Source organism: Carassius gibelio, chromosome B23 (assembly GCF_023724105.1).
Source record: "Carassius gibelio isolate Cgi1373 ecotype wild population from Czech Republic chromosome B23, carGib1.2-hapl.c, whole genome shotgun sequence".
Lineage (NCBI taxonomy): Eukaryota > Metazoa > Chordata > Actinopteri > Cypriniformes > Cyprinidae > Carassius > Carassius gibelio.
This window is the reverse complement of record NC_068418.1, coordinates 25090442-25162530: the sequence shown is the minus strand read 5'-3', so window position 1 is coordinate 25162530 and position 72089 is coordinate 25090442. Positions and strand designations below refer to the sequence as shown.

The 72089-nt window shown below is 35.9% G+C and overlaps 2 protein-coding genes across 5 annotated transcripts; both read left to right on the top strand.

The window, feature by feature from the left end:
• Nucleotides 1-32073: 32073 nt before the first annotated feature.
• Nucleotides 32074-54575, top strand: LOC128011617 (E3 ubiquitin-protein ligase Itchy). 4 transcript variants are annotated; one of them, XM_052594245.1, is made up of 24 exons: nt 32074-32212; nt 36974-37064; nt 39446-39587; nt 39783-39907; nt 41051-41185; nt 41274-41319; nt 42034-42203; nt 42970-43165; nt 43367-43462; nt 44843-45017; nt 45100-45163; nt 45477-45561; nt 45787-45915; nt 46700-46772; nt 47143-47214; nt 47371-47459; nt 48403-48562; nt 48685-48818; nt 49766-49906; nt 50955-51075; nt 51310-51414; nt 51493-51589; nt 51713-51785; nt 52768-54575. In XM_052594245.1, the coding sequence occupies exons 2-24, from the start codon at nt 36995-36997 to the stop codon at nt 52865-52867; spliced, it is 2598 nt and encodes an 865-aa protein (XP_052450205.1). In that variant the 5' UTR covers nt 32074-32212; nt 36974-36994; the 3' UTR covers nt 52868-54575. The 4 variants fall into 4 exon arrangements, with proteins under 4 accessions (XP_052450205.1, XP_052450204.1, XP_052450202.1 ...); XM_052594244.1 differs by having other exon boundaries at nt 42031-42203; XM_052594242.1 differs by having other exon boundaries at nt 42028-42203.
• Nucleotides 54576-56173: 1598 nt separating this feature from the next.
• Nucleotides 56174-63472, top strand: LOC128011973 (transcription factor E2F1). The gene is made up of 7 exons (XM_052594810.1): nt 56174-57370; nt 57829-57931; nt 58360-58579; nt 58664-58816; nt 59863-59977; nt 60053-60260; nt 61188-63472. Exons 1-7 carry the CDS (start codon nt 57128-57130, stop codon nt 61436-61438), a joined length of 1293 nt encoding a protein of 430 aa, XP_052450770.1. The 5' UTR covers nt 56174-57127; the 3' UTR covers nt 61439-63472.
• The last annotated feature ends 8617 nt before the right edge of the window (nt 63473-72089 follow it).

Below are 72089 nucleotides of genomic sequence, written 5' to 3'. Positions count from 1 at the left end.
TATTAATTAAGCAGAGTATTCTAGTACTCTAGACATTTCTAAAACCACATTGAGTATACTTCCCACAATGCCTCAGTCCAATACTGAACCATACTGAACCATACTGAACAGTACTGTGACCCCAAACCATGAGAAACTTGAACGGTTACATCTCTCCACACAGTGTGTGTGTGTGTGTGTGTGTGTGTGTGTGTGTGTGGTTTACAGACAGAGCTCAGGTGTCTCTCAACACAAAGACAGTCATTTGTCTCCATCTAGTGGTGTCATGATTAGAGTTAGACTAGAACTGATCTCAGTGAATGGAGTCAATGGATTGGAATAACTTTGAGAAATTAACATCCAGATAATAAAGACAGAATATAGCGGCTGTTTTTGATTTCTCTACCATTTATGAGCAAGAAGTATCAAATGAGATTTGATTATTAGAGCTAAATCTAAAATCCTGATCAGTTTCAGTAGTTTTGATTAAACTGATGTTCTCTCCTCACTAGATGATAGCTTGGAATACATCAATACTAATAAATAAAAACTAATTCAGACGTAATTCATAAAATTCAGTAGTTCTAAAATATTAGTTCTAAACCATAACCACTAATATCAATCCATCAAATGTGTGGGAACTCTTGTTTTTTAGCTTTGAAGGTGACTTTTGTAAATTAAATCAGATGTGATTATTTCAAACAGGTATTAAAGGAATGATTGAGAAGAACCCAAATGAACAAATGAACAAACTGAAAGATTCTGGGCCTGTCCAAATACACACACTTGTGGTCTCGGCCTCCTGAGAGCACATGGACGTGATGTCAAAGCACAGCGCTCTTAACACACACTAAATCACACTGGACTTGTCCAAATACACACACTTGCACTAGTCTTGCACTTGAGCCCTTGTCTACTTACATGACGTATTCCTGTATTTCGAGCCAAATGTTTCACCATCGCGATGACATCATTTCAAGATGACCACCAAACGAACCCCATGAGACATCTGACCTCTGTGACAACAAAAGATATTACCTAGAACACCATTACTGTCACAAAAAAACTGTTTCCTGCCAGGTTTCCTGCTGGAAAATTGTGTCCAGACTGACTCACTTCACAAAATCTCCATCTCTATGAATACAGCACTAAATTAAAAGCCACACAGTGAGGAGTAAACTTCTGCACAGAATAAATTGGTGTAAATTGTTATTTAATTTAAGGATTTCATTTTTGTTATTTATCACTGCCCAGACAAAATAAAAGTCATTTGTAATTGAATAATGTACATATAAAGGGAGATATAGGAAAAATCCCTTAGTATCCACTAAACACCTACTACAACTTTTGAAATGTAAAAAATTATCATTATGTGTATCTACACTATATTTACTTGAAGTCCCCCTGAGATTTCATGTTCATATTTCTATAATTTAACAACACTGAGTTTCTGATGTTGCTTAATGGTCACGTGACATGCAGGTAAACAAATAAAATACTTTATTTTAAAAACATTTTCATTTAATTCTATTTTTATTTACATTTTAATGATCTTATAATTTAACAGAAGGATTTAACAATTTGATTAATGAAAGTGAATGATTTCAGGAAACCCATAAAGAGCAAAACTTTTAAAGGCATGGGGATTTTTGTAATCAGAGATGGAAACCATTTCATACAAAGTCAAGAAAAACTGAATTTCCAGTTCATCGTTTTATCTCTTGACTCATCAAGCTGCTCTTCTTCTACATCATCATCCTCAGTGAGTGAATGGACGCACTGAACTCTGGTCTGGATCTGGTCTGGTCTCCTCAACAGAGAGAGGAACATCCACAGATTCACCGTCCATTTTTGTGTAACCATTAGCTGTAAATATAAGAGAAGATAAAAACGACAGCTTGAACACGGTGTATTATATTTATTCAGGGAAAAATTAATTAATAAATTAATACCATGTATTTTGAAGAAAAAAGAAAAGAAAGACAGCAGAAGACATACCCCCACAGAGAAAGAGGCCAGTCATCATCCTCCAGACAGCAGACAGACAGATGGACACTGATGGACACACACCTGTGACTGTAGAACCTGGACAGAAGTACATTACAGTTCCTGTACATTACAGTTACTCATGCTAGCAGTATAGAGCCATCTGACCAGCTCCAGTTTCACTTTAGATTTTAATTTAAGTTCAGACAGAGTCAATCAATCTGAAGAGTTCACTGAGAGAGATGCACACACAGGGCTGTGAGGTTAGAGAGGCCTGAAATCGTTTAATTTGTATGTTCGTTCTATTTATTTATTTGTGCTATTTATACAATGTTTACATTTTTTTGTAGGTGTCCAGGAACTAATTTAAAATAGCCCTGCATAGTCTTCACTGTAAAATAAAATACACAGTCAAACCAAAATGTATTCAGACACCTTCAACATTTCTCGCATTATCACAGTTTATTTGTTATAGTTTAGAAATTGGTAATAAAATATGACAAGAACTCAGAGTTAAACACAAATTCATCTTGATAATGTCAGATAACTTTGATAGAAAGATATTTAATGGAATCAACCAAAACTGTTAGTATGATATATTTACACAAATATCAATACTTTGTTGAACAGTTACCAAGCAAGCAATGCTTTGGTTCAGTCTTTGGTGTGAAAAGGTTGCATTAGCAATTAAAGAAAAAAAAAAAAACGTTAGCAAAACACGGTCAGATCAAAGTGTAATTTTTAGTCCCTAATGTATTATTTTTAGTCTACAGTTTAAATTATTTTTGGGTATAATATGACACAGTTTGCTTTATTTTGCTATACTCACTTACATAACCTGCTAGTAAAACAATAATCAAATATATCTGATTTTTGGTTTGACTGTGGATACATTCTTTATTAAAACTACAAAGTAATTCAGTGAAGAGCAGTAAGTGATTTACTTTCATTTTCATACACCGACAGCAGAGCTGGTAAATTAGGCGCGGTCCCTTTAAGAGACAATGCATTCATTATAATGATACACATCCGATTTCTTTCTCAACTGTTTACTTTCACTTAAGACATAACCACAGACTTTTTCCAGTACACGCAGGTACTTCTATTAAATATAAGTACAATGTAAAAACATGTGTAAATGCATTGTACCACATGATTCATTTAAATGTAAGTACATAAGGGCACTTAATATAAAGTGGAGCTGTTTCTGATAGGTCTTGTCTGCTTTAAAAGAAGATGAGGCCAAATACTTAATTACCATTATACCATAGCAAAACCCAACAGTAAATAAGTGTCGTATAACACCACTCTTTAATCCCAGATGACTGTTCGGCCCCAGGTAATATAGATAATAATAGATTTATGTTTTGTTTTGTTTTGTTTTTGCTTCAAAATAATTCTTATTCTTATTATAATTATAATTATTTATGTAGGCATAAAATCATATTCAAGAAGATCTGCAATTATAGTTCCTGTGGCTCAGTGGTGGAGAATTGCGTTTTTTAGAGGAGTCAGAGTGAAACTTTGGAAGCGACTGTAAGAAATCTCCTTCCTGAAGTGAACACCTTCTTTCTCCTTTCCTGAACCAAAGGGCGCTCACAACTGTTTGGCGTTTTGACATAAAGTGCATTTCAGGCATTTAAATAGACATTTAAATTAACTTCTATATAGCAAAAAAAAAAAAAAAAAAAAAAAAAAAAAAGACACAAAAAGAAATTTAGCTTATAGTTTACAATTATATGCAATCATTTAATATTGCGTTTTTGTAGCTATAAATTACCTATTGGCATAATAGGCTATATCACAAAAAATAACGAAAGTAAGATAAAAATAATTACAAAATAAAAATAAAATAAAATAAATCAAGCATAGTCTTGGCTCGCTTGTGTCGGCTCTGAGTTTGTCGCTTTGGGACGTTTTCAGGAAATTCCAAAAATAGGGCGTATGTAAATGTTTTGTCAAAATTAGCTATTCATTCAAATATTATTCTATAACATCTTGTCTATCATCTCTGAAAATATATTGGTAAAATTAACTTGTTTAGTGCAGGAAAATAACGATTTATTGCAGCAAGCAGAAAAGGCTTTGTCTTTCTCTCATGTTAAGAACACTGCAGAGGTTGCTTTCTTATAGCGAAAGTGAAACTATTGACATTTGCCAAGCATGGTAACCCATAGTCGGAATTGGTGCTCTGCATTTAACCCATCCAAGTCCACACACACACAGCAGTGACGTGAGAAGTGAACACACACCCGGAGCAGTGGGCAGCTATATTGTAACCTTCGGGTGTACAGTATAGCGCTCCAGACAGACAGCGATCGTTCAGTAGAAGTGAAAGTGAAACCTGTCTCACTTTAACCCGTTTTTCTCAAAATTCCATTCTGGAAAATCACATTAATTAGCCATAATTTTTTTTACGTTCAAGCTATGGAAAAAATGAAAACAGTTTTGGAAAGGACTTGAACACAGCTTTCATATACCATAACGAATGAAACTCTAAACTTTGTCACTCATTATTATAAAACAGAAACCCCCTACACAACACAAGACAAACCGATTGCAGATGTTTTTAACCCACACTCCAAACCCGGATTTTGTTTTAAATAAACAAGTCGTTATAAATTATTCTTCCTTGTTTTTTGTAAAAACAATTAGTTGTTTAAACTATTCAGACGAAATGTTGAATGCAGTGATTAACTTTCTTACAGTTACAGTCAATATATATATATATATATATATATATATATATATATATATATATATATATATATATATATATATATATAGATATAGATATATATATAACTTATTAGATTTATTTTACTTTTTTATTTATTTATTTTGTATTTTGTATTTTTTTTTTTTTTTAAATTAACAGTTTATGAAAGTTTTAATAAAACAAAGAATAGTTTATTGACTCACTTGTTGTATTGGAGCTTTGCATGTTCGATGTGATTCCAGAACTGAAATCTCGTCCCTGGTCTTGGAGGAATAGTCTACTTCTCACAGAGCTCAGAATAAACAAAAGCCTATATTTCTAGAAAAATGATTTATACTTAAATAGAATATACTTGATCTGATAACAAGGGGGAGTGCCAATGTACAGGGGGCATGGTTATTAGTCAAATGAGTGCCAATCAAGTCCGTCCCACAGTTCACTCATCAAAGCTGGAGATGATGTTAACCGAAAAACTTGCAGAGGCTTTTGTGGTTTAGTTTGTGGTTTTTCGCTTAACATTCATCTCGAGCCTGCAGAGGGTTTGTGCTGAGAAGGAAAATCACAGATGGAAAGTAAATTACATAGTCTACCATTCAATATGTGGTTGTTATTTCTGTTTTTACACTGGAGGGCAGTGTGTGATGAATGATATAAAGAGCACAATGAGGAAAGGAAGCTGTGAAGTGATGTAAAAATATTTGTTATTATGAAAATGTCAGCAGTATTTATTGAGAAACAGCCTCTTTATTTGAGAATACAACATCTGCCTCCACCCTAAACCTACCTCTTACTCATATCCCTTAATCATTCCTCCACCCTTACCCTTATTTCGAAAAAAACAATTCTGGGAACTAAAGGCGCCTCGGATATCCTATTGATTTTTTAATTACTTAAAAATGTATTTTACGTGCCTCAAAGCTCTTTTTTTCTCATAATAGGGTTCATTGAGGAACCGTAGTCTTTGCAGTTTGTGCAGGAGCTCATGTGATCCTTGAAGCACTTTGTGGTCGCTTCTGAGTTTCCGGAGTCACCCTTTCAAGTTCTCTGAGGTCCCGCAGGAACTCAAAAAAAAAAGGTTAGCCCCATTGTAAGATCTGTTAACTTTAAATTATTGTTATAGACACTGTTAATTGAATAAGTTTAAATTATTCAGAAATAATTGTTCAGCTGTCTTCAAGAAGAAGAAAATACAAGAGGGTTGGCATCCTCGCGCGCTTACTCTTTGCGCGCGTGTGCGTGAAGCGCGATTTCAAATTCAAAGAAGTAACGGCTCCTTTTCTCAAAGAATCAACCGCTGCTCAATGTGAGTAAAGGCTCCGAAAAATAAATACACAGATGTAATCCTAGGGACGCTACATTTGACATCTATCTCTCTTCTGACTAGCTGTTATCAAAGTTTTTTTTTGCTATTTGAGCAAATGAGAATGCAAAAAATATATATGTGTGGTACTCTCCCGTTCACTGATGTCAAAGTATGCCCAACTATATGACAACTTCCTGCTGAGAAACCCAGCAATGTGAAAAAAAGTTTACATACAGCTATCTTGAGGCTTATCAATTTCTTAAAATAAAATGTCCTGTGTGAATTCTGCAGACTGGGTTGGCTATTGCACGAAAGATGCATCCAATTGAAATGCATTAGTTTAAAAAACGTGCTGCAATCACGAAAATAACGAAATAAACGTGTCCCTGCCACGAATAAATTGATTAAATTACGTGACCACATCACGAACTGCCGAATCAGTGACCCCCATTTAGTAAAGGAAAGAACTACATATCATTTTATTTATAAACTTGTAATTGAATTTATTCGTTTAAATTGCGTTATTTTTAGGTAGGCCTACATTAAATGTTTATTTTAAGTTCTAATATATTTGAGTGACATTTATTTGTTTACAGTTTTTAAATGTTTAAGTATTTGTTTTAACAGTATTAAAACGGATGTTTCCACGAATGGTATTGTGATGTACAGTATCGACTATTTAATGTGATAATTTATTTGAACCTATGGATATTGTTGTTGTTTATCAATAAACAATTTATATGCATTTGTTATATTTTTTCAGTTTTTTTATTATTAAAAATGTCAATAGCAGGAAAAATAAACTACAATTTTGTATACATTTTATCTATAAAATCGTTACTGTGCTGTAGCCTATATCGTTTTATGCAGAGCAACATAGAGGCGAGCGGTCAACTTTAACGAATATCACGGTCTTTTCGTGTAATGGAAAACGCCTGATATTTACATAAAAGAAACGATTTTATTAATAAAGATACAGAATACAAAATACTTTGGATGTTAAAATATTTCCTTAGAGCGTTTTACTGATTATTTTGGGCAGGTTATAAAGGCGGTCGCAGTATATTTCGGCTATGAGTGAAACGCAGGGCAGCGGTCTCAGCCGTGAGCAGTTCCCCGCCGAACACGACTCCAGCTCGGCCACGAGAACCAGCGCGACGCGGCGCAGTTACGGTGGAAACCGAGTAACAGGGACAGGTTAATAACACGTAAAATACTTATGTTTAACGTTTAATTGTTACTTTTAATGTTTGTTAACCGAGTTTAAATATGGGCAATATATAGCCTATTAAAAAACGATATAAACAATGGTGTAAATGATAAATCAAGGAAATAAAAGGAAGTTATCAAGCAAACCAGTGGTTATGTGGAGTAGGCCTATGTTAGAAATATTTAGAGGATTTAAATTAATATGTAAACATAATGTATGAAGTAAAAAAATAAATAAGCTAGTTAAATCAATCAGGGTATCTTCCGTCCATTCCAAATCCGTTTTAAATTAAAAAACAGAAAACGAAAGACTCAAGAGGATTCAAGTGAGAGAACATGAATTAAATAAGGAGAAATGGAAAAATGGCTCGTTTATTCGTTATTCCATCTAGGTAAACAAACGGAAAATGAGTTTTTGACTTGATTTCTCATTTTGTCGTTTTGGGTTTAAAAAACGGCTTATGGCTTCAATATTTCATTCGCACTTGTGGGCGGAGCTGAAACGCTCCTTTCATCTGATTGGTCGGATAGCTCCGCCTTCAACTCGGGCTCCTCAGTCTTTCAGAATAAGAGTCTTACAAGAGCAATATCTGAAACCAGATGTAGACACATAATTCGCGTTGTTGCGACTTGCAAGTCACCCCTTTAAATTATTTCTAGGTTATAGTATTGTAGGAATATTGTCCCACTGGAAATACAGTGCAAATAGTTCTGTCTCCTGGGATAAAAGTGAAGTGGAAATAAAAATCAATAATAGACTGAACATTTCCAATTTCCAAATTAATATAGTTAAATTTATTAAATAAATTAGAATTATTAGTTTTATTACAGACAAAATTGAATGATGTTTCTCTTTTAGTCTTCTTTGTTGGCCTTGACAACGACTAAAATTTTATTGTTTCACCAAATTCAGCTCAGATCTTCAGACTCGTTGCTGTAACTGGTCAGACTTTTTCCTTCTCAAAAAATCCTAGTGACTTTCATTATCTGAGCGATGAAGGGCTTACACTTAAGGTCCACTAGAGGGGGAGACAGGATTTCTGTTTATGTAAGTTTAAATGACAGATAAATACATTAATTTCATGTGTACTACCATGAATATGCCATATATGTGTAACACAGGTTCTTCAATGATAGATGGGGTGGTAGGGGGGGTATACCTTAGCTCAATGATAGCTGTATAATATAAAACAACATTAACTACTGCAGCTGGTACCAAATAAAAATGATTAAGTTTTGGAAAAACTGCAAGTCAAATGTACTTGCACAAATGACTTGCTGTTACATAATACCCCATATGCGTTGTTGGGGACGTTTTCGTCCACTAGGGGGTAAAGTTGAGTCTTATTTTGGCCACAACTTTCTCTGTGTTGCAGCTAATGGAATGATTGGTGACAAATCTTATTTTGACACTTATTTTGGGAAAATGCTTGAAATTTTTCAAAAACTCAACAATATACTGTGGGTAAATTCACTACCCTTTTGTTATGTTTGGGATGAAAACACCCACTAAATTAAAATGCTGTAAAAATGTCTCAGATAAAGATTTTTTTTTTTTTTTTTTTTTGTTGCATAAATCTATTAATCACCCTCAGTCCTGATAAACTACCAAATGTTTAAAAAAAAAAAAAAAATCCAAGATTTTAACTTTAATTACCAAGTTCATAAATTATGTCACTGATTTGGGAAGAAAAAACACACACAAAATGACATATTTTCAATATAAAAAGTAATTGTGGACTGGATATTTTTTTTTTTTACCTTTTATGACAGTCTTGGGCATGTCAAAGATTAGTAACTGTAGATTAGCTTTGATGTATTGTTAGTTTTGTGCAGCATTAGATTGTAATTTTTTCTCCCTCATTTATTGTTGGTGGCTGTTTTTGTCCCATTGACTTCCATTATAACAACATTTTTTGATTGCAAAGCCATGACACCATATAATCATGCACTCTTGATTGTTGGTGGTTTTCCCTGTTGGGAAGAGGTAACATTTGTTATTTTTACAGTTGATCACTAGGTGGGACCATTAACCCTTTAGGCCTGTGCAAAAAAAGGCTTAGTTTCTGGCCTGTATATAGAGTTATATGGAGTTTAACAGCAAATTATAGTGTGTGTGTGTGTGTGTGTGTGTTTGAGAGAGAGAGAGAGAGTGAGTGTGGGAGAGACCTTTGTTTACTTACCTTGATGTATCTGAAAAAATCCAAATATGCACCTCGTGCTCTCAGAACTACATGGACTAAACAATAAAAAAAAAGAAGTGTGTTTATGCACCTGCTGACTTTTGATGGTGAAAAGAACGGAGGGCCTATGTGTGAAATACTTGTCTTTTCTTGATGGTGAAGCCAGTTTAAAACCTTTAAATCTTATAAAAAAAAAACTACTTTGAACATAATTGATTATGGACCAAAATGCAATACCAACTTCAAATAAGCAGCAACTCGCTGGAGGGGTCAAGCTGCATAATCATTTCTAAAACTCTGGTTCAAGTCAAGCCCTTTCTCGTATTGCTTGCTGCTCTTCTCACCATCAAATGACCAGAAGGATGGCATGCAAGTGTTTAAATCCATGTACTGTTTTTGTTTAGTCTATACTTATCACCACCATTAAAAGGTAGCAGGTGCATAAATACACTTTTGTTTACTCCATGTAGTTCTGAGAGCTGAGGTGTACATTTAGATTTTCTCAAATACATCAAGGTAAGTGCGCAAAAGTCTCTCTCTCTCTCTCTCTCTCTCTCTCTCTCCTACACACATACACACAATATAATTTACTGTTATACTCCACATAACTCTATATACAAGTCAGAAACTAAGCTTTTTTTTTTTTTGCACAGGCCTATCTAAAGGGTTGATGGTCCCACCTAGTGATCAACTGTAAAAAATAACAAATTTTACCTCTTCCCAACAGGGAAAACCACAAACAATCAAGAATGCATGATTATGTTTCATGGCTTTGCAATCAAAAATGAAATTATAATGGAAGTCAGTAAAAAAAAAACATCCACCAACAATAAATTAGGGGAAACATTTTTTATCTAATGCTTATAGCAGTTTAATTGAGTGAATGTTTTTATCCCGACCATCACGAAAGGGTAGTGAATTTGAACAATGCACAAGGGATACATAATAATTTTTATTTGGCACCAGCCGCAATTAATGTTAACAGCTAGCAGGAGTGTGGTGGGGTGCGAGGTCTGTTTTGACCAATGGATGGAGACCTCAAGGCAGTGGCCTTAATGCTTATCTGAAGATTTTGTCTTTATAGATTACAGTTTACATTGTACTTACTGAAGTACACCTCTGCATGCAGACACCCAACTGTACAAATTCATTTATAGATTTAAAACCCAGTCCTGAAACGGGAGAACCATGTTCTGCAGAGTTCAGTTCCAACACACTTGCTTGGACATTGCTACTGATCCTGAAGACCTTGCTTAGCTTAGGTGTGTTTATTTGGGGTATCTAAACTTTGCAGGACACTGGCCATCCAAGAGGAGGACTGAGAGTCCTGACATTAGCATTTACATTCAGTGCATGTGATTTATCAACACTGAGTACATCTTAAAATGTACAGCTCATGAAAAATAAAAGATCTAGATGGACAAACATTAAATGCATAAACCAGTGTGAATAAAAAATATATTAAAATACATTTGGAGGTAGGTTGAAAAAGCCAGAATGGGAAGTTTTAAAGTAAAGCTTGAAGTGTGAAGTTTATTCTTGTACACAGATATGGCATATTCATGGTAGTACACATGAAATTAATGTATTTATTTGCCATTTTACGTAAATAGAAATCCTGTCTCCCCCTCTAGTGGACATTAAGTGTAAGACCTTCATTGCTCAGATAATGAAAGTCACTAGGATTTTTTGAGAAGGAAATTTGGTGAAACATTAAAATTTTAGTCGTTGTCAATTACTCTCATAATAAATGATAATAATGTTCAAATATATGTTGGCTTTCTCAAGGCCAACAAAGAAGACTAAAAGAAAAACCATTCAATTTAGTATGTAATAAAACGAATATTACTAATTTATTTCATAAATTTAACTATAGTAATTTTCCCAATTAATTATTAATGTCACACACACCTACCGAGTGCCTTTTGACTTAAAAGATGAGAGTGGTAAATGTTACAGACATATTATCATGGAACTGTTCAGTCTATTATTGATTTTTATTTCCTCTTCACTTTTATCCAAGGAGACAAAACTATTTGCACTGTATTTACAGTGGGACAATATTCATACAATACTATAACCTAGAAATAATTTAAAGGCGTGACTTGCAAGCCACCGCAGCACGAATTATGTGTCCAGCTACATCTGACTCAAATATTATGTTAATTAACAGTGAGCGGTGGTTTCAGACACTACTCTTATAAGACTCTTATTCTGAAAGAATGTAAGATCGAGTTGAAGGCGGAGCGATCCGACCAATCAGATGAAAGGAGCGTTTCAGCTCCGCCCACAAGTGCGAATGAAATATTGAAGCCATAAGCCGTTTTTTAAACCCCAAACCACAAAATGAGAAATCAAGTCAAAAACTCATTTTCCGTTTGTTAACCTAGATGGAATAACGAATAAACGAGCCATTTTTCTATATCTCGTTATTTAATTCATGTTCTCTCACTTGAATCCTCTTGAGTCTTTCGTTTTCTGTTTTTTAATTTGAAACGGATTTGGAATGGACGGAAGATACCCTGATTTAAATCAACCCTTTATGCTAAATTTAAATAAATATTCTAATGGTTTCTGCCCATCTCTATATTTACCTATATTTATTTATTTAATTGGTTTTGTCGTTTAAACAACTTTAATGACCATATTTGATTAACATAAAACCTAATTCATAAATTTCTCGCGAAATACATAGCATCATATCTTGTGATTTTCTATTAGCCCAAACATTCAAAAGCACATCGCCAAGTATCTTAAAACGACGTTTTTGTTTTTTTTTACATCCTGGATTGACAGAATTATAAAACTGATAAAAGTACTTAAATAGTTTAATAGGTGTTTGAATATCAGTTTTGTCCTGACTGTAGGCGTGAAGATGGCTTGAGGATGCTGGAGGACTGCAGCGTTAGTAAAGCACCATTTAGACACGGTTATATGGCATCGTGAAGCACATTTATTTTTTTAAGAGTGCATACAACATTCAACACACACTAAACTATATATTTCATCAACGGCTTATGGAAAACTTAATGAAACCCTAAAGTGATTTTTTGTTTGGATGATTTGTAAATCATACCTCAAGATAATCAAAAAAGTATTGACAGAGTAAAGGAATATAAGTGTAATTAAGAACAAATACGGACTGAAAAGCAATTCAAGATGCTCCAGCGTCTTCAAATGTGAAAGAACTGTGAGCATATGTTAGTCCTGTAAATTATTATGGACGTTTTTTTATATACACGCAGAGTTGAAACAATATAGCCTTTCTCAGTTATTTTCTTATTTTTATTAAGTGTTACAGAAAATGACTATACAGAAATATATCAACAGAAATAAAGACCAACACTGAACTTTTTTTTTTTTTACTATTGAATTTTTGCACACATAAAAAAGTATTACATAATTTACGTCTGTTACAAAATGAGATGTGGTGTCTGATCAGAAGAAAACAAGAAACAAAACTTAACACAACAAAGAACCCACAAACCACAACCCACAAGGGCCACTGAAATAACACACATACACACACACACAGAGAGAGAGATAGAGAGAGAAGTGATATAATAAAAACAACAGAAAATTAAATAAAATCTAATCAAATGAACCTAGGGTCTAATCCGAAGGTCCAGATGTCACAGTAAGGTTAAACTTAAACCTAAACTAACCTTTATGTGGTTGAAAACACTGAACAGTGACATGAAGCGTGTCTTTGTTTCAGCTTTGGCATGATGCGCTGTGATGCGTTTTTTTTTTTTTTTTAAACAGGAGTATTAATTATGGAATTAATTATAGGCCTGTACTAAAATATAATAACACTGCAGTCATCAATGAAAATTAAGAGCAGCTTTATTTCGTACATGGATTTTCAAAAGCGAACTGTTACGTAACTTTTCATGTTTTTCACTATAATCTTAAGGAAATAATAGTTATGTACCTTTATCAGCAAGTAATTTAATCTTTCGTCTCATTGTCTCAGAGAATATCACCCGTTAACGAGTTAGAAAACTGTCATATTTTTTTTACTTTCACTTTCTCTATAGTGAATTGACTGATGTTCTCCTGCATAACTCTTGCACAGTTTGCTTGCTGCTTGCTGACCCCTCCTACATAATATAAATTGTTTATAGGCAACATATTATTCATATTGAGGTTTTTAATGTTTATTTTTCAATGTTAATGAAAGTGACACCAAAAACAGGACCATCATTAAGGGACAAAATGAGGGGCACAAATCAGAGTTGAGGGAGCAACGCCTGGCTTTCTGGTTAATAAGAATAGCCCTATCTTCTTGATTTAGGGAAGTTCATATTTAAATAAACATCTGTAATTATCCTGACTACTTAATATAGGCTATAACTCAGCTTTAACATGCAGGAATACACAAGCACACTTTACCTCATGCCAACTTTGAGGAACACGATAAGTCTCTGAGGTTGGTGAAACATTTTGGATGAAAGGGTCTCATAAAGAGACACACAAATATAATCTTCCCTGAACACATCCTTAGCCCAAATGATACTTTCTGGACATATTAAGGAGGCTTTGACATACGTCTTACTTAGCTTACCAGCCTATTGAGGTCTTTGCTATTCCATCATTATGCCTTAATTAGCTAGTTATAGTAGTTATAGATTAAGAGTTGTTGTTTGAGATGTACAGATGACTTGCTGCTGTGTTCATTTGTTGTTAAAATAACACTATGGTCCGTATGCACTGTCTGCTATTTTATTTAGCCTAGAAGCTAGTTTTCTACACCACATTATGTATGTGACCTACTGTAAGACTTTGAATGTTAAAGTGCAAATGAACACCTGGACACTCTTACTGGTTTACTACTGTTACAAATAAAAATGATAGAAGGATAAAAACATGTCAAGTGACATGATGGAATGGATGATAATGGGTATCATCCAGCATTATCAGTCATATTGGCTTAGGGCCCCAAATAAAATTCAGCTTGGGGCCCATAAAGGCTTGGGCCCTGCGCGGTGCGTGGTTCAGTTTCCAAAGATGCACGACTTCAGTTGGGAGAATCTGTCACTATGAATAGAGAGTTGCCATGTTTTAAAGACACATTTTATTCTCTGTATGAGTCAATATCAGTTTCAAGGCATCGAGGACATCAGCTAACGCTCTGAGGAAACCTGATCTAAAGACCAAAACTTTAAAAGCATGGAAATGTTGAATAATAATTACATCTTTTTTTTGTAATCATCCTTTTAATAAGTGATCACAGAAAGTATTTACGTGTTAATGAACATATACCAAGATCTTCAATGAAGAAAAAAACACACACACCCCCACAGGGAAAGACAGACGTCATGGTCTTCCACACAGCAGACAGACAGATGGACACTGATGGACACACACGTGACTGTAGACCCCGGCGCGAGCCTGAACTAGCAGCAAAAACAACAGAGATTTGATGTTATCTTTTGGGCATTTATTTTGAATTATTGCACTCATATAAACAAATGATTTCCAGATAAACCTAAATTTATAACTTTGCTTATATGGGTTAGGGTTAGGGTTAGCAAGTAAAAAAAAAAAATCTTGTGAGCTTTCATTAGCCCAAAAATTCAAAAGAACATCGCCAAATTTCCTTAAAGCTGCATGCTATTTGAGTTGAAAAAATGTGTTTCTATTTACATCATGGAATGACAAAATTATAAAATGTCATATGTGTCTGACTATCCAGTGTTGCTCTAACTGAAAGTAGGCATGAAGATGGCACGAAGAATGATGCTGCAGTGCTGACATCCACAGAGCGGTCTGCAACGAGAGTAGAGCACCTCGCTGCTGATTGGATGACTAATAGGAGGGACGATGACGTTGATTGCTCGACATCACAGCTTTTCATGAATGTGTGCCAAGTTAAAAGTGAAAGTATAAACTGAAAGAGCGTAGGCGGAGAGTAAGGCCGGGGAAGACTTAGCAGATGTAGGCCTACGTGCAATTTAAAGCAGAGATTCCTTTTTGAAGTGATTCCGTTTGAGTTTAATTTTAAAAAGGTGAAGCAAATATCAATTAGTCAGTAATTTCAAAGGCCTAAACTGGACATACTAATTGTACTGCATCAAGAAACCAACTCTAGCAATACAGTCTTGAGAGCCATAATCTGAATAACTATATCTAACATTATAGTTAAAGTGCATGAGTAGGTATAATTTTAATGTGTTTGGATTTATATGTTTATTTATTAAACACCTCTCATATTCATTCTGTAATGGTTTGCTCCGCTTTGTTTTGGATTGTCTTTAAGCGCCCTTTTTTGGGTGCCCCTTTTGAAGCTACACAGTTTTTTTGACCGGTGTTTATTATTCCAATAAACGATTGGAATAATAAAGACCCGAGTAAATTCTTAGCCCGAGAGAAAAATAAATTATCGCTATTTCAAAAAGTAAAAAAAAAGATCATTAAGAAAGTTAAGGACTGCTCGCGACAAACGCTGCCTAGATTAATTGAAGCACTTTTCATGAACCTCAGCGAACAGCAAGTGGAGTTTGTGAATATTTAGGAGAGCACGAATGATTAAGCTGCTTAATCTAACTAAGATGGTTTGCGTAAAGATCGGCTTTCTAATTAAGAAGAATGGCGGATGATTCTGAGCAGACGAATATATCGGGTAATGGCCACAAGAGGGCGCCAAAGCTTACTGCAACAGCAGCTGAAGAGATGAATGAATCGATTTAAGAATGAAAGACAAGGGAAACTGGAACCGTTAACACGAGAAACAAAGGAAGACAGAGAAGATGTGAGAACTGCTGGAAAGGAACTGAATGTCTTATGTCAGTTTGCCTCTTGGGTAAGACATAAGCATTGTGGGTAAAACAAACATAATCAGTCCTGTATAGGCTGACTTGGGCCCTAGGTAGTACGCAAATAGGTACTATAGGTACCGATAGGGGCAGTGTGTTTGGGATCTATATGAGTACAGTATTGACTTTACTCTCTAGAGAAACAAGCATGTCACCGTCTTCAGAATATAGTCTTTGAACTTCTGCTTGTGCAGTAGCTCTGTATATTTCTATGGCATCGCTGTCTAAGTAATTTAGCTTGTAAAGTGGTTGTAGGTATTGTAGATTAAACAAAAGTTATCATGAACAATGTAATGTTTAAAGCAAATGTCTTAACAATTGACAGTGGAACAGGAAGATTTTAAAATGAGCGTTTCATGAATAAATCTGTCAGATCACAGAACACAACAAATGCAGCACTAAAAGAAGGCTAACATCTATCCAAATAATGGGATTAAAGTGGCTGTGAGATGAAGAGCTCAAACCCCTAGCAACAGCTGCCTGATTCCACAGAAGTGTTCATCCAGGTGAAGTTCATGTTTCTGAAGGAAAAATCCAATGTAGATCCAGAAATTGTATTTGCAGCATATGATACAGGAGTTCAGAATATATTCAGAACTATTGGTGACGTTTCATATACCATTAAAACTTAATAAAATAATTCAATAATTTAAAATATTTAGGATCTGCACGTCGAGTCAACTTACGTTGACATAAGTTACATTAAGTTGTGCAAAAAACAAAACAAAAAACGTAACCTATGTGAGTTGAGGCAGTCGCGGGCAGACGGTACATACATGAGATAAATTGAACTATAAAAAAGAAAAAAAAAGATTAATTATTGCTAATGATGCAAGTCATGCAAAAAAGAAGGCTGTATGCCTCATCTGTGCAGCTAGCATTGCGGTTACCAAGAGACACAATGCAGAGAGACATTTCACCACAACCCACAAGACCTTCAATGTTCGTTATCCACCAGGTACATCACTTAGAAAAGAAAAAGTTAGTGAGATGAAAACAACATTAATCAGGCTGCGATATTTTTTTACAAAACCCGCTAAAAAGTAACAGGCTGCAACCGAAGCTTCATTTAGAGTTGCTCATTTTTTAACGAAACACAAAAACACTTTCTCTGATGGTGAAATGGTCAAGGGAACAATGAATGTGACAACCAACACTCTGTTTAAAGATCACAAGAATGGAAATGAAATAATGTCCTCAGTGTCCGTCCGATGTTCAACTCTCTCTCTCGCGCGCGCGCGCTCTCTCTCTCTCTCTCTCTCTCTCTCTCTCTCTCTCTCTCTCTCGCTCGCTCGCTCTTCGTCTCGCGCGCGCGCGCTCTCTCTCTCTCTCTCTCTCTCTCTCTCTCTCTCTCTCTCTCTCTCTCTCGCTCGCTCGCTCTTCGTCTCGCGCGCGCGCACCTCTCTCTCTCTCTCTCTCTCTCGCTCTGCGTCTCGTGCGCGCACCTCTCGTTCTCTCTGCGTCTCGCGCGGCAGAGGAGCAGCGTTTTAATTTAGTTAAACACAGATATTATGTTCCTTTTCTAATTTTACATGCAAGTATAGCCGAAATCATTCAGTCACTATTTCATATTTATGCCGCTGTTCTTTCTCCCTTTCCCCCCGTGATTTTGTCGATATCGCGAATATAAGACAACCCCCAAATTTTCAGCCTATTTTTAGGACAAAAAAACTTGTCTTATATTCGGGTATATACGGTAATTATAAATTCAATTGTCATAATATTTAACAATATTACTGTTTGTTGTTGTATTTTTTCAAAATCTTTATTAATAGTTTTACATTTCACTCTATTTAAAGAGTGACACTTCAAAGGCATGCATGGAAATGTTGAAAAAGAACAAAGTCGTTTTGTAATCATTCAAGTTATGTTTTTAATAATGTGAGTTTCCAGCACATCATTTCATCTGTTGGTCCTTCACGCTGCTCCTCTTCATCAGGCATCATCATCATCCTCTGTGAGTGAGTGTATGGACACACTAAACTCTGCTCTGGTCTCCTCAACAGAGAGAGGCAAATCCACTGAGTCATCGTCCATTTCCGTGTAACCACTCGCTGTAACATTTTTTAAAAGTTGAATATTACATGGTGTATTATCTTCATTCAGAAACAAATGATACAAAACTATTTTTGACCATTAAATTAAGAAATAAAACATACCCCCACAAGCAAAGACAGCTAGTCAGCATCTTCCAGACAGCTGCTAGACAGAAGACGGATGCAGCTCCTGTAAAGTAACAGCGACATCTGGCGGCTGAAGATTTCAACTTCAAGTGATTTTGAAAAAAAGAATGAAATCCTCTTTTGTGATAATCCTTTTTAATAAGTGGTCACAGAAACGATTCAATTCAAGAAAATGTATATTTCCAGGTTATCGTTTTGTCTCTTCACCCTTCAAGCTGCAAGGCCCGACATTATTCATTATTATTAAATACGCGATAAACATTCGTATTTATAAACAGTTGTAGAAATTCGTGTTTTAAAGGGTTCTGGGTTCTCCGCCCTCGAATTTTCCGTCAATATGATATATGATATATGATTTAAAACCAAAAAAAAAAAAAAAAAAAAAAAAAAAAAAAGATTACAAAACCCAATGGCAAACAATTTAGGCTAAGAGAAACTAATGTTTAATCTGCAGGAATGTCCCACCGTCTCTCGTCAGTGCGGGATTCGGGAAGTGCGGCTGAAACTAAAAGGACGTTAAAAAAAAATAACTTTCTGAGGTTAAACACTAAATATTTTGAAGATGGACCATCGCCTTCAACTCAACCTTGCCAAGACAGAACTGCTTGTGATTCCAGCAAACCATCTTCTCATCACAATTTCACCATCAAGTTAGGCACATCAACCATAACTCCTTCAAAAACAGCTAGAAGCCTTGGAGTCATGATTGATGATCAGCTTGACTTTCTCAGATCACATTGCTAAAACTGTCTGATCCTGCAGATTTGCTTTATTCAACATCAAGAAGATCAGGTTATTTCTGAACATGCTGCACAACTCCTTGCTCAAGCTCTTGTTCTGTCCAGGCTGGACTATTACAATGCTCTCTCTGCAGGTCTTCCAGCCAATTCTATCAAACCTTTACAATTAATTCAGAACGCGACAGCCAGATTCATTTTTAATGAGCCAAAAAGAATACACACCTCTGTTTATCAATTTTCACTGGCTTCCAATAGCTGCTCGCATAAAATTCAAGGCATTGATGTTTGCCTACAAAACTACCACTGGCTCTGCACCCATTTACCTAAATTCATTACTTCAGACTTATGTGCCTCTAGAAGCTTGCGTTCTGCAAGTGAACGTCGTTTGATTGTTCATCCCAAAGAAGCACAAAGTCACTTTTACGGACTTTTAAATTAAATGTTCCTTTCTGGTGGAATGACCTTCCCAACTCAATCCGAGCAGCTGAGTCCTTAGCCATCTTCAAGAATCGGCTTAAAACACATCTCTTCCATCTTTATTTGACCCTCTAACTTTAGCACTCACTATTCTAATTCTATTCTTAAAAAAATCTAACTACCTTTCTAATCTTTTTGTATTCTGTTTTCTTTTCATTTATTATGCAATTGTGTGTGTGTGTGTGTGTGTGTGTGTGTGTGTGTGCTTTGGATAAAAGCATCTGCTACATGCATTAATTTAATATATTTTTAATATTTTTTTTGGCAAGAGTTACAAGCCAATTAGCTTAACTTTATTGTCCATTCTGCTTGTCAAAGAGTGGAAATGTGTTTTTTACTGACAAGAATACATTCACATTAATACCAACACATCACATAATATATATTTTTTTACATATTAACATTTTATATAATTTTTAATAAATAAAATATATTAAATAGTTTAATGACTCACTTGCATTGGAGTTCTGCATTTTCAGTGTGACTCTGCAAAGTGTGAGGTGAATGCTGACATCCACTATAGCCTGCATGCATGGTCTACAGACCACACAGACTCTTGGAGAGTATAGGGTACTTTTTAACCACTGACATCAACTTGTGGTATAGAACCAGGAAGTGGAAGTCTAGAAATGCTTTAATAGTGACAGATAGTTTCCATGATCTACAGGGAGTTTCATATCTCCATCTTGATGTGGCATGGGAAAGAGAGTTTGCATGCAGATGGACGTGTCCGTGTTTAATAAACTATATTTCTAAAATGTCATGTACTGTTGCTTAATTCGTCTTTTTAGTGAAAGGTGTCAATGTGTTGGAGATTGCCCCTTTGAATACTTGGTTTGGTTAATATTGAACCAAATATCGTCTGATGCCAGTTAGTGACGGTCGTTCTTAAACGATTCGGTCATTTTAAACAAATCTTTAATGTGACTCGGGAAGAACGAGTCGTCTCGGGGAGTTATTCGTTCAGTCGCCCATGCCCAAAATTCTAAAGTTTTTGTACAGGAATTAGTCAGGGGGGCAGGGTTTCATATTTTTTTGAAGCACGTGCTCCCGAACTGATTCAAATGATTCGCGATCCCCAAACTGACTCAAATGATTCGCGAACCCGCTTTGAACTCCCGAACTGACTCAAATGATCCGCGATCCCTAATCTGATTCAAATGATTTGCGATCCCGCTCCGAACTCCCAAACTGACTCAAATGATTCGCGATCCCAAAACTGACTCAAATGAATCGCGAACCCGCTACGAACTCCCGAACTGACTCAAATGATTCGCGATCCCAAAACTGACTCAAATGAATCGCGAACCCGCTACGAACTCCCGAACTGACTCAAATGATTCGCGAACCCGCAACGAACTCCCGAACTGACTCAAATGATTCGCGAACCCGCTACGAACTCCCGAACTGATTCAAATGATTCGATCCCCAAACTGACTCAATTGATTCGCAAATCCGCTACGAACTCCCTAAAATGGCTCAAATTATTTGCAAATCAGCTTTGAAATCCCAAACTGACTAAAATGAATCACGCTCTGAACTCCTGAACTGACTCAAATGATTCACAATCCGAAGTTCCCATTCAAATCAAATGACACCGCCAGCGCTACTATTGGCTTAGTTCTCTAATTTCAGAACATTTACTGCTTCCGTCCAACCATACTCCTAGTGGTAATTTGCAGGTCGTGTCAAAATGTAGTCAATTGTTAAATGTAGTAATTTACTTCCAAATATGATCATTTTGAACTTCTGGTACAATACTTGGACATTTCTAATCTGGCAACACTGTCTGTTGATGTTGGGCCTGGGGAGGGAGAAACATCCTCATCAGGTGTGTAACATTAGGCCTTGTGTCCGGCTGTCCATCAAGCCAAGTTTTTTTGCTAAAAAAAAATTAAGAAAAGGAGCTCTGCGACATATTGCTAGCTAGCAATGTGCAATCAAAAATTATCTGTTTATATCATAGACTGCTGGGGTCACAGTCAGCTGCTGTTTTCTGATTGGTTGGCAGTCCAAATGTCGGCAGATATATTTTAACAAAAATAATTTAAAATGTAAATTATATTTTAACATTTTGAGCATTATTGCACCATATATTGGATTCTTATTTCTGTGCCCCTGAGAGTATGATTTAAAATGTTTAGTGACGTCACAGAACTGACTGCCAGATTCAAACAGCTTTCACGCGTTGGCTTCACTGAGCCAGAGACGGACCGCTCAGCGCTTGTAATATATCACAATTAATATGCAGTGTTTTCAACCACATTATGTTTATTTTAGGTTTCATACATTTAAATATACATAATCACTAGTAAAACAATACATTGGTAGGGGAGAGCAGGGGCTAAGAACCATTTTGTTTTTCAGAAAAACATCATTTTTAAAGATAATGTTGTAGACCAAGATATATTTCTGATGTGGCCAGTAACTCAGAAGTGTGGTCTATCAATACCAGGTGGTATTTTGTAGAAATGTAGAAAGACTTCAGTATAATTTCATTTTGAACATAAGTTGCACATTGTTACTTTTAACCCTGTCGGTTGGGACGAAAGTAACACAACATTATAAGCTAGATTTATTTCTGTTACTCTTGTTATTCTTAAGTATACCTGATTGTGACCTTGTTAATATGTAACTACAAACATATTTTGTCCATCTTTGCAAAAAATTTAATTAAATGTTCATTTTGAATTTAAGTTTCATCAGATGTCTCAAAACCTGACTGTTTTTTTTAATTGTCAATTTCAATGTATTTTTATAAAACACTTTTTTTCAACAGAATTTAAAATATACAATTTTAACTTTTATAGTTATAAAAAATAACTCCCAAACTGACTCAAATGATTCGCGATCCCAAAACTGACTCAAATGAATCGCGAACCCGCTCCGAACTCTTGAACTGACTCAAATGAATCGCGAACCCGCTACGAACTCCCGAACTGATTCAAATGATTCGCGATCCCCAAACTGAGTCAAATGATTCGCGAACCCGCTCCGAACTGACTCAAATGATTCGCGATGGCCAAACTGACTCAAATGATTCGCGATCCCGCTACGAACTCCCGAACTGACTCAACTGATTCGCGATCCCCAAACTGACTCAAATGATTCACGGTCAATACTCCAAACTCCCAAAATGACTCAAATGATTTGCAAACCCGCTTTGAACTCCCAAACTGACTCAAATGAATCACGCTCTGTTCACTCCCATTAAAGCCCATCAAAGTCCCCACTCTGAGCCCATGCCCAGTTGACACCCACATAGCCCAGATAAATCTAATGTGGGGCCCATATGGACATGTTGGCTGGGTAGGCGCCGCCATTGTCTAGCGGACCCCCACCTGCTGTTAGCATTTCATTGACTCCCATTCATTTTGGCGTCACTTTGACAGCGAATAACTTTACATCTCAGGCGTTTAAAGACTCCATTTGTCCACTAATTATTGCTAAAGAAACACGAAAATGTATAAAAGGCTCCATTACCCGGTATCTTACGTTATGTTCCCGTAGAAGCAGTTTTTGTAAAAAAAAATAATGATTGCGGCATAACCAGCGACTCTCTGTCGCACAGAAATTACCGCATGGACAGGAGGAGAAGCTCCAAGGCAATCTTTAACTGACTATGATGCAATCGGGGGGACGTGGAGGCAAAAAGTCAAGGGAGATAATTAATCAGAATGCTTTAAATTTGCTCCTGTTCACGCTCGCCTTCTCTGCAAGATTCGGTGGGTGATTCAGATTTCTCTTCGCACAGCGATTAGAAGACTTACAGATTGCTCACATGACATCTACGTCATCAAGCTCAGTTTGAGTCTGCGCAGTACGCTCGACCCCCAGGAAGTGCTTGCTTCCTCCATTGAATCCAGTGGGGTCGCTGTGTCCATTTCTTTTACTGTCTATGGAATTAGTCTAGTTCATTTCTTTCAGTCAATGCAGTGGGAGCCGGAAAGAGAAATAATTAGTTCATATCTTGAGTCTTTCGGGTCTTCGAGTCACTCCTCACGTGACAGACCCATAAGCTTTGACCATAGACTGGAGTTACCCTGGCAACAAATCTCTGTGTATATTATTATTATTATTATTATTTGTTTTTATGAGTTTAAGTGTACTGCCTTAATGTTTTAATTATTGTACTGCTTCGTAATAATAATAATAATAATAATAATAATTGAGACTGTATTAAAGGCTTTATCCTTTATCCTATCATTCGTTCTTTTGTCACATGACGTGACAGCATTGGATAGATGAATTTACCTATTTTCTGCACTATAAAGATCTTTGAATCCCTTTGATCAGGAGGGAGGTTTGTGAACCGTTTATCTCATGGGAAGGAGCGCCGTACATCAGTTTATGGAAAAACTAGATGCCGCTCAAGTAACCTTTGATTGACCCGACTTGAAGACCCTTAACGCTATTAAGGTAGGAAATAAAAGAGGAGACTGAAAGAAGAGACATCCCTGCAGAATGATGTGCATTGCAAAATTTAAATGTTCGAGCAGGGATAGGAGCATTTTGAACTATCTTATTTTTCAAGGAGAGTAGAAGAGTTGAGAATTATTCAGCCAATTTTCTATTTGGGCAGGGATGCTTGGAATTTGTCTGAATCCAAATAAATTCCTAGGAACTCAATGGATGTTGCAGGGCCCATGGTTTTTTCCTCTGCGATACGAATTCCAAGCTCAGAAAAAATTGTGAGGATGTGCGCGGCTGGGATGGCATTGGGAGACGAGATTATTAAAAAAATCGTCTAACAGGTGGATGAGGTGGGGAATGGCATAGTTGTTCGACAAAATCCAACCGACGGCTTCTGATAGCATGAGGCTGATTAAGTTAAACACACTGCGAAATATTTCCTGATATAATATTTCATGGATCTGGATGGATGGGCATTACTTTGAAAGCAGCTGTAATGTAAATTTTTGCAAGGCAAGCACCCTGACCAGCGATTTTGATCATGTCAATAGCCTGATCTATGTCGTGGTATTTAAGTGTCTGCAATGGGAGCTGGAGGCAACTGAAAAGGAAAAGGGTTATGAACAGGGATCGTTGGGACGGCCAAGCAGCAGTAGGAGGAGGCCGGGGAAGAAGTTGGAAGTCTTGCCGAGGTCGGCGAAGACTGGCCTCTCTGCGTCTTTGTGAGTGTAGGGCTGTTCGGGCTGGTGTGCGGCCGCGTGAAGAAGCCTGGGGTTCAGGTGTGACGTCCGGTGTAGGAGTAATGGTCGTGGGACCGGCGGAATGCGAAGGTGCATCCCTGGTGATGTTAACATCCTCATCAGATGAAGAGCTTGGTTTTTGAGACATGGTAGCAGAGCTGAGAACTGAGAAACTACTAAACTGCTGCAAAACTGTCAATAAATTGAGGTGAGACTGCTGAGTGTTGTATAAACCTGAGTGTGCTCTCCACCTGTGTTAATTATCTGAACGGGCTCCTCACAAACTTTTATAATAAAACCTAATTTAGTGATTATGGTTTGTTATGTGAGTTGAATGACGGTAGTTTTATATTGATAATTACAGTTTTCAGCTAGGTTTTTTTCTTTTGGTTTATAAATACTGTTTTCTGTGTTTTTTTTATATTGACTTGATCTATTCCTGATTTATCATTTAATCGTGATTTTTTTTTTTTTTTTGTGCGTGAGAGATTTCAAACTTTTTTTTTGCTAGATACTGAGGGCTTTTTTTCTCCATGTGTTGGTTGTGGTTTGAATAATGTTTGCTGTGTGCAGTGAGACTTTGTGTGTGAGTGATAAGAGTTTGATAAGAGTTTTCCAGTGTGTGGTTGTATTCCTTGTCCTTTAGACCTCACCCAAAGCTTTTGATTGTTTTATTGTATGTTAATTTTGTAGTAACTGACTGCTGAAAGACCGTATTTCTTCTCTGATAACATAACATTATTTTTATGGCCAGATTCTGTGGTGTGTCTTGCCTGGTATGCTCTGTTTATTGTAATGTGATTTTAGCATTAGACTAATAAAGAACTCTTGTGTATGATTCATGTCTCTGTTCCTTACTAGTGCAACCAACTTGTGTGCCTTAATATAAAGACTTCCTTTTACACTGAAATGCCATGCGTTTGCACTGAAAAGTTCACGCACTTCCACATCACTTGCATATACAGTACAGACCAAAAGTTTGGACACACCTTCTCATTCAAAGAGTTTTCTTTATTTTCATGACTATGAAAATTGTAGATTCACACTGAAGGCATCAAGGGCTATTTGACCAAGAAGGAGAGTGATGGGGTGCTGCACCAGATGACCTGGCCTCCACAGTCACCGGACCTGAACCCAATCCAGATGGTTTAGGGGTGAGCTGGACCGCAGACAGAAGGCAAAAGGGCCAACAAGTGCTAAGCATCTCTCGGGGAACTCCTTCAAGACTTTTGAAGACCATTTCAGGTGACTACCTCTTGAAGCTCATCAAGAGAAAGCCAAGAGTGTGCAAAGCAGTAATCAAAGCAAAAGATGCTACTTTGAAGAACCTACAATATGACAGATTTTCAGTTGTTTCACACTTTTTTGTTATGTATATAATTCCACATGTGTTAATTCATAGTATTGATGCCTTCAGTGTGAATCTACGATTTTCATAGTCATGAAAATAAAGAAAACTCTTTGAATGAGAAGGTGTGACCAAACTTTTGGTCTGTACTGTTATATGTATGCACACAACTAAAACATGTCTTTCTTATCTGAACTTAAAAAATATATATATATGAATAAGTGATTAAAACGGTCTGTCAGTGGACTATTCTCTGCATTAACGCAGCCCAGCTGTGAACATTATGACTCTTGGTCTTCAAATCTGTCTCTTCCACAGACACATTCACAAAAAAAACTTTTTATACAGTCTATGCAAAAAACACACACACACAAAACATGCTGGTGTTGAATAAGCTGCAGGAGGCTACTTGCATATTCGTATATTCTCTCATTATTCTGCCCAAAAACACTGTCATGAATAAAGAATGGTATCAAAACATCCTGCGTCCTATTTCTTCCAATGATCTATTTGGTGATGATCCGAGCATTTTCCAGCATGATGGAGCGCCATGTCACAAAGTGAAAGTGACGTGACATACAGCCAAGAATGGTGAGACACAGAATTCATGCTCTGCATTTAACCCATCCAAAGTGCACACACACACACACACACACACACACACACCTGGAGCAGTGTGCAACCATTTATGCTGCGACACCCAGAAATCAGTTGGGGGTTAGTGGTATTGACAGCCCGAGACTCAAACCCAAAACCTAAGAGTTAGGAGTCAAACTCTCTAGCCACTAGGCCACAACTTCTCAAAAGCAGGACTGATATAGTGATATAGAAGTGGCTCAGAGATCATAACACTGAAATTTTGGATCCCATAGAGAACCTGGGGTCAGTCCTCAAAAGGCGAATGAAGAACAAGGGTCAACACTGTAAATATTCACTCATTATGTATTTTTTGCCAATAAAAGCCTTTGAAACTTCTGATATGCTCATCATTGTTTTTCAGTATACCATAGAAACGTGAAAGAAAAAAAATCTACAAATACTGAAGCAGCAAACTTTGCAAAACACAATTTATGTCACTGCCAAAACCTTTGGCCATGATGGCCTGAACTGAGGATCATTAGGCTTTCAATGGCACTTAATACAATCAGTGACTACAATTGTCAAATTACATAAATGAATTTCTCACTTGATTTTAACCACAATTCACTGGTTAGGAAATATGCAAGAATTGATAAAGTAACTCATGGGATAGCTGTTCCCTATGCTTTCTTCAATGCTTAAGTTGTGTCAGTGAACATGAAAACTTTTTTCAGGAAGAAGCATCAATACATAGATGGCTTCATACAGATCATAAAAAAATGTAATTGCACAAGGGTTCAAATCCAAACTCTGATCAGACCAAATCATGAGACGGAAACTTGTTCTCAAGCTACTTCACATTCTGAAAAACAACATCTGATCGTTCCTCTTTTGAAAACAACTGTTCCATTCTGTAATATTCACTCATACTCATACTTTCCACAGCTCCCTACATCATGACACATCTTCCTCCATGCTTCAGATGTGCTACAGATGCATTTATTATTGCATTTCTCACCAGATATCTGCAGCATCACCATTGAGTCATAACTCCACACAAATCGTAATGATGTTTTTCATTTGTAGTACATTTGATTTATTTCTTTTTTTATCATTATTACCAGGAGTTTATGGTTATGAAGACCATTAAAAGCTTACCGTTAAGCCATTTTGGACTTTTGGACAATTTTTGCCTAAGGACTACGGTAGAAATATATATTTTTAAAAAGTACTTTTAATTAAGCTTTATAAAACACTTTGTCCGTGCATATTATGTGTGTGTTCGGAAATTGCATCTGGAGTGTTTGCTCTTATACTTTAAACTACATACACATTTTTTAACAGTAAAAAGGCTTTTAGAAAGTGTTGCTTGTGATGTTCCTCATTTGTAAATTACTTTGGATAAATGTTGTCTGCTAAATGATTAAATGTAATAGTTGTCAAAGCTAACTGAATGCAATCTTGTTGCTATGTCAGATTATGATTTATAATGCCAGAAATTTGATTAAGAAAGACATTTCAGATCACTCATACAAATGAAATTAAAGCATTAAATAAACACAGAAGTATCAAGGCAGTTTCATGTCAGAATTATTTTTTTTGGGCTTCACTTAAGTCAGTTAAAACATTTTTTTCATTCTTCATTCTTGTATCTCAGAAGAAAAGAAGGCATGCATAGAGCAACTAAATATGATGCATATTTAATGCATTTTCACATTGTTTCAAATCTATGGTAGATGGGATGAGGTGAAGATGATGCACAGATGAATAACGGGAACGTTTTTACAAATTATGAAAAAAACTGACGGATTACAACTAGATCAAGAGAGTGGATCATTGACCATCGGGAATATTAGTATCAGTTTATGAAGTATTACTCAGTATCAGATTACACGTCTCTGAGAGGAAGATCACAGTCGATGTATACTGCTACCAAACAGTAAATAATGCGTTAATATTATCTGCTGAATGGCAAGTGCTAGGCTCAGACAAAAAGGTACAAATGTTGTCACTGAGCCGGTACCTTTGAAAGGATACATCTTTTTACCTTATTTATCCCTAAAGGAGCATATACATACCTTAAAGGTACAATTTATTTTGCCTACATTTGCATAATTGTATCTTTTAAAAACTTACATATGCCGCCAGTGACAGCTTTTGTACCTTTTTTATTGATCTTTTTTAGAGTGTAGTATAAGCAGAATTAATCCACAGCAAAGTGTGGATTTTACATGATTGCATACATCATAAGTTTCCATCAGCATCATATTAGAACTATAAATACTGTTGTAGACAAAAAATATATCACTTAATTAATAAATATCTGTTTGATTGTATGGTTTCTGCAAAATGTGGCTTTTAAAAGATGTACACCTTTTTTCCTGTCCTAAAGCTCCCTTAGAAAAAAGAAGTTTATTCAAGTGTGCTATTAGTACACTTCTTTAAAACTAAAAATAGGAAAGTATGCTTTTAGTTTACTTTTTATGTACTTCTCAGAAATGGGTCTTATGTACTCCTCAGAAAGAATTTCTGATTATGATGAAGATCATTAAAGGCTTACCATTTGGGCATTTTGGACTTGGCCCAATTTTTGCCTAGGACTAAGGTAGAAGTATATATATAAAAACACTTAAGTACTTTCAATTAACCTTTACAAAACACATACTTTGTCCGAGCATATGATGTGTGTGTTTGGAAATTGCATCTGGAGTGTTTGCTCATATACTTTAAACAAAATATATTTTATCCTTCTTTCACAGGTTTTTGTATATATATATATATATATTAGAGGTGGGCATAGATTAATTTTTTTTTATCTAGATTAATCTCACTGTGATCTTGAAATTAATCTAGATTAATCTAGATTAAAATGGTTCATTCAAATTCTGCCGAAGGCATTCAGAATATATGTGTTACCCAAATAAAATTGATAAACAGTTTATCAAGCTAGGTGGTGCATTAGAAAAGGGGCTCATTTCCTGTTTCCAAAATGCATCACAAAGTGCTTGAAAAAGCTGTAAACTAATTCCACATTGAACAAGGTGCAAACAACAGTACGCCTGTTACATGCATACTCCGTCTGCATACGTTGCATATTTTTTTACGCACCCATGTTAACGGATTCCAGTTGCGTTCCAGGAGCGTTGCGTCTGCAGCAGTGCAGCGATCGTTTACATACCGAGTAGCGAACTGCAAACGCGTCCTGTGTGAAAGCACATCGAGTCCGTGCTGCACCACATACGTAACGCACACGGACTGCATACGCACTGCAGACGGAGTATGTGTGAAACAGACGTGAGCCGTAGATGTGTGTGTGAACCAGGGGTGAGGGCCATAGCTGGGGTCCGCGGGGACCTGGTGAAGTTTAGATTTTGAAGTTTTATTTACCAGTGGGCCCTGTTTGAAATTGTTAAATTTGTATGTTCGTTTATTTTTATTTATTTATACATTATTTACACAATGTTTAAGTTTTTTTTTTTAAGTTTATAGGTGTCAAGGTACAGAAACCAAATAATTAAATGTAAAATAGCACTGGATAGTCTTCAATGTAAAAATTAAATATACAATCAAACCTACATTTATTCAGACACTACATTCATTTCTCACATTATTACAGTTGCGCTATATATATATCAAGAGCAGTTAGTGATTTTCATTTTCATTTTCTTGGATTAACATTAAAGCAGCCATTAGCTAAATTAGGTGCGGTCACTTTAAGAGACGATGAACGCATCCAATATAATACACATCCCGTTTTTTCCTCAACTGTTTACTTTCACTTAAGAAATAACTGACAGTTTTTTCGAGCATAATTTCCAAGGTGGATATTTGGACATATTTTGTATGTATTTGTCGGCACAAGAGCAAAAAGAAGCAGATTCGATGTTCTAGTGTTTTGAGACGCCTTTCTCTTCACAGAAGAGAGCTCGGTTCAGTGTCGCTGTCCGTGATACGCGGCTCTCTCTCTCTCGTGCGCACCGAACACAGCGCACGAGTAACCAGCTTCTCTGTTCAGCTTTTCCGCGTCTTGTGTTTGGATGCTTTAATGTTTAAATCGACAAGCGGTACGGCTTAAAAACATGTGAAAAAGATAAACTTTCGTGACGATGCGCAGCAGTGGCCCATCAACTGTCCTGAGCATATTTTTAGGTTGGCCTCAGCCAGTCAGTTATATAAAATATCAAGGTGAAAGTCATCAGCTTGCTTAGTACAGACCCAGCTCCCAACCCCACTTTGAGAATAGATTAACGGCGATATTGTTTTTTTTGCCTGATAAGAGTCTCACATAAACGCAGCATGCTAATGCCGATAACGGCCCACCGCTAATATATATATATATATACACACATAGTAAAAGGATCTTAGAAAGTGTTGCTTGTGATGTTCCTCAATTGTAAGTTACTTTGGATAAATGTTGTCAACTAAATGATTAAATGTAATGTATAGTTGTCAAAGCTACCAGAATGCATTTTTTTTTTTGAGTGTAGTATAATCAGTATTGATCCCCAGCAAAGTGTGGATTTTTTTCCTGTCCTAAAGCACGCTTACAAAAAATAAGTTTATTCGAGTGTTCTATTAGTATACTTCTATCAAACTAAAAAAACAGGAAAGTATGCTCTCAGTAATTTACTTTATGCACTCATCAGAAATATACTTAAAATGTCATTTAAGTATACTTGACTTATACTTACAAAAATTCTAAATATATTTGAGTTATACTCCTAGAATCTGTGTTTTCATTATTATACTGTAGAGGGCGCTAGTACACATCTTTTGCACAGAATTTCCAAAAAAACACAAGTAAAGAAGAAAAAAGAAACACCAGATACTAACACATGTAACATTATTAATGTAGTAGCCTAATTTTTTCTGTTTGACTATTGTAATCATTGATAATATAGGCTATTAAAAGTTTTAGCTAATACTTTAATATGCATCTCAAGTCAAAGGGTATTTTAGGATTAAACCGTGGTAGAATATTGAATATTTTACAGTGTTTGTCATGTTAAAATTCTTCACAATGTGTTTTTAATGCACAGGAAATTCAAATTTGTCATTATTTGTTTGCAAATTTTCACTAGGTTTTCTCAGCGCTGCTCAGGATGGACCAATCGCAGTGGATTCTGATTACTTCAGAAATTTAAAAAAAAACTATATTATTTATACATTTCCAAAACTAAATTAATATATTTATGCAAAAAAACGAATCCTTCAAATTAATAAATTAGAAAGATTATACTTGTTTCCTAATATAAACTTCTGTAATAAGAAAAAACGTCTTGAAATTTTAACCCGGGTCAATGGAGAACCGGCGCTCTGAGCCATAGAGCGCCCTCTGCTGGAATAAAGACAGTTATTGTCTCGAGCGGAAGAGCTGATTTCAGATCAGCGTCTTTGGTGACGTATTGACGTGAAGATGGCGGAAGTTCGTTCTTGATCTAAACCTGAGTCGCTCTGTACGGATTGTCTTATAAACTCTTTGAAGTCGGATCGTTTCGGCTTCACATCTCACATCTGACCCGCTGATATATTCGGGTAAGCGATGACCAGCTGATTGAGACTGTGTGCTGTAGTTTACTGTCTAATACGCGCTTATGTGTTATGTGGATTGCGTTATAGTGACACTGAGTCGTGTCGACAGCTCGCCCAATCACGTTGACTGTTTGTATCTCAAATAAATAGCTCTGTTTTGACAACGAGACTCAAAGGGAATCAAAAACATGTGCCTGAATATGTGTCGGAGCGTCATGTATGAACACATGTCGCATGTTAATTCTGTCATGTCGTTCAGCTTGAGTTTGATCTTGGCTTTGGTTTCCGCTGATTTAATGATATCAATATTTCCTAGCTAAAGGGGTTTGTGCTGAAGCTGCTCAAGTGATATCCATCAACATTTACCAAAATACCGCGGTAAAAATGGTTTATGCACCCAAAAATTAGCTACTGGAGTTTTGTTACGTGTTATTAACCACAGCTATCATCGAAAACATAATGGTATATAATGATATATACCATGATAATACTGTGGTATTGTACTGCTATGGTACATATAATGCACTTTTGTAAGTTAAGAGAGAAAAAAGTAACACAGTAACTAATTATCATGGTAATATTGTGGTATTATTTAAATTACCTCGGAATTTAATTTGAATATCATGGTGTTTTAATCAAGTCCATGACCCAGTCATTACCAAATAATATACTTAACTATACCATGGTATCACTATAGCCAAGTGTTATTTTGTAAAGACATGAAAGCTGCTTAAAAGAAAAGGAATTGCTGATTTATAGGAGTTTACACTACTAGCAATGATTATCATAACTGGTATTTTGGAGGAAACTATTACTAGTATAGAAATCTGGTGTATCTGTTTTATGTTGATCTGAATTTGTGTCGAAGAAAAGGCTGTGTAGAGTTCAGTGTTTGTCAGTTTTATGGCTGTGACTGTGTTTAATATAGTGATTTCGATCTGATGGGTTTTTTTGTTACCGTATGATTCATCAATCTCATTAAAGTGCATGTTAACTGGAGGAGACGCCAATAAAAAATTGACAGTCAGTAACAGTTTTATGAGTAATCATTACTTGTAATAACACATTTCTTATAAATTTGTAATGAAATAACTTTTCAGTTATGTAACGCAAATTACTTTTTTTTTTTCTGTTTATTCCGTGTGAGTGAAATTGAGAGTAAGATACCGAGGCACTTCCTTCAGCCTCAGGCTTATTTCAATTATTGTACTCATTTCACTTTTGGTGTGAAAGGGCCTTTGCGTTTGCGACAAACAGTGTTTGGGTAACGCATTTTAAGTAATCAAAGTTACGTATTCAGATAACTTTTTTCAAGTAAGTAGTAAGGTAGCACATTACTTCTTAATTTACAATACTATATTTTTCTAAAAAGTAACCCCAGTTACGTTGTTTTCCCACTTACTGACTGACAAGTCTCCTGTCCCCATATCGGGAGAAATCATAAGTACAGAGGCGTTGTGTTGCGCTGTGTCAATGTGCGTTAACGAATGTGCATTAATTCATCCCACTCTGAAAAAAAACCTAAAAACTGATTTAGTGTTCATAAAAATTTATTAAAATAGTGTCATGCAAACTCAGAATATGTCGCAAACCTGAAATAACAATGTTAAATAACACAAATGTATCTAATCCCATTTTATTAACAAATGTCTTTTCCGCTGACCTTTTGATAATCCAGTTGAACCAATACTAATAAGCAAAAATTACTCTAAATAAACTAACAATTGTGCTTCATTGTTTTTTGTTTTTTTGTTCCGAAGAGTGTTGAACCTTCTTCTCCTGTGTTCTACTCTACAGACGTGAATTTACTTTTACTTCAGCATGAGGTTTATTCATTACACATTTTGGTGTGACTGTGCTAATGTATTTGCTATAAATAGAACTTCTTATATTAAAGAAAATCAAGCCCTGCTCATATTTAAAATATAACGCGAAAGTAACGCAAACATAACTCATCACTTTCCATAAAAAGTAACTAAGTAACATAATCACTTACTTTTTCAGGGAGTAACGCATTATTGTAATGCATTACTTTTAAAAGTAACTTTCCCCAACACTGGCCACAAATATAACTTTTATTTTTTTTGTTATTACTTTCCGTAAAAGGTGATGCAGTTAATTACTGTTTATGGAGTAATACAATATTGTAATGCATGACTTTTAAAAGTAGCTTTCCCCAACACTGGTTTGTAGTTACTAACAATAAGTATTTAAAAGTATCATGGGATCTCTTTTGAACATGGTTATAACGTTTGATTGTAAAATTTGAGTATTGATTTGATCATACAGTAATGATACAGTATTCTTGAACATCTTAAATAATGAAAGTAATTGACAGCGATTATTGATTAATCAGATCACCTCACATTTCTGTGGACAAAACACAGTTTAGAAATAGTGAAAGATAGAGACTATATGTATTGAACAATAATCTTGCATGCTTACCCGATTAATCGAGTAAATAATCGACAGATTAAATGATTACCAAAATAAACGTATTTTGCAAATGTATATTCGGTTATATAATGCCGTCACAATCAAATATTCCAGACAGCCATGTGGTAAATAAAAGTAATATGATATTATCATTTCATACCATCACTGTACCACACTGCAGTGAATAATGAAATTAATCGACAACATTATCGATTAATCAGACCACATCACGTTACAGAAGTGAATAGCTTACATCTATGGACAAACGCACATTAAATACAACAGAAGACTGAGACTATATAAATAAAATTAGGACAGATCGCCCGATTAATCGAGTAAATAATCGACAGATTAATCGGTTACCAAAATAACTGTTTGCAGATTATTTATAGATTTGGTTATAATATTCCAGAACAGCCATGTGATAAATGAAATGAATGTATCACGGCCGCAGTATTATTCGTTAAAAGTATTGTTGAGGTTTTAAGATATTAATAGAAGTTTGTGAGTTACGTTTTGTGTTTCTAGTGTGTTCTGGGTGGATGCCAGGTGGTTAATCTTTCTGATATACTCAGTCTCCAGATATATCTCGGTTCTTTTGTGTGTGTGTGTTTTTTTTGTCCGTTTTATCGCCACAAACACTCCCTCCATCTGACAGATAGCCCCGCCCCCAAACTCACGCGATTGGTGGAGTCCGAACTTACGTTGAGTATCTCTATCAAACAGATTGACGTTGTGAAAGGGTGTTTGACTCTTCAATGATTACCTCATAGTGACTGAACATTAAACTGACAGCAGATTGTGTCGATGTTAGAGACGACGCAGAGGCTTGTGACTCGTCTTTGGTTTTCCTGTTTGGATTCTCTCTCCTGGCTGAGTGACATTTAGATTATGAAGGAACAAGTCTGTCATAATCTCTAACCTAGAAGCTTATCAGTGCCATTTGCAAAGCTTTAGCTGTTGTTTTTTTGTCTTTGTCTGTGTCGTCTGCGCTGGTCTTTCCTCAGGGCTGTTATTGTGGCCCGACACGCGATCAGCGATGAATAATTAACCCTGAGATCAGCTCGAGTGAAAGTTTATTCAGATCTTTCTCTGATCTCTCTCTCTCTCTCTCTCTAAGCGTCTCGGTTTGATTGTGACGTAACTGGAGGAGAAGTCACCGAGCACAGCGTCTGTTCTCTGGGATCTCCTTACAACAGGAAACAGAGGAACACTTTCATAGCTATGAAAGACCAATCTATTTTTGCTCTTCTCAAAAGATTTTGAAGTCGATGTGGATTGTTTTCATCTTTAACTGCTGTTTGGAATATATGGTGAGCTTGATTCGTGCTTTTCAGGTCCTCCGTCATGCTGGATTAGTCGTGTATTTGTTGGAAAAATTGCATAATTTTTTTACTGTCTCGTCACAGTCATCCAATCTGACCTAGTTTACCTGGAAACTTTTTAGCTAGGTTTTTACTGTGCATTAAATATTTCAAATCTGCTCGGCGAAAATAGAGACGATGTTTTCTCTGAATGCAAATAAATCTTAATATTATGTGTTATATAAAAATCAAAAACCAGGGCTGATAAATACTTAGCAATTGACATTATAAAATAATGTTTAAATTGGCAAGGATGTGTTGAATTGCTTTAAAAGTGACATTAAAGGTGTTTATAAAGTTACAAAAAGAATCCCATTTTAAATAAATGTTCTGTTCATCTAAATATATTCTAAAACAAAATGTTTCCACAAAAATATTAAGCAGCACAACTGTTTAAAACATTGATAATAATCAGAAATATTTCTTGAGCAGCAAATCAGCATATTTTCATTATTTCTGAAGATCATGTGACATTGAAGACTGGAGCAGTGATGCTGAAAATACAGATTTGATCACAGAAATAAATTACATTTTACAATATATTCACATAGAAAGCAGTTATTTTAAATAGTAAAAATATTAAACAATTTTACAGTTTTTACTGTATTTTTAATCAAATAAATGGGAAGCACAAGAGACTTCTTTCGAAAACATTAAAACTTTTGCTTACATGGGATCTTTCATATATATCTCGTTCGCCTGTATAAAAAGTAGTGTACAAGTTTCAACTTAGTCTAACTCTAACCACAAGTCTTAGCCTGATTTGTGTGTGTGTGTGTCTGTGTGTGTGTGTGTGAGATTCATGCCATCAGATCTTTGCTAGATTAATGTTGAACCTCAACAAGCAGAACTGTACTTTGCTTTGTTTGCCACGCAGCTAGATAATGTCTTAAGAATGCACCGATGTGTGTGTGAACATGCCTCAGTGTGTTACGTGTTGTCTGGTGTGTTTTTGTGCTTGCAGGTCTCCGTGTAGCGGTGTGTCATGGCCAGCAGTGTTGCTAAAGCAGGTCCTGCTAATGGCCTCCCAATGAAGGCGCAGCTGCAGATCATGGGTACGTTTGCATATTCATCTGATGGGACATTCTTCCTCATCCGCTGGACTTTGATGTTCTGTCTCATTAATAATCACCAGTATTGCAATTCTGATGGTGTCACGGAGCAGTAAAAGAGCCGCGGTGAACGGGTTCAGTTTCCGCTAATAAAAGAGAACAAAAGGCCAAAAAAATCATAAAGAACATCATACACATATAAACACACATTCAGCAGTGATCTAGAACTAGAGTGTTAATAGTAAGTTAATATAATAATAATACTGTTCTAATTGTATTCATATAATTAATACTACTAATTATATACTAATATATTTTTTCTGTTTAATAAAGAAAGTTTGTGAATGTCCTAATAGTTCTCTGGTATATTAAAAGTTTCTTTCTCTGTTTGTGCTTAATGGCATAACATTTATTTTGTTTGGTAGGATTTTGCAACTTAAAAAATTCACTTAAAGTGAATACAAATACAAACATTTTATTTTTTACGATTTTATTTAATCTCAGTTGTTTCAGTTGGCATTAACAGTTTGCTCTTGTGAACATAATATCTCATGTTTCATAATCGGTATGAACCAGTGTTATTTAATTTATTTATTATTTAATTTAAATTAAATACTACTCGTATTTTGAATTAACTTTAATTTTTATTTTCCATTTTGGTTACATTTTTAGTAATTTTGTTATGTGCTTTTGTCATTTTTTCTTTAATTATTTTAAATTTATTTAATTATTCATTAATTTCTGTTTTAGTTTTTATTTATTTCCAGTAATTGCTTCCACTTAAACTTATTTCATTTGCCAAGGGAACATGTCTTAATTTTCACCTAATATTTAGATTTTATTTTATTTAATTTTTTTCAATTTGCAAACATATTTTAATAGATTTAGTAACTATTATAACCCTGGTAAATTTACATTTTAAAAGCTATTACAGGTATTTTTTTTTTTCTTTATATATTAATAGTTGTTGTGGAATTAATTTTATTATTAAAAAAAACTTTTTTATTTTCTGGATGTTTTATTAAACAATTTTGTGACCCTGGAGTACAAAACCAATCTTAGGTCGCTGGGGTATATTTGTAGAAATAGTCAAAAATACGTTGTATGGGTCAAAATTATCGGTTTTTCTTTTACGCCAAAAATCATTAGGATATTAAGTAAAGATCATATTTAGTCAATTTCCTACCGTAAATATATAAAAACTTAATTTTTGATTAGTAAAAAGACTTGCTAAGAATTCATTTGGACAACTTTAAAGGTGATTTACTCAATATTTCGATTTAAATTTTTTTCAAATAGTTATATCTCGGCCAAATATTGTCTGATCCTAACAAACCATCAAGTTTCAAGTTTATGTACCATAAAACAACTTTGGTACAAGATGTACCAAAGTGATAACTGAAATGCCACTATGGGGACCAAAAATTATCATTTAAGTTTTCTCTTCATTAAGATTAAGAGATTTCGATGCCATCCAGATTTTGATATCCTTCGTACAAGCCAACAAATTGTCAAAGGTGTTACTATCAGAGCATTTAAGTGGCACTTAAATCTGGCTATCATCAGCGTAGAAGTGAAACGAGACTCCATGCTTCCTGAAAATAGATCCCAAAGGGAGCATGTACAGAGAAAAAAGTGTTGGTGCAAGTATCGATCCCTGTGGGACCCCACATGGGAGGTTAGCAGCTGGTGACATGTGGATGCTTAGTCGAAAACTGAGAGCCTCCGGTCCTTTAAATAGGAACTAAACCATCTTAAAACAGTTCCCGTCAAGCCCACATAGGACTCGATTCGAGCAATAAGAGTACTATGGTCTGTCAGCACCAATACAATACTATCAGCCTGGTCAGTTACCATATAGATATCATTTAACACCTTTAATAAAGCTGACTCAGTACTACGAAAAGTTCTGAATCCTGACTCAAATGTTTCATAGATGGAGTTTAATTGTTGAATGACTTTTGCGAGAATCTTAGAAAGAAAAGGCAAATTAGAGACATGCCTGTAGTTAGCAGGATCCGCATGGTCAAGATTTGGCTTCTTTAGAGATGGAACTACTTGTGCATGTTTGAGATCAAACCATACGTGTTTTATCATTTATTCAGCTTCCAGATGATGTATAGATCTCAGTTTTGATCAATTGACCCTTATGACTGGTTTGGTGGTCGCAATTGTGTTTAAAAAGTGAATTTTTATGCACATTATAAAAAAACAAATCTAGTTTCAATGCACTGTATTTTGAAGAAAACGTTCACAGCCTCTTCACCTGTACTTCCTCCTCACAGTACCTGCTTTTCTTCATCGATGTTTAGTGAAACGTGTTTGCAAAATCCATCAGAACCCATCATGGTGTTGCTGTGAACGTTTGTTCTTTGGGTTCGCAGTGATCTCGGCCAAACTCAAGGACAACAAGAAGAACTGGTTCGGCCCGAGTCCGTACGTGGAGGTGTGTGTGGACGGCCAGACCAAAAAGACGGAGAGATGCAACAACACACACTCGCCCAAATGGAAACAGTCGTTCACTGTGTGAGTTTCCAGGCTCTAGTAGTTCCTCAGATGCACATTGTCATTCAGCTCAATTCTCTGTTAAACTGCTTTCATCTTCTTGATGTGAAGTGATGGTTAGTGACGTCAGAACTGACTGTGGACTCAATTATTTGCGTTGTTTGCTAAGCCAAGCGGTTGAGAGTGTGTGTGTGTGTGTGTGTTTTTGTCCGTCAGGATCGTGACTCCGTTCAGCAAGCTGATCTTCCGTGTTTGGAGTTACCAGACGCTGAAGTCGGACGTTCTGCTGGGTTTGGCCACCCTCGACATCAGCGAGACGCTCAAATCAAATGACATGAAGAGTGAGTGTATTTGCTCTGCCGCTTTAACCAGAGGAACCAGATTACAAATGGAAAATTACGGCATCTACAAGAATACGAGTCTCTCTAAGTCATCATTTCTGTTGTCTACATGCTGCTTGGATGTATCATCCATTTACCATGTTTACTAGCTCTGACAGGAATTATAATATTGGACTGACTAGATGTTTGTTTTAAATATGAACTTTAAAATGTTACAATAAAAAAAATTCAAAATGTTTATAATTTATATAATTACATAATATAAGTGATTAAATGATATGTAATTTATTTAATATAAATAGAAGAATGTATGTGTATGTGTTTATATTTTAAATATGAATTTAAATTGTTATAATAATAAAAAAAAATTATATAATTGCATAATATAATTGATTAAATTATATGTAATTTAATATAAATCTAATAATATATGTGTACATGTTTGTTTTAAATATGAATTTAAATAGTTCTAACAAAAATGTCAAATATTTATAATTTATATTATTGTATAAGTAATTAAATTATATATCCAATTTATTATATAAATCTAATAATATAATAAATATATAATTGAGTTACTTTTAATATAGTAGTTTTATAGAATTTTCTGCATTTACTGTTTTCACATAACATGTTAAAGTTATCATGTTTACCAGCTACAACAGAAGTTAGAATGTAAGACAGACAAGGTTTTTTAAATATTATGCTATTTTGATATTATATTACAAATTATAAATTGTATTGTATAATATAATTGTGTAATTTTTATAAGTTCAATATATAGATATGTTAATAAAAATAAAAAGTCTAAAAACAAACTTTAAAAAAAAGAATATTATACTATAAAATATACATTTAAATAATTGTTAAATATAAATTGTTATATATAATTGATGTTATATTTTATTAAACAAATCTGAAAATAATGTATACAATATAATTGTATTTATTTGTTGAATATGAATGCATTATTATATTATATAAAATACATTTTAAATAATGGATTAAAAAAAATCAATAATTTAAATGTAAAAATATAAATAGGATTTTTTTAATAAAATATTTTTTCCTCATTGACTCTGTTTCCAGCAGTCGAGTGCCATGTGTTGTTTGTAGTTTCTGACTCTCTTCTCTTTGGTTCAGTCTGTGAGGTGGTGAAGACCCTGCAGCTGTGCGCAGACAGAGATCAGGCTGAGACCATCGGAGATCTCTCTGTGTGTTTGGACGGTCTGCAGGTCGATCCTGAAATGTTCCAGTCAGCCGAGGCCCTCAACCAGAGTCAGTCGCTCCAGTCATTTCAATAACAACGCTACTTTCATATTTTACACTAAAATGAGCACTAATGGATAATGACATTGTTTTCCAGATACTTTAAACGGGGCATCTGAGCTTGATGACGACTCCAGCAGAAGGTATCTACATATTTGCTATTAAATAACTATCAAAGGGAAAGTGCAAATGAAAGTTTATTTTATGGTTATTGGAGCTATATGTGCATTTTGGAATATTGCATACAAATGGAAACGCCAAGATGTGCATATATTCTAAAAATGCACCGAAAAAAAACGCATGTGCACAGTTGAGTTGGATACATTTTTTTTATCCGATAAGAAAAAATGCACATAGACTACGATGGAAACACATTTAAGGAATATATTCCTCCATGCACATTAAAAAAAGTAATGTGACTTTGCGCTAACTTGATGTCGTTCACAGCATCTGTGTTGAAATGCCTGAGAAAAGACTGTCATTAAAGCATATCTGTATTAATTTTCTCTGAAAGCAGTGACTGCATTTATTGTGTTACGTCTGCTCTCTCTGAGGCGCAGGTAATTTATTATAGTTTTCTCAGAGATATTTAATGCCAGTTTGTCAGGATGTGACAGTTTTGTTCCTTTTGACTCGTTGGATGCTTTATTCGCAAATGTTTTATGCGATATTCCAGTTTTGTGCATATGTTAAATTTGCATCTTTGGATGGAAACACTGCTTGTGCCAACATTCGTTTGATTTTAACAAAAAAAATGAAGTGAGGCTGTGATTGGTGGAGGAATGTCACATGACTCATGCATGGTTTTGAGCCGAACATCTCCACCTGATGTCTTGTCTCTTTCTCTGGAGAAGCAGAGATCCGTCTCCATCGGTCACAGACGGTCAGGAGCAGCCGTCGGCTCCTAATGGACGTGTGAACGGCATGGACTCTCCTTCAGCATCATCCAGAGGGTCACGACCCCAGAGACCCCCGCGACCCTCGCGACCTCCGCCGCCGACCCCACGCAGACCCACGTCCTCCCCAGGTCAGACACGATCAGTTAAAGCATTTAGTTGTTTAATACTCTACTTTTTCATATTGAAACATGTTGGATCAACACACAAAGTCAGGGAAAAAAAAAAAAATATATATATTATCAGGGCTTATTTATTTTTAAATCAGCATTAGCAGATAATGAATCTTTTATGGTCTATTAACAGAAGTATATAATTTAAATGTTTTGAAATTAATTATTGCATTAATTTTTAATTAATTATTGCAATAATTGTTGGTAAATATTATATCAAATAAGTGTTTGTTTAATTTTCTGATTGTATTACTGTACATCATGTATACCCACTACTGCTTCTGAAAGAAGTCTCACCGAGGCTGCATTTATTTGATAAAAAAAATACAGTAAAAACTGTAAAATTGTAAAACATTTTAGCAACTTAAAACAGCTGTTTTCTATGTGAATATCGGTTAAAATTTAATTTATTTCTGTGATCAAAGCTGAATTTTCAGCATCATTTTTTTCAGCATCATACTTGTTTTCAGTGTCCTTCAGAAATCATTCTAATGTGATGATTTGCCACTCAAGAGACATTTTTAATTCAGTTCACCGATTCATAGAATGTTCAAAAGAACATCATTCATTTATAATAGAAATTGATGCAAACAGAATAAAAACTATAATTTTTTTTGTATTAAAGTATGCATGTTTTTGTCTATTTGCTCTGCATTTTTATTGGTTGTTGAAATAAAATGAGTGAAATTAGAAAATGGTGGTGAATGTTTCCCTCTCTTTGCAGCTTCCTCCACCGGCTCGTTTCCTGATGGCAGCGATTCGTCCCGTTCAGACACTCCGGTTCGGAATCCCACCAGAGGCGGAGCTCCAGACTATAGCCCCGCCCCCACCGTGGAGCAGCCTGGCAGGACGTCCCTCAGCATAGTCCCCGCCCCCAGCAGGATTCCCAGCATGGTCAACCCCTGTCCGCTGCCGCAAGGGTACGTCAGTAAACAGAAGCGCCGGTTCCTCCTTACATCACTTCCCCAATTTACAAATTGTTTGTCAACAGAAAATACATGCTTTTTTTTCCTAACATTTAAAGACACAGTACGTAATATTTTCTTTTAATGAAAGATCAGTGCCAATATGTTTCGCTCACTAACTGTAGTGTGTGTGTGTGTGTGTGTGTGTGTGTGTAGTTGGGAGCAGCGGGTCGATCAGAACGGCCGTGTGTATTATGTTGACCATGTGGAAAAGATAACCGCGTGGGAGAGACCAGAGCCTCTGCCGACGGGGTAAGAAACCCTCCTCTGTCACTGAATTACTGGACACACCCTTAGAAGAATGTACGATGCATACTTGTAATACATTTAAACTGTAACACAGACACTGTAATAGTTCAGGAAGGTTTTATGTTCTAACACAAGATCTCATTTATTGGAGAGTTGCTCTTTCACACATTTTAACTTTTCAGAAATATATAGTAAAGAAAACAACTGCTAAATGATTTAAGAACATGTCCAGATCATATTTCAACACAGAAGAAGTGATATTTTGCAGCTTATTTGTTTTAGGACCACCTTTTCTGCGCTGTGAATAGAGATGTGCACTAGTACTAGATTACTGACAAAACAGTATATGACTGATTAGTTTGTGTGCTACCTGAATATCATTTCTACTGATCATCCTGTACTTAGGCTGGTTTTTCAATGGAAGGTTATTTTTGCTGTGGAACAAAAGATACAGGTTGTTGCAGTGGTTTACCTCACAATTGTAACTTTTGATAAATATTGTGACTTTTTGTCTTGCATATGCAAGTTTATATTTCACAATCCGAACATGCATTTTTAGAAATGTAAGTTTAGGTCTTTCAATTCAAATTTTTTTCCCCCTCACAGTTCTGATTTTGTTTTTCACAATTCTTGACGTTTTTTTCGTGCCTTTTCTTTTGCAATTGCAATCTCACAGTTTGGACTTATCAGAAACGTGAGTTTAGATCTCACAATTTTAACAATTTTAAACGTCTTTCTCGCAATTCTGAATTTAAATCTTGTGTTTATTTATTTTTGTTAAATTAATTAAATTAGTTTTTCACCATTTTTAAATTTTTCTCGCAATTGCAAATTTATATTGCACAATTCTGACTTTTTTCTATCAATTTTGAATTTAAAACTTGTATTTTATTTCATTTATTTTTGCAATTGCGAGTTGCTCTCAATCGCACAATTTAGACTTCTCAGAAAAATGTGAGTATGGATCTAACAATTCTGACTATTTTTCATAATTAAAATTGTTTTTCTCTTATTTGCAAATTTATGTCGCGCAGTTCTGATTTTAAATCTTGCATTTTTTTGCAATTGCAAGTTTCTCACAATCGCACAATTTAGACTTCTCAGAAATGTGAATGTAGATCTCGCAATTCCGATTTTTTTTCTTGCGTGATTTTAACGTCTTCTCACAATTCCGTTTTTTTTTTCTTGCGATTACGAGTTTGTCTCGCAATCCTGAGTTTATATCTAGCAGTTAAGAAGATTTTAGAATTTGCACTCAGTTTCCATTACCTTTTTTTATTGTTGTTGTTTTAATGCCACATTTCTTAGAAGGTATTATAAATACTATTCAGAATAGTTTAAAATGTTGAAATCAGACTTCTCAAACGGGCTTCTCTCTTGTAGCTGGGAGCGGCGTGTGGACCCGATGGGTCGGGTGTATTTTGTGGACCACATAAGCAGAACCACCACGTGGCAGCGCCCCACGATGGAGACGGTGCGAAACTACGAGCAATGGCAGCACCAGCGCAGTCAGCTGCAGGGAGCCATGCAGCAGTTCAACCAAAGATTCATCATCGGGGTCAGGAAACTAAACACATGCATCTGTCTTCATATTTTAACACATACACACAGTTAGCCATGATGTTCTCCTGTTGCTGCAGGATCAGATTTCAGCCGCCCAGAATAAGGAGTTTGACCCGCTGGGACCTCTGCCACACGGATGGGGTGAGAGAGAGAGAGACAAACTTTCCTTTCATTGCATGCTCTAGAACTGTACCCTCTTCTGTAATATGCTGGACTAGCAGCTACTTTATATTGTTCTGGTAACCTTGTTATCTGCACCTGCGAAGCAGCACTAAAATTAGCCGGTGCATTCTTCAATGTCCCACTTTAAGAAATGAGAAGCGCTTGCACCATGCTAGTGAAAATAGCTCAAATGTTAAAAATAGCTCTGAGAGAGAGATTGCAAAGGCTTAATCACATCTCGTCTCCATTATTCTTACTTTCCTCCTGGTGTCTCCTTCTGTCTCGCTCTCAGAGAAGAGAACGGACTCTAATGGCAGAGTTTACTTCGTTCATCACACGACCAGAACGACGCAGTGGGAGGATCCGCGCACACAAGGGTCAGAGCCTCCGTCTGTTTTTCCTTTAAATGCATATCTACAGAGACTTTTACATGAATCGGTTGTGCTTAAGAAAGACCAGTTTTGGAGAAGTTTTTCTTTACATCTTCAGTCTAACGAATGCACGTTTTTTAGTACTGAGGCGCAATACAGTGTTGATTCAAATGAGTAATTATTGCCCAGCTCCTCGAGTGATGCTCATGGCTCGGTCTCTGTGTTGTGCAGTTTGCTGAATGAGAAACCCCTCCCCGAAGGATGGGAGATGAGGTTTACGGTCGATGGCACCCCTTACTTCGTAGATCACACCCGGAGAACCACCACTTACATCGACCCCCGGACTGGGAAATCCTCTCTGTAAGTGCAAACACGCACCCGGACGGGTCTAGATAATGCAGTTCTGCATGGATTTCCAGCACTGCATTATAATATCAGCAGCAGTACATGAACACGTTATCATGTCGGCAGTAGAGCAGTGTTTATGGTTGCATTATGATGTCAGCATCCGTTCAGTATCACACTGATGTTATCAGCAGTGCAGCATTCACAGTTGCATTATGATGTCAGCAGCAGCGCAGCTTTCTTTTCTTATGTTTTTGAAATGATAATGTATAAATCACCTTGACACTGTTCCGAGGAATCTCTTGTTTTGCTCAGTTTGGTTCAGCTTACAGACGCACGGTGATCTCGTTCATCTTCACATGCATAACAGGAAAAACAGGTTTCAGGAGTGAAACCGCATTCGATTATAACCTTCGGTGATGACTCTGCTCGGAGAATGCAAACACGCCTCTCTCAGAATGTGTGTATTAATCCACATCAAGTGTTTTGAAGACACAAAGCCATCCTCGACGTCAGAGGAATGTGAGACGTGCTGCTGATGTCAGAATAGTCTCGACAAACAAACTAACACTGCGTGTTACCCGTCACGAGCGTCAGATTAAATTGACTTTTTTTAGGGTGTTTTCACCATCAGCTGTTCTGAGCGCAGTTAAGAAGTAATCAGTAATGATTAGCATGCACAGCCGTTTAAGTGATTGATGAACGATATTATTAGATTTAGTCCTGAACCAAACATGATGCAGATTTACGTTATACTGTGTTTGCATTATAAACCGTTTCACACTTTCCTTCCCTCCAGTGAGAACGGCCCTCAGATCACATACGTACGAGACTTCAAAGCCAAAGTGCAATACTTCAGATTCTGGTGTCAGGTGAGGATTCATGCTCCAGTTGTGTTTTTATGGATGGAGAAATTATAAAGCGTTAAAGAACGAACATCAGAAGTTCATCAGAACAATATTAAAGGAATAGTTCCCCCTAAAAAGATGTATTCGCTTTTAATGGATGCTCTGCAGTGAATGGGTGCCGTCAGAATGAGGGTCCAAACAGCTGTGATGTTTTTATCAGCTTTCATTCTGACGGCACCCATTCACTGTTGTGAGCAAGTGATGCAATGCTACATTTCTCCAAATCTGATGAAGAAACAAACTCACTCATGTACATCTTTTATGACCTTAAGCAAAAGTTTTCAAAATGGATATTATGAAATCTTCAGTTATTGTTTTGAATTTTTCGTTACAGCAATTAGCAGTGCCACAGCACATAAAGATCACCGTCAGCCGCAAAACGCTGTTTGAAGACTCGTTCCAGCAGGTAACCCATGACTGATGTAAAACTGTGGTGTTTTTCTGCTAGTAGCTGCAGCATTTAACAGCCAGATAAGAGACTTGTCTTTGAACGCCTCTGACGTCCTCGCGGTCCGGAGTCTCTGAAGATATGAAATGACGTTGTTCGGGTGTCTCTCTGCAGATCATGAGCTTCAACGCTCAGGATCTCCGGCGCAGGCTGTGGATCATCTTCCCCGGGGAGGAGGGGCTTGACTATGGAGGCGTGGCCAGGCAAGCTTCAGATTTCTCTCTTTCTGGAGAATAAAGAGCAGATCAAAACTGTCTAGAGCAGCGCTGCACGATATATCAACATATGCATTACTGCCATTGTCAAACTGAAGGCAAATTGATTAAATAAATGTGCTCTGAAACCATCAGCACACACTTTTATTGCTGGCAATCTTTCAAGATAAAAGCACATTTGTTTAAAGTCCAGAAAAATTTAAGTATTGTAACATTAGCATTGTAATTTTATTAAATGCTTTAATTGTTTTTTATTTTTGAAAATTAATATAGTAACAATATTACAATATATTTCTTATTTTGTTGAATAAAATATTTAATAATAATCACAGTAAAATCACAGAAACACTGTGAATGTGCCCCATGAATACTCAAGTGGAGAATTTTTTTATTTTTATTTTTTCAATTTTAGTTTTATTTTTTTTTTTTAGTTAAACCAAACAAATAATAAAAAAAAATGTATAAGCTTTTATTTTATTTTATTTGAATTAACATTCATTTTAAGTAATAATAAAGTCTGTATTTATGGTTTTAATTGTTTTAGTTACCTATAATTATCCTAAACAACAGAGTTTAAATATTAACAGTTTAAATATATATATATATATATATATATATATATATATATATATATATATATATATATATATATATATATAAAATATATATATATATGTGTGTGTGTGTGTGTGTGTGTGTTGTATTTTTTAATAGTGTCTCATTATACTAACACTGAAGTTCTCTTTATGGCTACTGAAAGAGGTTTGATTCGGTTCCTATAAAGAGTTAACTCAAATGTAAACACTCAAATGAAAGATCATTCAAGTTATCGAGGCGTCTCCTGCTCTGATGCAGTGATTTATAGTTGTTTAGTAGTGACTTGTGTCCAGTGTGATGCTGTCAAATAAAGCGTGTGTTGTGTTTTGTGCAGGGAGTGGTTCTTCCTGTTGTCTCACGAGGTGTTGAACCCCATGTACTGTCTGTTTGAATACGCTGGCAAAGACAACTACTGCCTCCAGATAAACCCCGCCTCCTACATCAACCCCGACCACCTCAAATACTTCCGCTTCATTGGACGCTTCATCGCCATGGTAATGCTGCCTTGCCATATTTGGTCAATGTCAGATTGTGTTTTAAGCTCCTGTTTCTTAACTGGATTCGGACATTCAGGAACATTATAATGTTTAGCATTTATTCTGTGTGCTTCCTGCAGGCCTTGTTTCATGGGAAGTTCATTGATACGGGCTTCTCGCTGCCGTTCTACAAGCGCATCCTGAACAAGCCCTTGGCTCTGAAAGACCTGGAGTCCATCGACCCAGAGTTTTACAACTCGCTCATCTGGATCAAGTCAGTTTACAGCTTTACTGAGCGCATTAATATTCATTACAAATAAGTGGAATGCATTCAAGTCTTACAGAAGTGTATGTGGTACCATGGTACTGTAATATATACCATAAGGCACTTTAAAGAATACCATGGTACTTTTTGGGTACTTGTTTTAAAAATAAAAAAGATATAAAATACTAAGTAATATTCATGACATTTTGTAATACATTATACGAAATATATATACGTAAAAAAAAAAAATATATATATATTAATATAATGTTATGTTAATCATATGTTAATATATGATAAATAAAAATAACATTTAAATATATAGATTTATGTATATCAGTTTTTTCATTCTATTGAAATTAATGCATGAATAAATAAATATTTATGCATGTATGTATTTTGTTTGTATGTATTTATCTATAAAATGTTACATAATAAAAATAAACATAAATTCTAACTTATTAATACTCCTAAATATGTAAATAAAGTCCTCTTTAAATTTCAGAGTAAAGTTGCATTGATTACTTAAATATAATGTGTCTAGGCCTCTAAATATATACGTATCTAATAAATAGCTAATTATTATTTTGTTAATTATTTTTAACAGTGGTTAAAAAAAGCTATATTTAATTACTCTTTAAAATAAATGGTGACTTTGGTCAATAAAATTTTTTATTATTATTTTTATATCATATTATTATTTTAATTATTGTAACCGTTAATAAAGTTTCTAAAATGTTTTAAATGCATGTAAAAAATATATATATATATTCCTTTTTTTATGTTTGCCTTATGTGATCATGATCACCTCAAATGATTGTTTCTGAATCTTTTTCTCTGTTATAAGCTGAGTTAGTATCATGAATTCTGGAGTCGTTTGGAGTGATTATAAACCCTCGCGTCTGATTGATTTCAGTCGTGAATGTCTCTCTAACCATCTGTGTGTGTTGTGTCAGGGATAATAACATCGAGGAGTGCGGGCTGGAGATGTTCTTCTCGGTGGATAAGGAGATCCTGGGTGAGGTGTCGACTCACGAGCTGAAGCCGGACGGAGGGAACATCCAGGTCACAGAGGAGAACAAAGAGGAGTACATCAGGTGCCCGTCTCAAGTCTCATAATGAAACACTCTGGATGCTAAATAAAGCCAGAGCCCTCGCTCACACACACAAAGACCTCTAGATGCTTTAGTTTTGGTCATGCAAACGATTATATTCATTTAACTCGTCAAAGTCCAGTTAGTGATGATATTATAAGGAAGAAGCTCAGTCTGCTTTTTGATTTCCCTCGTTTCAGACCCGTCATTCTCGTGAACTTCTTATCTAGCCAACAATTTAAGGCCACGTTAAACAGTAAACAGCAAATAAATGCTGCCTCCAAGACCTAATGTTGAAATTTTATGTTAATGTTTATGTTAACAGTTACATTAATTTAAATTTTATGCATTTATTTAAAACTTTAATTTTAAAAATGTAAATTACATTTACAATTACATATTAATTACATTTATATATTATACATTTTATTATATAATACAATTTTGTATGTGCATTTTCATTATATATACATTTATATTACTCATATACATTTTTCATATAAAAAAATAAAATGTAATATTTTAAATTAATATAAATTATATTCATGTGTGTGTGTGTGTGTGCATATATATATATATATATATATATATATATATATATATATTTATTTATTTATTTATTTATTTATTTATTTATTTATTATAATGCACGCACACACACACATAGAAAAATGTTGCATTAACTTGCATGTAATGTATTTATTGCAAGAACATTTTATTGATATTTATAATTATTATCATAATATAAATGTATATTATATTTGAATTTTATTTAAAATGTTGCACAACTTTGCATTATATTATAGATGTTGTTTCATTGAACCAAAATGCTAAAAAAAAGATATTATCTTAAATGCGTGTAAAAAGATGAACAAAATGCTAGTTGTTTTTAACTGCTAGCTGTTGTGTTGTGTTAGCTTCCCATAAAGTGCATTTACACCAGGTTCTGTATTGATGATCTCTTAGACGCTAGCTTCCTCAGGTGATGTTGAGTGTGTGTTGGTTGTAAATGTCCTGTTGTGTGTGTGTGTGTGTGTGTGTGTGTGTTCAGGCTGGTGGCCGAGTGGCGTCTGTCTCGTGGTGTCGAGGAACAGACTCAAGCTTTCTTCGAAGGATTTAATGAGGTTCTTCCACAGCAGTACCTGCAGTATTTCGATGCCAAAGAGCTGGAGGTGAGAGACGCTGCTTTAAAATCCATTAAATCCCATGCACAGAGCTGCCTAAAATAAACATATGTGCCCTTGAGTCTGAATATCATTGCACAACATAACAAATACAGTGGCTTTCTTATATATTTGGGATGCATGTGCAAATACATTTAAATAGTGTTGCATCTGTTCTGTAAATAACCGTGTGTGTGTGTGTGTGTGTGTGTGTGTGTGTGTGTGTGTGTGTGTGTGTCATAGGTGATGCTGTGTGGAATGCAAGAAATAGATCTGAACGACTGGCAGAGAAACACCATTTACAGACATTACACCTCCACCAGTAAACAGATCCTGTGGTTCTGGCAGGTAATGACGCGACGCAGTAATCGTTTTACATGAGTAATTATTCAGATTGCACCAAGACACTGTCTGTTTTCTGTGTAGTTTATTAAAGAGATGGACAATGAGAAGCGCATGAGACTGCTGCAGTTCGTCAGTGGTACCTGTCGTCTGCCTGTAGGAGGCTTCGCAGACCTGATGGGTGAGGTTTTTTAGTTTTATTGATTATAATCATATGAAACCACATTCACTATGCATGTATCTTGCACAGTGTGTTGTGTTCTAGCATTAAGAGAGTGTGACGTTTCTCCTGTGTTCGTTTCAGGGAGTAACGGACCGCAGAAGTTCTGCATCGAGAAGGTTGGGAAGGAGAACTGGCTTCCCCGCAGTCACACATGGTACATCATCTCACTTCATACATGCAAACATTATCTTTATGTGTGTATGTGTCAGAGGAGGCGTGTTTAAAATATTAGTCCAATGGTTGCACCTTTTCTACGGTCTAAATAATGTTTTAATGATTTAGCAAATAGATTAATCAAAAGGCAAAAACATTTTTAATGTAGAAAGCATAAATAAAATATAGTACAGTGTGTGTGTTTGTGTATATATTACATGCATATGTTTATAGTGTATATATATTACATGCATATGTTTATAACACACAAGTATGTGCGTATTATAAGTAACACATTTATGTGAGCTTGAAGTTATTATTATTTTATTATAATAATAATACTATTTCAATCTATTGTTTAAATATTTATATAAATAATATCATGATTGTTTATAGTGTTTTATTATTGTTTATAATAACTAGATTTTTTATTAATTAAATTTTTTGTGTAATTATTTGTTGTTTACTGAATTAATCACGTTTTGTAAGTGAGTAAATAATGATTCATTATTTGATTAGTAGTACACAAATTTAGTCATATTTTTAATTTGAGGTTAATAATGTTATTTAGTTGTTAAATAATCTTAATTTATAAATAATTGTTAAATATCTAATATTTATTTTGAAATTCATGATAAATAATTCATTGCTGTTATGTGACACTCTTAGAGCTTTATATACTGTAATTATTTAGTATCCATTGTTGTATACTGCATATAATAATCATCCTAATCAATAATATTCATGTGTAATACAGCAGCAGAACATATACATTTACATTCATGCATTAGCAGATGCTAAAAGCGACTTACATTGCATTCATGCTAACGGTTTTCTCCTAACTTGTGTTCCATGGGATTCGAACCCACAACCTTGCGCTTGCTAACACAATGCGCTAACACTTGAGCTACAGGAACACTACACATACAGTATTCGTAGAAGACCGTGTGGATATTAAACCTGTAAAGTCTCTTGTTTTTCAGTTTTAATCGTCTTGATCTGCCGCCGTACCGCAGTTACGAGCAGATGAAGGAGAAGCTGATGTTTGCTATCGAGGAGACTGAGGGATTCGGACAGGAGTGAGACGCTCTCTCTCTCTCTCTCTCTCACACACACACACACACACACACACACACACAGAAGACATCCAGATCTCATGCACACTAGTTTTCCTGTGAGGACAGACCGATGATCTGACACACAGGTGAATGACTGTCGATTGGTGTTAATGTCTGTGTCCCCGTGAGACGAGGAGGCTTTATGCAAGCGTGTCAGAGACGAGACGCTGACGTTTCTACATCTGATTAATCCAGCGAGAGCCGTTCTGAATGACTCCAGAAGATCGCATTGATTCACCAGAGCTCTGTGAATGTGTTTTTATGTCCACAAACCCTTCGACGGGTCTCCTTGTGCCTTTTTCCCCTCACTGTCATCCAAACAAACTTATTAAAGTTATTAAAGTGTAGCACTCGACAGCAGCCTGATCAAACTCTTCATCCAAACTGTCAACAAATGGCCAGCTTCATCCCAAAAACATTTAGAAATTGTATTTTATTTTATTTTTTTAAATAAAAGGACACTTAAGGTATTTTGCATTGTGACTTGAAAACATGTTCATGATAATTAAACACATTTTTACGAATTCTCATTAGTATGATGTGGAAAAACGTATTTTCCACATGTTTCCTGAACTGGAAAGTGAAAAAAAAACAGTGTACATATGTAATAATAAACATTTATACATATACAAATGATATACTAATTATAAACATTTTACCAAACTAATACATTTAATAGTTAAAAAACAACATTTTTCCACATTATGCTAATATAAGTAAAAAAAAAAGTAAAATGTTCTGTTTATATATATATATATATATATATATATATATATATATATATATATATATATATAAAACATGAATTTTGAGGTGAAACATGGCTTGGACATTTCTAAAATGATGCAAATGAGTCTAAAATTTTGCGTGATTTCAGGATATCCTTATTCTTAATCTCCTGTGTTTCATATTTCACGCTCTGGTTCACATTAGTAAATTATTTCTCTGAAATGAACTGAAACGGTGTGGTTTTCAGTCGCGGCGCTGGCCTTGAATCCCTGAAGCGATGATGTTGGTTTATTTGGGCCTGAGTTTGGGAGCGTGCAGTATTGATCACAGGTGCCGCTCTAGTTCTATAGGGCGGCTGCTTTAAACACAGGTCTTCTGGAAGCTCTTGGGCGTTTCACATCATAGTTTATTTCATTTCTCATGAATTTATTTGAAGTGAATCTGGTCTAAACCACTGGAGGAGCCCAAAGCCCTGCTATAAAGCGTACAGCTGTGATTCAGCGCATTGCATTATGGGTAATAATATCAAGACTCATGTGGACGACTGTTTTAGGGTGTCAGGGAGGATCTTTTAGATAAAAAAAAAAAAAAAGCAACATCAAATATTTATTTAAACAGCTGTTTTTATCCAACTCCCCCATTCTGAATGAGAATTTAACCAGTGAAATCCTCAGGATGATGGTTTAAATGTGATATGGCTCTCTCTCTCTCTCTTTTCTGACTAATCCATGTAAACCAAACCACTTTGACTCTGTATATGAACTGAATCCTGTACATGGTGTGAATACCCTCCTCTGTCTTCAGATTATCAGATGATTTTAGTATTAAAGTAGAAGCGGCTGCTTTCACGGTCGCTTCAGAGTTTATTTACTAGCGTTGATTTGTATGTATAGTCCAATGTGAAAAGATGTTCAGCAGTTGAATAAAAAAATGTCTATGGGAAATTGTGTTTGTTTATGTTTTTTTGAGACCTTCATGATATTTGTAATGCAGAACAATGATAATTGGCATCGAGTCCACATGAGATGAAGCACAGGTGAACTAAACTGAATGCAGGAGTGTCCAGACATTTTATTGCAAAAGTTTAACTTCTGTTTATAACTTGATAAAAAACACAATGCTTATTGCATAGAACTTCACAAAACATGGACAAAAAATATATATAAAGAAAAACTAAAATGAGAAATTACTGGGCTACTAACTGAAAAACAATATGTGTCAAGGTGTCAAAATACACCTTAAGTTTTTATTTATTTTATCTTTAAACATGATTATAATAGTTTTTTATTATTATTTTATATTTCTTTTTAACCTTGTTTTTATTTCAGTATTAGTAAATGTATTAATTAAACAGAAATATTAAAATAAAAATGTTGCTTTGTCAACTGAAAAACTTTATTTATTTTTTTGGTTTATCAGGTGCTTTAATAATATAACTGTGTAAACAAACTAGTGAACTATATATATATATATATATATATATATATATAAAACAACCTATACCAAAATAACTATTTTATTAACACCGAACATGAGCTTGCTAAATATTGTGAAATAAAACTTTAGATGTAACGCTGTTCTGTGGCTTTTCCAGTGATGTGTCTCTCTCCCTCCGGACCGCCATGATCCGCTGCTCGAGGCTGTTATTCCAATCGCTCTTCCTCCCTCCTCTACGCCAATCTCTTCTCAGGTACAGTCAAGTAAATCAATCAAATTGTCAGCAATCCTGCGCTATTATTATTACTACTATTTATTATTATTATTTATTATTTTACATTTTATTTTACTGTTCTGACACAATGGCATTTGCACGAACCGACACAACCTAAAATATTGCCATCTTGTGGCTCCTATGTGCATAACGCCAGCGGTGGGTGGAGTTTAATACAATATACTATATCACACACACACATAGGACTATTTTATATTTGCATTGTTTTGAAACAAAACTTACCCTGTTTGACTATATCACTTTTTTATATTCATAAAGCAATTTAGCATTTGCTGTAAATGTTAAGCTTTATTAAGCGTTTAATTAAATGAAATAAAATACATAATAGATTAATATTACCTTAATTAGTCTACAGCAACTTTGTAAATTGCTTGATAATTAATGGATTTAATATTTGTGTTAGAGAAATTACATTAATTTGTGCATAATGTCATGATAGCGATTTTTTTTGTCGGCTATTTTATATGGAAAAGAAATTCACAACAAAAAATAATAAAAATGGTGGCTTTATTAGAAACAACAACTTTACTAGACGATTAGACAAACGCGTACAGAGCACGAGCAGATGGTTCTTTATTCATACAAATAATGACATTTCCAGCTGATCGAAACTCTTCATCCGTTACCGTTACTTATTGAAAAACAATTTAATAAATCCAAATACGTGAGACGAAATGTAGTTTTCCATTCAGAAAACTCTTATCTATATTTAAAAAGAATGATAATAATAAATTTATTAAAAAAAAGAAGAAAACAGGACATTTTGAGTGACGGCCACGACAGCCAACCAGCGGCCTGGGAACGCTGACACGTAGGGCGAAGGGCGCAACTTATCAGCCAATCAGTGCGCGGCACACTGGCACGTGCCAGTTTCGCGGCAAAAAAGATTTGGCGCGTAAACCTATGAGCAGGTTCCGATCAGCTGGAACAAAAAAACACAACAATAACAGAAGCGATTCCTGCCGTGTCGCGCGCGGGGACTCTCTGGCCGCACCTTTCTTCTGTTTCAATGGGTTTTTGCGTCTAATGAGCAAGAATCTGGATGTTATTCGGAGTTCATGACCATACTTCCTGGATGGAGTCATTAAAAAGGACAAAAGCGCAGGATATTTTGGATTAAAGTGGCAGATGCGAACAGAAACCGGACTTGGGCTTTGTTCCGCATCCGGATCGGGTTATATCTTTATATTTACTTAAACACAGCCTGTTTACCAATATAACAACACGCTTCAAACACGTTTACCACTGCTCAAGTAAAACCTAACTCCATTCGTAACAAAATATCGCAACATCGACAATAATTTCAGGATCGTATGGAATAATTTCATGTTTTATGCACTTTAAAGGTTGAAATTGCATTGCTATTTGTATATGATGATGTATATTTATGATGAACTGTATTTGTTATGCTTTTCAGCCATTTTCAAAAGCACTTCCTTAAAGCAACCCCAATTCTAAACTCATAATGCATGTCAAAGTTATCTTAAACAGGTTTAGAAGTAAAATGCATTGTTTTATAAATAACTTTTATTGATTTAAAGTTGATTTTTGTTGTGCAAACTGAAGTTGACCTACATTCAGCCCTTGTTGTGGTTTGAGAGTCTCACCCATATGTTCAGTCAAGGCCTGTTTTTAACGTGGCTTATCCAGCTGTACTCTCTCTCATGCATGCATTTTGAAAAACAACCGGTTTGCATGCATTGAAAGCCATAAGGATTGGAAATACACCCAGAGACTGAGTGACCCCTGCTGATTTAGCCCGATATGTCTGAGAGTTTTATATCGGGTCAGACCTCGGAGGACCTGCTGGCGGATTTTGAGTCCCTCTTGAACAATGGCAGCATTGATCTCAGTGAAGATCATCAAATCGTCATCATCTCCACTCCCGGCACAGCCTCGGCCAGCACTGCAACCGGCGACATCTTGCTGTTTGCCACCCCTCATCACACCACCACTGCCACCACGACCCTGCTGGACCACCGGAGACCCACTTTAGGACGCCCACCGGTACGCCTTTAACCTGTCCGGGCACACATGCATGCTTTAAATTCCATGCATGTGACCTTTAACCGTTGGGATTCCAATTTTTAGTCTTCCTTTTTGGAATGTTCACCATTTGGAATTCCATTCCAGAATGTAGCTTAATTATAATTATTAATGGATCTGGGCTTGGAAACCAAATCCTGTAGGTTTAGAATCCATATGGAGTGGTTTGTGATCACTGTTGTACTTGAGTAACTTATGCTGAAGGACCGGACTCAGATTACCACTGGATTGTCAGCATGCAATTAGATGTTTGTTAAAGTAGCATTAGTGTTTTATATTGCATGCATGCATTCTTTTAATTATGCTACAATTTTAAAGTTTTGGGGTTTTACTGAAGTAGTGTTTTAGTTTTATGATGCATACATTAATCAGGCCTTAAAGGTCATAATTTCTGGTTTCCTTCTGCTTTTTGTTTTCAGGTGAAGAGAAAGTTGGATTTGGACAGTGATCATCAGTACATCTGCACGTCCCGACCTGCTTCACATGGACCAGCACCTCCAGCCACACCCGCGCCTCCCAGAGGTATGAATGTTTCCTTATGTAGTCAAGAAAAACTGGAAATATCAATCAGAGAGGAATAATAATGGTGTTCAGAAGTTTGGTGTTGGTAAGATTTATTTATTTAAAAAAAAGATCTCTTATACTCACCTAGGTTGCTTTTTTAAAATCAATTTCTCTTTGTAAAATTGTACAATGTTTTTGGTATTAAAAAAAAAAAGTTTTCTGTGTGAATATAATGTAAGATGTAATTTATTCCTTTGATTGAAACTGAATTTTCAGTATCATTCCTCCAGTCGTGTACATCTAGAATGCTTTATAAAATAAGAGCTAATGTTCATTTTTGGGTGAATTAACTCTTTAATGCATCCTTGCTGAATTAAAGCGTTCATTCGATGCACTCCTGCATTGCAGTATATAACAGTTTTCCACATGAAATCCTCTGGTTTCAGTGCATAAAGTGTCAACGGAGAAGTCCCGCTACGACACGTCTCTGAATCTGACCACCAAGCGCTTCCTGGATCTCCTGGCTCAGTCTCCGGACGGCGTGGTCGACCTCAACTGGGCCTCTCAGGTGCTGGACGTCCAGAAACGGCGCATCTACGACATCACCAACGTCCTGGAGGGCATCCACCTGATCTCCAAGAAGTCCAAGAACAACATTCAGTGGCTGTGCGTTCATCATGAGCTTCACTGATTGGTTCGGGAAATCTGTGCAGTTGTTTATCTGCGGTGTGTCACGTTTCTTGTGTTCAGGGGGAACCGTATCGACGGGGCGTCCATGGCCAGGTTTCAGACGCTGCAGAGGGAGGTGTCTGAGCTGACGGAGGCCGAGGAGAAACTCGACGAGCTCATTAACAAATGCAGCTTACAGCTACGGCTCCTCACAGAGGACACACACAACAAGAAATATCCTTCATCTCAGTGTGTGTGTGTGTGTGTGTGTGAGGAGAGGGTTCTTCTCAATGTCTTTAGCTCTTTTAGACTAAAATGTAGCAGCTTAAAAATGCACAAATTTTTGTTAAATCTGTGTTTACATGTAGGTAGAGAGGCAAGATTCAAACAAATATTGCCTCTGACTTCACATTCACTCACAAAGAAATTAAATAAATATTTCTGCTGTCAAATGATTAATCGTGATAATCACTTTCAAATAAAAGTTTGTTAACATAATGTATGTTTTTATATTATAAGTATATATAAATACACATGCATGTATATATTTCAGAAAAATTTTACGTTTATATATTTCATATTTTTTATTATATGCATTTTATGAATATAAATATATACTGTATGTGTGTGTATTTATATATCCATAATAAATATACACAAACACATACATATTATGGAAACAAAAGCTTTTATTTTGGATGCAATTAATCATTTGACAGTACTAAAAAATATACGTAAATAAAACAAATTAAAATAAAGATAAGAATTGAAAACAAAAATAATTAAGATGAAGGTATGTGCAATAAATTAGACCTAAATTGTAATGCTTACTATAAAAAATACAGGTAAGCTTATGTATTACTTAAGCTCTTATGTGTTAGAATAAAATAAAAGGTTATACTTAAGATTTAACTGTAATAATACGAAATATTTAATATATTTTCCTAAATGCATTCTACTTTTATTTATGCATGTGTGTGTGTATATATAAAGAGAGCATGATCTTCCCAAAATCTCCTTTAGCTCTTTATTTTAGATTAAAATTATAGTTAAGATTTAAATGTATCAGTGTATAAAATTTTAAATATTTTTTTTCCTAAATACTTGATGCATATTTTTCTCATTGTGTACATGTAAATAGATGTTCTTGAGCTCTTTATTTTAGTCTTTCTTCATATTTGGGTGTATATCTGAGTGGTTTGAGGCTGAACTTGATCCTGGCAGCTTAAGTCGACTAACATGTGAATCTGTGGATGTTGTGGTCTTTAACGGGAAGTCACGCTGGGATACGTTCGATGTCAGGACCTGCGTAACACGGTGAAGCCACCGGATCAGATCATCATGGTGATTCGAGCTCCGCCGGAGACGAAGATGCAGGTCTCTGAACCCAGCGAGGTGAGAGAACACACACACACACACACACACACTTGTAAAGTGTTCTTGTCCCTTTAAATGTTGTCTGAATTACAGGGTTACCAGATTTCACTCAAGAGCTCCAAAGGCCCGATCGACGTGTTTCTGTGTCCCGAGGACAGTTCTGGGGTCTGTAGTCCAGTCACTGATTGTAGTCCAGCGAAATCGTCCAATCAGAGCCCCCCGCATTCTGATCGCATCTCGCAGGAAGTGACATCATCAACTCTCCCCAGTTCCTCCCCTTTGCCTCTAGGTGCAGACTCAGGTTAGCATGTGATTATGACGACTATTAGCTTCTGTATAAAGGTCTGGAGAAGTGACTTCAGGTAATGCTAATCCCATCCAATTGACTAAAATCATTGTCTTGACACTTTATCACAACAAATACCATAATTTGAGAATTTTAAACATAAATCTAATATAGTAATTTTAACATGAAATCTTAGTGTACATTTTAAATACAAATCTAAATATAAATCACCTTTCTCAACACTAGATGTGTGAGTCAGTGGGTGGGGCTAAACATGCAGTTATGTAGAATCAGTGGGAGGGGCTAAACAGGCAGCAACATATAAAGAGTGGGCGGGGCTAAACAGGCAGCCGCAAATGATCAGTGGGCGGGGCTAAACAGGCAGCAATTTATAATCAGTGGGCAGGGCAAAACAGGCAGAAAAGATGGCACTGTATTAAGCAGTATACTTGTATAAAAAAAATTCTGAAATGTCTGTGTATTTGACAAATATTGCATTTAATTCACTTCATCTGTGATAAAGTATGCGAACACCGTGTGAGTGTCACTAACAGGAGCAGAAGGTGTCTGGCTTGGCGTGTCTGTTTTCAACTCCGCCCCAGACAGCAAGCGGCTGCAGTGGGCGGGGCCAAACAGGCAGCGCTGTAGAATCAGTGGGCGGGGCCAAACCGCCAGCACTGTACATTATGTACACTATTATATCAATTGCAGACGTTAGTCAGACGTTTTGCAGATGTTTAAGTTTTGAGTTCACTAATGTCAAAAGATCAAGGAAATTTTGGTTTCTCAGTTCATGACCCCTTATAATTATACAAATGTGCTATTAATAATTGGTAATTCTTGCTCTGATTGTTTACGTGTTACTTTTTGTATTAAATTACCTTTTGTATGTCATTCTGTAGTAGACCTAATAAATCAAATCATTTTTGTTCTCTGTTTCAGAGTCATATCTGGACTCGGATCCATTTTCAGGCATTTGCGAGATGCCAGATTTCAATTTGTCTCCTTTGGATTCCTCTGACTTCGCTCTGGAGCGGGGCGGTGAGACGGACGCCATCGGCCTCCCGCTGGACGCTTTTATCTCCCTGTCTCCGCCACACAGCCAGGACTATCACTTCGGCCTGGAGGATCACGAAGGCGTCAGCGAGCTGTTCGACTGCGACTTCAGCGACCTCGGCCATCTGGAGTTCTGACAGACGGATTCCAGCATTCGTTTCCCAGTGTGAACAGGAAACTGATTCCACTTCGCTTTTCAATTCGCTCTGAACAGCGCCATTTAATTTATTAATATTAATAAGTCACCTTTAAAGGAATAGTTTACACAAAAATTACAATTTACTGAAAATGTTCTCACCCTCAGGTCATGCAAGATGTAGATGAGTTTGTTTCATCATCAGATTTGGAGAAAAGTAGCATTGCATCACTTAATCACCAATGGATGTGAATGGGTGCCGTCAGAACGAGATTCCAAACAGCTGATAAAAACATCACAATAATCCACAATCAGTTCACATCTGGAGAAGACAAAAGTGCATGTAAAACAAATCTATCATTAAGACGTTAACTGTTTTTGACTTTTGGTTTGTAAATGGTGCTTGATCTCTACTCTTGAGTTCTCACTTTTTCACTGGAAAAAGCAATATTAAATTGAAAACATCTTAATGATGCATTTTTTTATCCCTACAAATTTAGCTTTCCTCTTCTCAAGACATTAACTGATGGACTGGATTACTTGTGGATTGTTATGTTTTTATCAGCTGTTTGGACTCTCATTCTGACGGCACCCATTCACATTCATTGGCGAGCAAATTATACAATGCTACATTTCTCCAAATCTGATGAAGACACAAACTCATCTACATCTCGGATGGTCTGAAGATGAGCAAATTTCCAGCAAATATAAATTTTTGGTGAACTTTCTTAAATCTTTTTTTTTTTTTTGCATTTATTGTAAATCAAATATCGTCGTGACGGTTTTAGGATGTTGAAATCGTACTGGATAGTGGTTTGAATATAAACTGACAGGTTTTATGGACTGTGTTTCTCAGGAGAGTCGTAGAGTATTTCAGGTGAGCGATAACGTATTAGTTACCGTACGTATTTAGGGTCTGGTTATGTTGCATAGGTTGGTTATGCATGCTGCACGATAATCAATCCATCTTAAAGAGGATTTACAGCAAGTGAACTTCAAATAAGTCATAATATCGTTTAATTTCTAATCACAATTATACTCACACGTTCCGTGCAGATGTTCATCATGTCACCGATTCTCTGGCATTGGCTTTTAAAGCATAGTGTACATAGGTTTGTGTTTTTATCGCTGTTACACGAGACGTTCTGTATTTATTATAATTAATATCTGATCCTAGTACAGTAAATGCCCAATTACTAGATTTAGTCCCCTAAAAATACACTTGACTTTTTTTTTTCTGTGCATGTGTGTAAATATTCATATAATTTCCAGCCTCATCTTAAATATTACTATTAATATTTAAAAAAAGCACTATATGTATTTTCATTTAGTTTATTCCTTCTGCCTTTTCTGTGATTTCTAGCCCTTTTAATGAGTCCTGGGATACAAAATAATGTCTTGTATTTCTATATCTCCCTACTGGAGTTTGAATTGGGATTGATTTATAGCTTTTGAGTGTTTTATAGTCATAATTCCCCTGCGTTTAGCTACAGGACGAGGTATATATATAGTCACATGAAAGGATTATAATGATATAATGTCAGTGTCGTGGGATATTTAAATGCATTTGATAGGTTTGATTTTAAAGGGATCTGAAGTTTAATGACACTTTGATAAGCTCTTCATCTTTTAAAATGTGTAATTTAATGCAAATTGGCCTTCTGTGTGTAGATTTGCCCTGGTTTTGCCTTATTCTGTTCTCTACAGGCAGCTTTTGTTGTTTAGTTGAGTGTGTTTTTTGGATAGAGACCAGATCGTAAATGTGCATGTGTGTGTTTGATTTGATGTGTGTGTAGTTTTGTTTTTCTTGTGTTTGAGGTGGAGTTGTCTGGGACAATTCTCATGACTGGATCAAGTGTGATTTGTTTATCTGGTTGTATAATAGAAATATTTTTTCTAATAGGGCTTTTTTTTTTTGTTGCATATTTAGTTTTCCTGTTTGACTTTACTTTATAAGCCACTTTAAAAAGTGGAAGCACGGTAAACTCGTGTAATATTAAAATTAAGTGCAAATAAAATCAGATTTGGATCTAAAGTCAATTTAAATTGCCTTGAATTATGGCTTTAAATTCCATTCGCAGCAGTGTTTTTAGTTTAAGTTTTGAAGTTCAAGATTTAAAGGTTATTGTTTTCAAGCACTGATTCATTGTTTTAGCAGAAGGGATGATATTTGTGATGTGATACGTCTATATTTTAGATTATTACCTGTCGATCACAGATTAATGGATTGTCTTTGTTCTGACAACATAAAGCTTTTGACTTCCTAAAATCACTTGTGATTGTCTTGACATCTGATGCGATGCTGTAAGTGCTCTTAGTTGTTTATATAATATCTTTAAGGTTTATTCTAATGGTTTACATCATTTTAAAATAATTTGTTGTGTTTGCATGTAGATAAACCTACCTGACATTTAAAAAAAATAAATAATTGAATTTAATGTCAGTATTTTAGGTCAATAATATTCGACAACATTTTTTGTACAAAGCTTAATCTAAAAAAAAATAATTTTGTATATATATAAAAAAATAAACCTCAAAACTTAATTTTAGTTCTGTAAACATATTGGTGACCAGCAGATGGCGCGCGTATTAAAACTTTATCTGATGGCAATACCACCATGGTGCTTCAAATATTATGGTACTTTAGTATAGTAATTTGTGTGTGTACATGCAACAAATGCCACATTTTTGTGTTGAGTGATCAAAAACGAGCAACTTTTATACAGGAGGAGAATATGGTGAAAGCATGTCCTCAAAACCCAACAGAACCAGAGTCAGGTTGATTTAATCAGCGAATGATTAACCTGCAGACACAAATAATTACCCTCATTATAACTGATCTGAAAGATTAATAAACATCGATGCTAATTTCTCTGTGCCGGCTAAAAGCTCATTTGCATTTTTATGGTTATGTGGACTCAGGGAATCCGGTTTTCACCTTTACAGATCTGCTTATGTACGAGTTTAAAGTTAATAGTTCACCCAAAAACGAAAATTGTCATTTAATGTAAATAATGTATGCAGCAACATGCAGAAACGTTGTTTTCTTTCAGATCAAAGAGTAAATGAATAAAATATGTATCTGCATGGCGCTGCTGACACATTTAAACTAATTCACATAATTTAATAGAGTGAAAATGAAATGCAAGTGTCAATTGCGGCATTATATTTAAATACGCTCCTGTTGCAGTATTGTTCTGTTTGCATTTTACAGCGTTAAGAATTTTAACCAAACACATGCAATTCTGTTGAGTTTATGAATGCAATAGCCAATCAGATGAGTCGTCATCGCTGTTTTGAGTGCACAAAAAGTGCAGATGCCTGTATGCAGGGGCGAAAGAAAGCCTTGCCACCCCAGTTGGCAGTAACGAATTAAAGGTTATGTCCAATTTGAAAATTTACGAGCGCGAATATTTCGTGATTCGCGATCCCGTTCCGAACTCCCGAACTGATTCAAATGAATCGCGATCCCCGAACTGACTCAAATGATTCGCGAACCCGCTTTGAACTCCCGAACTGACTCAAATGATTTGCGATCCCCAAAATGACTCAAATGATTCCCGAACCCGCTCCGAACTCCCGAACTGACTCAAATGATTCGCGATCCCGCTTCGAACTCCCAAACTGACTCAAATGATTCGCGATCCCCATAACTGACTCAAATTATTCGCGATCCCGCTACGAACTCCCGAACTGATTCAAATGATTCGCGATCCCCATAACTGACTCAAATGATTCGCGATCCCGCTCCGAACTCCCGAACTGACTCAAATGATTTGCGATCCCCAAAATGACTCAAATGATTCCCGAACCCGCTCCGAACTCCCGAACTGACTCAAATGATTCGCGATCCCGCTACGAACTCCCGAACTGATTCAAATGATTCGCGATCCCCATAACTGACTCAAATGATTCGCCATCCCGCTCCGAACTCCCGAACTGACTCAAATGATTTGCGATCCCCAAAATGACTCAAATGATTCCCGAACCCGCTCCGAACTCCCGAACTGACTCAAATGATTCGCGATCCCGCTTCGAACTCCCAAACTGACTCAAATGATTCGCGATCCCCATAACTGATTCAAATGATTCGCGATCCCCGAACTGACTCAATGATTCGCGATCCTGCTCCGAACTCCCAAACTGACTCAATGATTCGCGATCCCGCTCCGAACTCCTGAACTGACTCAAATTATTCACGAACCCACTCCGAACTCTGACATATGTTCAGATATAAATGTAATTTAAAAAAATAAATTAATAATTTTCAATTTTCAAATATTGCACCTGTCAAACATAGTCTATTTTGCCGTCAATACTGTTGACGGTGTCCTTTATCAGTATTTATGCTCAACATGAAGTATAGATATTGTTGTCGTGAAGACAAGATCCTGGTCTGTCGGCTGCCTCCCTCTATGTCACCTACTTAATAATTAACCTAATGTTAGGCTACTTTTAGCCTTACCCTGAAGTTGGGTCACCCTCAGACTGTGACACAAACCATTTGTAAATGCACGGTCTGTGCTCACATTTGCTTATAAATCATGTTTGAGAAAAACATTCATTCTGTGATGCATACATCTGACCTCTGACCTGGAGTCACTAGACACTGAAGTCCTGCAGAGGTGAGACTGAAGCTCTCTCTCTCTCACACACACACACACACACTCTCTCTCTCTCTCTCTCTCTCTCTCACACACACACACACTCTCTCTCTCTCTCTCTCTCTCTCTCTCTCTCTCTCTCTCACACACACACACACACACACACACTCTCTCTCTCTTTCTCTCTCACTCTCTCTCTGGATGTAGCTGCAGCAGGGTGTAAAGAAGAGGAGAGGAAGGTTACCTTTATGCACACAGTTTTTGGCACAAACATGCTGTGTGATGGTGTAACATTCACAAGCTGCTTCATCATAATCACCTTCAACCTAATTACCACCATGACCTCCTCACCAACTCATAATCACCATCATATAATCACAGCCACTGACATTACCATCATCACATTATTAACAACACTACTTTCATCACCATCAACTTCATGACCACTATATCACCACAACATCACATTATCACATCACCACATTATTACCACATCTAATAATCACAGCCACTGACATGACATCATCATATGAGTGCTGTGTTGGTTTCATGTTCATTTAGTTGATCTTCAACATTTAGATTAATTGTAGTCCTGTTCTCGACTCTTTTTATCAGCAATGAAGAAAAAAACAGTGACGCTCTCTCACTCTAGACTCCGCCCACTCATCCTCCTCCACCAATCAGAACACGATTAACCCTTCACTGACCACAGCTGCTCTTGCAGATGTTCAGTTCTGGGTTTCTCTGAGGTGATCAGATCACATCAGAGTCTGGTTAACCTTGCAGACCATCGCTTAAATCCTTTCTTCATCTCTGCGGTATGGTAGATTCCTCATTTGATCTCCCACCTCATATGTGTTTTTTTGTTTTTTTTTTTGCAGAATTTGTGCTCCTTGGGTTTAATAAATGTGGTGTTTTTAGTGTTTTTTTCTTAGTTTCTCTACAACTTATTTCCCCTATTTTTTTAAGTATCCACAAGTGAACGTTGTGACGTGAATCTACATGAAGTCATCTCACCTTTGGAGCTCTCTATTGACTCAATTACAGCACGTGACCGCTTGGAGGCGCTATTGAGACACGTGCTGCTTTGGCATCACATGAAGCTTCTCAATGTCATTCAGTCTCAGATAAAAGTTGAACACACACCCACCTCCTTTACTCTACATTAAACACCACAATTTCCATTTCATGACTCATTTACAATCAAATGCTTTCTAAACGACCCTCGTATCATTCGACAAAGATGCATATATCATCCGCAGCTTATATCTGCTCAAGGTAGAACCTTAAATAATGAGAACTATAACATATATTTCATACTTTAGGTTCCCTGACAGACTACACAAATCATTTTTACTCTCCTGCACTCACGCTAAATCAGAGGATGCTGTTAAATGATCCAGCAGAAGTATATATATATCAATACAAAATTAATTATCTCACCTGCACATCCAAAATGCAGTGCTATTGGAATGTGTCTCTTTCACATATATAGATGCATTTGCAATTGAATTCAATGTTTCTTAAAAAAAATACTATGGTATTTTGTTTACATGCATGTATGAAATGCCATTTAAATGCATCCAAATACTTACTTAGAACACACTGTTGTTAATGTTTTTTATCATGCATGGCTATTGTTCTGGTAATACAGTGATTAAATCGTTTTTCTGAATTATGCAGTTTAACAACATGAAAGAACAAGTCATCAGGACCGTCAGATGCAAATACAGCCTGATCCTGATCAGATGCGTCATTATTTTCTGATGGTTACGCACTGGTTTGTGATATTGACAGTGTTTCAGACGTTCAGTGATGGTGAAAGCACAGATTTGTGGAGAGGTGGTGCTCGTCGAGATAATCAGACTTGCACGCTCGCTGATTTTCAGACAAATTAAATGTCAGGGGAATCACGACTCGCTCGAATGCTTTGAAAAGCTCAGACTATCATAAATTATTAAGGCCTCCTTTACTTTTCCAGAGCTTCTGAGATCCGTCATAGTGAAGCTGAAGGCTCCAAACTTTGTTCTGGAGTGAGGCATTAACAGACTTGAGTAGCCTATCTGATGGGAATTCAGACATGCCGCAGAATCCTAACCTCAGCAATCCAGGCACGTAGTTTATAGGTGACACGTTTTTCCTTTCTTGATGTCTAATGCCTCACTATAGGGGAAAGTGGCATATTTCACACTGCGACAGGAATGAAAGTGAGAAACGGGTCCAGAGGAGAAGAGAATAAAATATCAAATAAAACTAAATGAATATAAACAAACATAAAATAAATTGGTACAGTTAAATAAAAAATACATCAAAAGTATAACATGGAACTATAAAGGGAAATAATTTAATGCAAATAAAATTGATATAGATTAAAAAATAAATTACATTTCAATAAAATAAAATACAATAAAAGTACATAAAATCAAATGAAAGTAATGAACAAAAAAATAAAAATTTTACAAAAACAGTGAAATAACAAAATTAAGTTGCATAAAATATATCATTTGAATAGGATAAAAAAAACAGCAGAACAACAAAATGGAACAAAAAGTTAAAAAAAATTTTTAAATAAAAATAAAAAGTTACAGAAAAATAAAATTGCATGAAGCTAAAACATAAACAAACAAAATAATAGAAGGTAAATAACAAAAAAACAAATAACATAAGTAGATAACATACAAAGAGTAAAAAAGGGGAAAATATCAGCAATAAATTCCCTGGCACTTTGTAGTTTGACAACCTTGGGCACACGACTTAATGTTAAATTGAGCTGTAAATTTGCAAATATTGTTACCTTTTGCAACGTATAATTAAAAAGTATTCATTTGGATGGAACAACTCAATTTCTTAATACTTGAAAAGATTATTTGACTGATAGAATTTTTTAAAGTAACAAATGTGCTCCAAAAGCACAACGGTATCCACTGTTTAACTGAAATGCTCTACAATATCTTGCATTCATTTCCCCCAGTATATCTGCATGCTTTGCTTGCGCTCAGAAGTGTGTTAATTAGATCTTCCTGACAGCAATAATGTGTCTATCGTGACCCCATTCATCGCCATTATTAACAGGTCAATACTGGACTCAATATCCCATTATAAACGCCGCCGGCCAGCCTCAACCATTTGTATCTAGTCACATTACAGTCATTTAGTTCTGTCAGAAACAACATTCATCTCGGCTGGATTCTGTTCATCCGTGTTTGCAGAGCTGACGAGAATCTAATGAATTTTTTTTTTTTGAGCCAAAAAGTTAAAATGAACAAATGGAACTATTGCATAATAAAGCAATGAGCCATGAGAGACTGTAATGCAATGTAACGTGAAAAACTGTAAATTCAGTTCCCTCTGTTACAAGCAATGAACGACAGGACGACAGGAGTCATGCTGGGTAGCAGCTGTTGTGAAATCTCATTTGTCCAAAATCCTGTTTCTCATGGCTGCACGTTAAACGTCAAATATCTTCTGATGAGCTCCAAATGTGTCATATTGTTTATTAATCATATTGAAAGGTCATGCGCATGTGTCCAATTAACACAGGAGTTGCATCTCAAATCATGTGCCACATTATGCATTTATACATAGTGAAAGTGCATTGTCAAAAAAGGAGCACAGCGGTTTTGGGGAGTTTTGTTTATAATAGCAGATATGCACACACATCTGTGAGTTGCACCGATTGAGTTTAGTGTTACACCTACAAAGCGTACAGGAAAACATTCTCTATTAGATGATTTTGGAGCAGACCACAGAGCCTGCTCTTTTGAGGGTTTCTAATGACATCCTGTGAGGCACTGATTCTGGAACCTGTGTTTTACTTCTGTTAGATCTTACTGCGGCATTTGGGAATGAAACCTGACATGATTTTATTTGTTATTTTTAAGATAGAATCAGATGTCTGTTCTGTATTTGTTTAACGTGTCTTTGTTTGTCTTGTGTCTGAGCACATGACTCTGTCTTTGTTGGCCATGTTGGCCATGTGCTCCTCTTGTCCTGCCCCCTTGTTTTCAATTACCGCACCCCCTTGTTAGCCAGTGTCTAGTCCTTGCTTGTCTAATTGTGCTCACCTGTACCTCATGTGCATTCCACCTTATTTATAGTTCCCCTTGCTCTCTTGTCTTTAGGGCCTCTTGCACCGCTTTATTTCCAGAACTAAATGTACAGTACTAAAGTACTGGGATGATTTGTGGATACTATTTCCCAGTACCATTTAAAAGGTTGCATTTACACCAACAGTTTCTACTAGGGAGTGACGTAAGCCAGTTGGCAGCGATGTCATTTGTGCATGCCATTCAACAATGTTAACAACAGAGCAGTGTTTTTTTCTTGTGTCTCACGGGTCTCACAATAGTCGACATGGAATGTAAAAGTAAAGTCGTAAAGTGATTGAAAGAAGGAATCTCCAAAGACAACTGGCAGTACTACATTTGTTACAAATGCCTTCACTTCAGCGTCCACCCATTTATCACTGTTCATCATACTTGCGAAATAATACTTCTTCAATTGTAAAACTGATAAGCAAACACAAAACTAGCCGTGATCCAAACAATGAAAAGTTTCAGTGCACAAGAACCAAGTCAAAAAACAACTGAACTGCATTACTTGTCTGAAGAAATGTTAACTGTGATTCCTTTAAAGAATAGAAGAACATATTTATCATCTGAGTTTGTTATTATATTGCAGATGTCGTGTTTTATAAAAGCAATATAGTATGAGAGCAGCTTATTGCTTTTTTAACTTTATTAAGCTTCCTTGTGTGTGAGAGCCGAGCGTTGGTTGTGAATGAAGCTCTTGTCTGTTTGTCTGCAGATAGAGACGCGTTAGATCCGCTGGTGAGGAGGAAGCACCTGAGAGCACCAGAGACTGGAGTTAATGGGATGAGATGAACAGAGCCGCTGCGGGACGCCCTAACATCACACACACACACACACACACACACACACACGTTTGATTTTGTGAAAAGTGTGTTCATCCCATAGGTGTAATGGTTTTTATTCTGTACAAACTGTATATTCTATGGCCCTTCACCAACCCTACACCTAACCCTCACAGGAAACTTTCTGCATTTTTACTTTCTCAAAAAACTCATTCTGTATGATTTATAAGCGTTTTGAAAAATGGGTTATGTCCTCATAAGTCACCCTCTCCTTGTAATACCTGTGTCATACCCATGTCATTATACACACACACACACACACACACACACAAACACTAACTCACACACACTGACACAAACACACACACACTCACGCAAACACACTCACACACACTCACTCACACACACACTCACACAAACAAAGACACACACACACACACACACACACACACACACACACAAACACACACACTCACACAAACACACACACACACACACACACTCACACAAACACTAACTCACACACACAATCACACAAACACACACACACACTAACTCACACAAACACAGACACACACACACACACACACACACACACACTCACACACACACACACACACACACACACACACAAACACACACACTCACACAAACACACACACACAAACACAGACACACACACACACACACATTTATGAGTTGGATCTGATTGGAGAGTAGAAGTATGTAAAACGGCTTTAGTTGGGTAATTATAGTTAGTTGTAGGTTTAAGGATCACTGTAATATTGTATGTTATGTGTACGTGTCACTATAAATTTTCATAATCTAAAATTCATATTTGATACTTGAATACTTGAGTAATTTGTACTTTTTTCTTGATTGCATTTCTGAAGGAAAAAAAACAGTACTTTTCACTCCTTACAATTTCATTTAAGCTTGAAAAGTACATTCAATTTTTTTCTATCTTATGCACATTAAATATGGGAACATTAGCACAAATGTGCATGGCTGACGTGAAAACCAATTACTTTATTTCAATTAACTAAAACAATTTTGAATAGTTTCAGTTTAAACGAACAACAGCACTGTTCTGCAGCACATACTTTGCATAACATGCACATTTTCTGCATTAAATGTCCTGCATTTGAGTCAATGTACATGCACGTGCATATTTT

What these genes read in the sequence shown, in the direction of transcription:
- LOC128011973 (XM_052594810.1), top strand. Translation starts at nt 57,128, where the DNA reads ATGTCTGAGAGTTTTATATCGGGTCAGACCTCGGAGGACCTGCTGGCG. An exon ending in CACACCCGCGCCTCCCAGAG is followed by an intron (nt 57,932 to 58,359) that starts GTATGAATGTTT and finishes CTCTGGTTTCAG; the next exon opens with TGCATAAAGTGTCAACGGAG. An exon ending in GAGGACACACACAACAAGAA is followed by an intron (nt 58,817 to 59,862) that starts ATATCCTTCATC and finishes ACGGGAAGTCAC; the next exon opens with GCTGGGATACGTTCGATGTC.
- LOC128011617 (XM_052594242.1), top strand. Translation starts at nt 36,995, where the DNA reads ATGGCCAGCAGTGTTGCTAAAGCAGGTCCTGCTAATGGCCTCCCAATG. An exon ending in TCGATGCCAAAGAGCTGGAG is followed by an intron (nt 51,076 to 51,309) that starts GTGAGAGACGCT and finishes TGTGTGTCATAG; the next exon opens with GTGATGCTGTGTGGAATGCA. An exon ending in AGGCTTCGCAGACCTGATGG is followed by an intron (nt 51,590 to 51,712) that starts GTGAGGTTTTTT and finishes TGTTCGTTTCAG; the next exon opens with GGAGTAACGGACCGCAGAAG.